Below are 56,997 nucleotides of genomic sequence, written 5' to 3'. Positions count from 1 at the left end.
TGGTCTCTATTTGCTCAAACCTTAATTTGAATGGCCACCATATTTTACATTGTCGCTTTAGACAAAACCATTGCCACTGAAAGGTGATTATACTTCATGGGGGCTAAAAAGGTCAAAACACTTTTTGATCGATTGAATATGAGTTTCACTGCTTTGGATATTTTTCTGTATTTCAAATCCCCTAAATCTACTAAGCACAGAGGCAGCACCTAAAAATGTATGTAGCTATACCATACTTAACCATCTTAAGGGGTTAAATTAAATTTGAGGCAGTTACACTCACATGTTTCCTCCCTAAGGAGTTTTTAATTTGGTATCTACACCTGAAGCAGTTAGCCTTGCTTAGCAAAGAGGGTTTCAGGAGCTGAACTTTTCATGCCGACTAATAAATATATATACCTATAATAGCATCTCTAAAGGTTGGAAGTGAACATATTGCACCTTATTTGTCTAATGACTGCAAAATAGATATATTTACAGTTTGTGTTTTAGATGGAATTACATGATGTTATTGACTTATGCACAAACATGGCATTTCAGTTTCTGTACAGATTAAAGATACAATGTGTACATTTTCTGTGAGCTGGAGAGGAGTTGGCAGGTGTATGTTTGCACTCATCATGTGCAGCTGTACATGTGGTGCCTGTAAGTTTGACGGATGTGTAAAAGTTTGTATTGTAAAAGTTTACTTAGAGTCATGACCCAGTAGTGTGGTAGCTTTGAGCTCTAATTTTCTTGTAAGTGTAGGAATGTTTGGGAACAGAGATATATTTCCATCTCAGGATGAAATATCTTAACCATTCATTACCTTTCATTTAGCAATAGAATGTAAAGTCAACATTTCAATATTATTGAAATTATTATTTGTAAAACTAATGTCACACTGATCAGTCTCACAGGTACTTTGTTCAAACCCAATCTTACGGTACCATGCCTTGCCAAGCACTAAGAGCAGCCACTGAAGACCAACAGCAAAGTTTACAGCATTTTTGACTTGCTCTGCAGGTTGTTTGCCTTTTTATCATTTTTCAGTTCTTGTCTTTTTTCTCTCAATGCAAGGTCAACTTTTTAAATCAGGCTTTTTTGTGAGCCAAATTACAGCGTTATCTTTTTCATTTCTTGATATTGACAAAACAGCTCAACCCTAAATGGCAACTCTCAATCACTGCTAAATCAAATATAACTGTTGTGCACAAACTAACACTGAATCAACATTCTGTTTTTCTGTTCAACATTTGATGTTGTTCTTTGATAAGTGACAAAGCTATCGTGACAGTCTCCCAATATACAGATCTCTGTTCATTGGATATGTATATATATATATATATATACAAGATTAAACCAAAAAGAAAAGTAAACAAGTTAAAACTAGATCTCTTGAAAAAAGCAATGTTTCTAGATCAGTTAGCGTTTTTTTAGTGTGTCGAGACTGCTAACATATCATGTGGATCGTTTGCTTTTATTTGCGTTTATTAAGCATTTATGCACAATGATTAAAAATTAATAGTTAATGGCTTGTGAACTTGTGGATTTCATTTACTACATTAAATAGCCAATCAGGGATTTTTCTCACTGAGAGGTCTGGCCCTGATTCAACATAAAAATAACAAAGATGGGCAGACTCCGATAGAGCTTTACATATTACACACCAAACAGACAAGACAGGCGTTCACAGATGCTTCTGACGTCCCCAATAGCTGATTGTTGGTTTGGTGTATAAGAGTCCAGACACATTACAGGCCTGCTTTACCACTTGGTTCAGTTTTCAACACAAATTGGTTGAAATGCAAACGTCTTTGCCTCATTCACGTGTCTTATCTCTCCGTTCAGTATATTTGCTGTATTTACAGCTACAAGGGTAGAGAGGTCAGGGAACTCATCCCTCTCTGTCAGCACACTAATTGGTTTGAATAGGCAGCTCCTCCTTCCAATAAACAACCTATGCTCAATCTTTAAAATAGCCTAACTCATTTTTAGTAAGCTTGTCTCAAATAACACAATAAGGACAAACTCTTCACCTTGTATTAATTGAAATGTGCCATGAATGTATTAAATAAGCTGAAAAACGTGTGGTCTTTTTAGATGCCCTCTGATAAAAATCTAATGTTTAACCATATTAATATGTGCCTAAGACATTTTTTGTTGTTTTTTGTTTGCTTAATGTGTTACAAGAGATACATCATAAGAAGGATCAATGATCAAAAACAATGGCTGGGGATCCCTGCTTTGAATATACAGAACATGTCCTCCAGTCTCTGAAAGCCGAGGTCAGACATCCTATGTTCCACATAGAAAATTGGAATAGCTAATTCTGACTAGCAGGATGGGGCTGTACAGGCAATTTGCAAGGGGCTGAAAATGTTACAAATCATTAAAATGAGAAACTATATATAACAGAAGCTATTATGAGATGTTGGCACAAGCTTGGATGCGAACAAAGTAAAAGCAAGGAAAAAAAAGCTATTTGAGCCATTTTCACACTGAAAATCCTGAAAAGTTGAGATGTTCTGGAGTGGTAGCATGTGCAAAACTCAAATGTCAGCAATATGCCCTCCTGGGTTCTTGTCAAGATCTTCCACCCGGCCATCGAGAGAAATGTCCAGAGCATTAGTGGGTGAGATGACATGAAAATGTAGCTGGGAATATTTTGGAGCATTTGTGGCTATCAAGCAGGTTGAGTGTGTGCTGATGAGAGTTGCTGCTAATTCTCCTTTCTGCTGACGTGTTTGCTGCTTTCCACTCACTCCTCACGATAGTGGATACGTTAAACACCAACAGTAATCATCTCTGAGTCTTCCCTGACATTTTTCACCATAAAATTGCTGGTGAGACGAAAAAGAAAACACAGCATCATGTCTTTGCAGCGCGAAAAAGACCAGACCAAACTGTTTGTGTTCATGTCTGAAACAGCTTTAGTGTGTTTTGCACTTGTGAGGCTAACAGGCCTGACATGGTTTTTTTCACTCTGTAATTGCTTATACCCAAAGATTTTAAACTATGAAGAGAAGAGGATTCAGTTCACTTTGTAGTGTCCTAAGAAAAATGCTAGAGCATGCAAGTCGAAAGGTCAATTTACAGTCATTTCTTTCCTGTTTGTTAAAGCATCAATAAGTTGTTGCTCAATGGCTGAACATTCCCCAAACAGGCTTTATGTGTTATTCACTCCACCCACTGGTTGTAACTTTTATGTCAGCTTTTAAGATTTTTAATCCCAATAGAAATCATTCTAACTGACTATAAATATTTGTTTTCCCTACATTAATTTGTATAATCTGGACTAACTTCAGTCTTTGATATTTACATAGCTATAGCCCCTGTTTATTGAGATCAAGTTTTGTCCAAATATTCGAGATTAGCTCTGTTTGTGATACTCTATTTGCTATTGGGTGCAATGACGTGGTAAGTTTCAGATAATGTTCTGAACATGTCAAGTTGGGACTGACTCAGTGTGCGCTAAATGAGGAATTAGCAATTCAATAACTGATCGCTCTTTCATGGGTACCGACAAGCTGAAATGAAGTGGTTACTGAGAAAACTGCTAAATCTGCTCTTTCGTCACACAGAAATGTCATTACGTCCCTTTCTGTGGATTATGCCATACTCGTACAGACATCTCACCAATGACCACACATAAAATTTTTAAGTATTGCCAGGGTAATGTTAGACAAAGGCATATCAGTCTGGACCACAATGGTAACAGATCCAACTGCCGTTCTCAGAGTCAGGCTGCAATTTTGGTTTAGAAAAGTCATTTCTCAGCAATATCACCTGTTTGAAAATTAGTACAATTCTAATGGGTGCAGGTGAAACACAGGCAAAAAGTTTAAAAGATTACAGCAGAGTACATTTATTTATCAAATACTTTTAACCAAAGTAACTTACAAGTGTGGAACACAATGGGGTGGGGATTTAGAGTCTTGAGAAATGAAGGATTAAACCTGCAACCTGCAACCTGCAACGATGACTCTCGCTCCTGAACTACAGTCACCACAGAAGAAGAAAGAGCTTTCTGCACATTAAAAAACTCACTTAGTATCTTTTTATTCTTTTTTTTTACTTATTGTAAACAATTAAGACAGCCATGTGTCTTTCTCTCTGTATTCCACTGCTTGTCTGTCCTTTTTCTTTCAGTAACCTTTGGCTAGTATTGACAGGTAATTTGGGCAATAAGAAGATATTACCTGAGTGCTAATGGCGGCAGATAACATTCTCATTGCATAAACCATGGCAGAAGAATTGCTATTATGAGCAATAAGCCCTATTCTCAAAGTAGCAATTAGGGGCAGATTTAAATGTAATTTTAGACAGAAAGGTTTGACTCACTGTGGTGGGAAAGAACAAAATTTATAACATGCCATATAATGGAAACTGAGTTGATCTTTAAGGAAGAGGAGAAGAGAGAGCATTGAACACAACCAACTGACGGAGATCTTCAAAGCCCTTGATGACTGTGAATATCCTCATAAGTGGCCACATAATGCATGATGGAGAGGGAGGGTGAGATAGCAGGGTGAAAGTAATTATGTCTTGTTGTGGCTGATAAAGTGTATTTATCTCCTATCTCCCATATCTATGCACAATGGGACCCTTGTATGGGTGACAGTAAAACATAGAACTGTTAGATAAAAGGACCCATTAAATGGTCATAAAAGTCACACTAGACTGGATAATGTTAAAAAGAAGCTTTTGTTTTCACACTGGGAAAAGAAACAGGTGAGTTTGGAAGCAGATTTAAAAGTCACAAGGTTGGAATTCCCCAATTTAGACTCTGAACCTGAGCTATTTTATTTGTTCTGCATCCATTGTTGTTTATCAGATGTGACAACTTTAATAAGTGATCATTAATGATCTAAGATCAAACATTAAAGATGCAGCCGAGAGGTTCAAAAAGATACATTAACACACTAGAGGGACATTTATATTCAGTAGAACTGACATGGTGTTAATAACTTCGAATCTAGAAAGAACAGAAAGTGTTCAAAAACACGCATGCAATACTTATATTCTTACCAGCTACTGTAAACTATTTGTTTATGAAAGCTTCTTGTGCTTAGATCATTTCTGAACTCATAGACTCTCCATTTACATCCATAAATCAGAAAATGTCCTTTTACCTTTTATGTGTTGAAGTGTGCTATGCTCACTGGTTTGTGAGTGTGTATCGAGAAAATGTCATTTCTGTCCAGACTTTTTCCACAGTTCCTGTTCACACATGGACTTCACAGCAGAAGATTCTGGAAATATGAGTGATGCCTGGGTAGAGGGGACAAGGATGGAAATCTCTGTGTTTAATTTCACAGCAAGTCAAGAATAGCAGAGGAGGCTCCTTCATTACTGCTTTGTACTGATATCAGTCCCATTGAAAAATGTTTGTGCTGCAGCACAGAAAAGAAAATAGCCTATATGTTGGGCATAACATTTCTAATTATACTGGTACTAGTAGTTTCTTAAATTGTGTTAAAAGACTAAGAACTATATGCTGGACTGTACTGTGGAATTATGCCTGTTTTTCATCAATTTTCTGTTGTGGGTTTTCACTGCAGTCCTGAAATCAAGGCTTCACAATACAGTGGACTAGTATCAAAAGCGAGCAAAAGTCAATCCCATTCCTAACACTGTAATGTTGCAGTATGAATTAAGCTACTACAATACAATAATATCAAACGAGCCAACCATGCCACTTAGCTGTGTATCTGACACCTAGCGAGCTAACTGTCCTTACTTTATTATAGTAAATGAATGCATGAATTTGCGGTACTGCGGGCTGTTTTTTTTAATACGCTGAAGAATATCTAGATCAAAAGAACTGGCTGAGTTTTGTTCAAGGGCAAAATCAAAACATGGCATCACAGATGTTGGAGAAACAAAACACCAGCTCAAGAATCGGTTTTATGCTCAGTGGATTTAAGAGTACAGCAGTTGTTACTATACTTTACTTACATGCACTTAGAGGAGTAACACCCAATGTATGAGAAATGCACTGTGGATTCATTTTGCGAAAAGCCAACACCACACCATATAGGTTAGAAGGCTGTGCATCTATACGGGAAAACAAAGTTAGGTATAAATATGGTCAGTGAACAATCAAGATTGGCAGAGTGCAGAGCCACTGCTGACTGTTGAGGATCGTCGGCAACACCCTCTTCATTTTTCACCTGTTAGTTTCACAAACTTTCACCAGAGACAGCTGAGATAAAGGAATGCACTGCTGCCAGTTTATCATAGCTTTCCTTGTGCCACTACATCAGCCGGGACTTTCACTGCATGGTGGCAGGACATATTGCCGTGTGAATGTTCAGAAAATCAGGGTTTGCTTTTAAAAAGGACCCTTTCATGATGCTAACAATGTGTTAAAGTGTAAACTTGTCCCATCTGCAACAAGCTTCACAATCAATTTCTGGATTACAAACAGGACAACAATTTACATGCACTTATTCTCTACATGAGCATTTGTAGATTTTAATGATTAGTATTTCTGGCTACCTGTATTTAATTTCAACATTTTGTTTTTACCACAAATGTTCACGATAAATACAATATGTGCACTAAAAGCGCTATTGCATGCATCCATGTAGGTTTGTATTGGTCCTTTAAACAACCCTACTTTCACTGCATTCCTGGAAGCTCTTCCTGGACAACTTAGAAGTGAACAAGCAATTGCACAAACAAGAAAATGCAGACAGAGTATAAGCACATGACTTCCAAGTACTGAAAACAGTGCCATAACCTGCTTTAACAGAAGAGGGGGGCTAGAAAGGGCCAAAGTAGCAAAGGCAGACAGAAGGAAATTCATGTCCAGTGGGGTAGATGTCATATGGCAAAGCTCAATATTGGTTAATAAATGATGGGGACAGGGTACAGAGACTGAGACGAGAAGTAAAACTCTAATAAATTACCTTTATCTCCATAATGAGACAACATTAATTTTGGTCTCAAGGTCTGGCAGAAAGCAAGATGATTTATCTTGTGCATTTAACACTGTGGGAATTAGTCTAATTACCAGGGGTATGGAGAACTGATTTTCACTTCACAGAAAGCCCATTGTGCACCTGCATTATTTATCACAACCGTGGCCCAGAAGCTGGTGGGAAAGTGGTGCTGGTTGACAGTGTCCCTGAAAGCTTCATGTGTCACAGCGTGCCTTAAAGAGAAGATAGAGGAATATGCACACACAAACAAATGCACACACCATCAAAGCAAGTGAACTGTGATGAATAATTCTGCCTGTATCAATATATGACTGACAGTGCATAAAATAATCTGTATCTTTGATGGTCTACTGTATGAGTTTCAATAGTTAAAGTACAATAGTTAGATCAATGTTGTCCAACTGAAAACCATAGAGACTCCAGAGATGTTGCTTAATTTCGGCTTTCTCTTGTTTCATCTATCAGCAGTGTGAATTATCTTATCAACAGGTGGTAAGTCAGTGAGAATCTGTGACCCAGTGGAAGTGAAAATTGCACTGGCTTGGACGGCACTCAGAGAGCACAAGAGCATACCAGGATTAGTTTAAGGACAGGGCAAGCTGTCTCAGAGCTGTGGTAATGATTGAAAAATATGCCTGTAATTGCTGATAAGCTCTTTAATGTTTCAATAAACTCCTGTTAGCCGCTAAGTTTACTGACGCATAACTTGTTGATAAACTGTCTTTGTAGTCAAGGGCTGGCGGCCTCTTTGAACCAATTGTCCTCTCACAGTGCAAAGGGTGTGTGCTGAGTTTTGAGAGCTCTGCAAAAAGTTCAAGAGGGCATATGCATGTGAGAACATGTGTGACAGAGGAAGAGAAAGGAGGTAATGACAGTTTAGATCAGATGAGAGTGAAATTCATTACGTTTTCGAGGCCTATCACCTGCACACAGATAATTCAGTCAATGGATTGCACAGACTAACATTGCTGTTCCTTATTCACATGTGAGCATCATCAATACAGTAAATCACACTGATTCCGCTGTGCTGCACTGAGCCTGGGCCTGATCTCTTGAGAGGTTTTCCCATAATTGATCAATAACTGATCACTTCACTATATCTACAATTTATAGCTGTGAAGCAAAAGGAAAAAAAACATCCACAGTCATGCCTAGAGTATGAAGTTGCACAGTGCCTTGAGCTAAGGCTGATGGTATTATTTCTAGTGTTACAGGTCATTTATCACTGTGCAAATTGATTCTGAAAATGAAACAAAAGAAGTCGTGAAAATCCATCCACTATGTGCAAATATCTTCTCCTAAAACAAATGTGTTCCAGTGCCAAATGACCAGCTCAAAAAAACAAACCTTAACTTGTGCTGTCATTTATGGTAGGTGGCAACAGCTTCTTGGATGCCAATTTGCTGGTTGCCTGGTTACATGTAAACAAAACATGCTACAATGAATTTTTGGCACTTCCTGGTTGTGTTGTAACAACACATTACTTGTTTAAGATAAGAAATCTTTTTTGAGACTGCATCCGCATGGATGCCAGGAATATAGTGTAGTCTTGCTGAATTTTGTGAAAGCTGTCGTGAAAGTTATGTTTACTCCATTTAACAGGCAAAAAAAGCATTTGGAGGCTTCACAAAGTGGTGGTTTGGTTGTACACATCACTAATATCTGGGAGATGTGTTGATATCCCTTTCAAGCACAAACCTCTAGTTTAAGTTTCCCAATTTTGCTTTTGAACCCCGTTTTAAGACCCTCGATTCACCATCATGGAAAGCCTCGTGTGTTCACACACCAGAGTCACATATACTTAACAAATAAAGTACATTAGAAAAATGTCTCCAGAGGCATGTTTTAAAGTTAAACAAATTACCTGCTAAATGACACGTTTTGGAATAAGGATGTCCGCCTCACATCTTTATGACACGGCACCATTTGTTTTTCAAGGATAAAGGCAGACTCGCTACACAGAAGACGGCAGCTGACACCAGAGGCGGGCGCACAGGCCCTGATTCAATTTAATTTGTGAGCCTCTGTCAGAGGCCCGGGTGACAGATTTACCCGTGGCCTTGCTATTTAAATTACCCTCAAATCATTAAAGCAAGGAAACAGGGCTTCGCAAGGGGGGGGAGAAGTTGGAAAAACAGGCAGAAAGCGCCTTGGCTTTCCCTGGAACAAATTACCTCTATCTGTCCTGCAGACAGGCCGTAATCTGCCTGATAGAGAGCCGAGGAGGACATACGGAGCCATACAGGTGGTAGAGGAAGAGAGAGAGGAGGGATGCCCTGCAAGACCACTCCAATTTTCCGGAGGTCAGCAAAACGCTGCACGTGCTCCGGCCAATTACAAACCTACCCGCTTATTCATGTCAGCTCGACGGATTTCAGTTTGGAAATTTAGTAGCCTATGGACGTTTGGGGCTGAACGCTGCACTTTGTGTTATAAGCCTGCATATAGTAATATAGAAAATAAAAACTGTTGCTCGGGCATTTATTGAATGTTTCCGTCCGTATTTCGTTTAGACAGACTGTAGCTACAACAAAAATATTCGCAAATTGTAAATTTCAGATCAAACCCATCGTCAGTTCAATTATTTGGAAAGCGTGCAAACCTTCAGGTCAAATGTTCCATACGCTAATTATAGCTTATATTTAAAACATAAATATCTACATTTTGTTCTATTATAGATAAAAACGTTCCTTAAATGTCCATAGTTCTTCAGGATTGCTTTTTTTCAGTCTATTTAAACGATAATGAACAGATTGGCGATTCGTGAGCATTCACGGTAATTTCTCTACGGAAAGTTGTGAAGTCCAACAGTTATCATTTTGATGCAGTAGCTACTTTAACAAATTGGCCTCATCTGCATGCGCAGTTATTGTATTTAATTGTAACCTATCAATATTTTTACAAGTCAACATCTTTGTCAGCTGCATGCTGCGACTGCGTGAGACTCCTCTTCAGCTGACGCACCTCGGCTTTTTTCGGGTCTTAAAAAGGCATTAGTCCACATTAAGCAGAAGGCCAATTAACTTATTGCCTCCTCTGCCAAGTCATTACAGTTTTATACGATTTGTGTGCAATTCTTGATCGTAAAATTTAATGGCAGCGTTATGCCCTTAGTATGAGACTAAAGCAACGCATTCATATAAAACATTTAAATACTGGACACAGTGTTTTGTTGAACATCACCAAAAATAGAGTCGTCCGCTTGCATTGGTGTTGAAAAACAGCCAGTGTTTGGTGCGGAGGATGTTTTCAGCACTAATGATTAGTTTGGACAGCCACAGCAGAGAATATAATTCCTTGTTTATGGCACGTATCTGTGGCAGGTACTGTTCACAGGCGGTAAGATGGAGACTGAAAATACATTTGCCCAATCTTCTAATGTACCTCTGCGCTTTGATGCAGTTGAAGGTGTTCGCGGGCGGGACAAGGGTTGGACATTACCTCACTCTGAATGCTTTCTGGGGGGAGGAAACGAGCGAGTAATTAGCTGATTAGAGGCCCGTCAGAGCGGCTCAGCGTCCAGCCAATCCTAGCTCACCCCGGCCTTCACTGGTCGAGACGGATGGCTGATAGAGAGACACCTCTGTAGTTTGTCTGGGACGGAATGTTGCAGAGGAGCATGTGGAAGTGCGGTTTGAGGAAACAGACGAGGGATGCATGAGCGCCTGTAATTACAACTGAGTTTTAGGGATATTGCTGATACTGATAAGTCATTAATGCGTGTTTCGGAGCAGCACTTCGCGTTTCCAGGCTGCCTCTGTTAAAAGACAATAAGAAGCATAAGATATTTTGACAGAAGAGGCTCAGCAGCCTGCACGCTGACGCACGGCACAGGTGCGCACGAAAGCGTGACAAGTTTGTTCCTTTAAGACTCTGCAGTCCCTAGCTAAAACCGTCATGGAGAAATCGAAAAACTTCAGAATTGACGCCCTTCTCGCTGATAAGACCAACCGGAGCAACCGAGACATCTCCCCTGGTCTGAGCAACGACAGTCCAGGGGGCAGTCCTGTCTCCTGCCGCCGCGCGGACACCCCTTCCCCGCGGGCCGCGCAACTTCAGGCAGGAATAATCCCCAAGCCGAGTGTCCTAAATCTTCCACATCCAGGTCTCGCTTCTCTTCCCCAAGGTGCGATTCCCGGTATGTACCCTGCACCCATGTACCCATTATCGGCTTTGGGTGGGCAGCACCCCGCGTTCGCATACACGGGTTTTACCCAGCTAACACAGACCTACCCGGAGCACCTGAAGGCGGCTGCCATGGCTGGATCTCTGCCCCTGGAGCACTGGATCCGCGCCGGGATCATGATGCCACGGCTGCCAGATTACAGCTGTAAGTAAAATCAAATGAGATGATTTCAAAGTCCAAATTCTGATAAAAACCCTTAAAAAATGTCAGTTACAGAAATGTTTTAAATTAATGAAAGATTGCTGAAAATCTGTGCAGGCCATAGGGAGGGGAGGATTTATTGAGACCTCTGATCATTATTATTATTAACATTATTAATATTATTACTATGACAACAACAACAGCAATAATAATAATAATAATAATAATAATAATAATAATGATAATAATAATACATACATCACAACCTAATAGGCCGAATTCATCTTTAAAGGTATTTTTTGGCCTCTTAGTTTGTTTCTCACTCAGTTTTATAAAACATTTTTTATATTTGAATTTGTATTGAATTTATATTAAGATCGTACACAGAACATGCAGTAAAATTTTCCTTATTTTCGTAGTATAAACGTCCCCCCCCCCCCCATGCATGCCTTGTGAAATGTTTCATTCAAACGTTGGAGTTCTAAGCTATCCTAAGAAGCCATGCGTTGTCCCTCACAAAAACACTGGCCTCAGTTTTACTGCTTATCTGTGTGTCATATTTTAATTTTGGCCCATTTATTTCTCTATAAACGCCAAGAAGATGAAAACTGTCTTTGTGTGACGAAGAAACTATAAACAAACACCTAAAACGTTCTGTAGTTCATCAATAAAATCCCAAAAGCCTTCATTGAATTTTCATTAAGTTAATGGCATGCCTGTGTTTTTATGGCCTCTGCGCCCGCTTCTGCTGTGCCCCCCCCCCCCTGTCAACAATAAACTGGAGTAAAGCTATTATAGTTAATGATGGCCAGAGAGTGCTGGCATATGTGTGCCTGTTCCCACACATACCATTACAGTGAACTTCTTATGTCCTTGGTTTTTTATAAATAAGACGAGCCGCAGTGTCTGACTTAAATGAATCTAGATTTTGCTGAATAAGTTAATCAAAATCATTTGAAAATATTCAGCCACTCTGGGATAAACAAAAACATTAGCTATAAACCATAGGAGTTAGAATAGCTTTGAAGGCCAGTAGCCTATAGCCAAAGAAATGAGTTGTCTTAAGATTATCTAAAAAAATTCAACTTGCGCTGATAGCTTTGCTCTTCTTCTTCCAGCAGGCCCTCAGTCCGGCCTGTTGGGGAAATGCCGGAGGCCCCGCACCGCCTTCACCAGTCAGCAGCTCCTGGAGCTGGAGAACCAGTTCAAACTTAACAAATACCTGTCCAGACCCAAACGCTTTGAAGTGGCCACCTCACTCATGCTGACTGAAACACAGGTAAGAAAATTACAGAGAGAAAAACTACAGATATCGCCATGAAACATGCTCCAGAAGAAGCTAAACTCAAAAGTGATTCATCTGACTGAAAACTAACTTAAACTACGCAGGAGGAGACCTTTTTCTGTAGATGACTCCCAAAAGTCACAGATGTGTTGCAGATTTTCTAACCTTTATTTAACCAGTGACTTGCATAAACAGTGTCTTGTAGACATGTCCGTGTTACAAATAAGACACAAGAAATACGAGTGAAACTTAGAGTGCAAACATTTCTAATCTTGAAATATTGAAAACAAACAAAAATTGGAACTTTGAACAACACAAAGCAATAACCCTGCAAATGCAAATTGAAACAACTTCCTCTTATGTGGTTAAAGTCATTATTTGCTCGCTTGTGTAAAAATGTCACTAGTCGTAACTGTTTACTTTATACAGTGTGCTCTTTCCTCGTTATACTGAGGCTCGCTGTTTTCAGCTCTTTCAAAAGGCATTACATTTATTTGTCTTAGACTCAAATGTTGGCTGTTTTCACTGCATTTTTCTGTTTTCATTCATAATTCTTGTGCTGCTAATAAATTATAGTGGGAGTGTTTGAATAGTAATATTTTCCCACGTCCCCAACACAGTGCAGACAAAGAATTACCTTATAGTACTGCTTTGATATAGGGCGTGTGCCTCATTTACCAGATGCTCAAAGAGATTTGACCAAACTGTAAAAAGGAGAGAAGTGATCTCTCTTCTCGGACTGACGTGGAAAAAAACTTCAGGCTATAATTTAGCTATTGCTCTGGTGTCCCTTGGCAGGTCAAGATCTGGTTCCAGAATCGGAGGATGAAGTGGAAGCGCAGCAGGAAGGCGAAGGAGCAGGCTACTGCTTCTAACCAGGCTGAGACAGAGCGACTACGCGGAAAAACATCCACTCACAAATCTGACGGGAGCAGACGAGCCGTGAATTCAGACGACAGAGAGATTGATCTTGGTTTGGAGGATGGAGAGGAGGTAGAAGAGGAGGAGGAGGAGGAGGAGGAGGAGGAGGAAGAAACCCAACATGGGTATTCTGTTGCTATGGGCAACAGGGTTGGGATGCCACGATCCACAGACTTCTTGCAGTGCAGCAGTAACCTTAGCTATGATTCCCACAGCCCCTTCTCTGATGATGAGCTGGATGGGGTGCAAGTTGGAGGAGGAGACAGGAAGATTGGGGCTGGACTGTGAGAAGACGCCCGACTAAATACTGAGTGTTACAGAGACATCACACCAGGGGACTGTCCCAAAATGTCTGTGTTTGTCGTTACTTAAAAAGACAATTTCCAAACCTAAGTATTTGTCTGGTTTGCTTTTCATTTTCATCATTCACTCAGCTTTCGGACAGAAACACATGCAGGATGATAAGAAACACTGTTTGAACTATCTGTGAATAAAATCATTTTAACTACCGTACATTTTGTAGCATGCAGGGAAAAAAAACGGCTGTTGTCATGAATATTTGCCAATCACCTTAGGGTAGCATTGTCTTAGCTCCATCTCCTGACAGCTGGAGCTCCACCCAGTGAACATGTGTTCAGTGAATGAAGGATGTGAAGAAAATCGAGTGAACTTTCATGTGTTCAGACCTCTCGAGGATGAACTTCATGACACTAAAAGAGCTGTTTGATGAAATGACTGAAGATTAGAAAACCTTTCAAAAAAGTGTCAGACCCTCTGGCGTGTCAATGCGTGTCAAAATGTATTCATTAAAAAAAAGTTTTGGCCTTATGGAACCAGAGAGTGCAGCACTTTTAAAAAGGTTTTTCTAGTGATTTGTCTCCAGTAATCAGAACCTAGAAATGACCGAAGAAACAAAAGCTCAGAATCATCTGTTGTTCTTGGTGTCAAATACTTTGCAAAACATCAGATGTGTTGCATTCACTTTTGGGCATTTTATGTGAATATTGTTGTTTTTCCATCCTTGATAATGTTCATCATTTTGTTCTTGTTATTTACATGTAAATGAGCTTAATTTATTTGAGTGATTGCAAAGATGGATCACACATGTATTTATCTCAGACTTGTTTGTTGTGTAACTGTGAAATAAAGAAAAAAGCAGGTAAAAGCAAAAAGAAAAAAAATAGGTGAATTTTTAACAAATAGTCCTAGCTTAGTGTGTCCATTTAAATGTTTACGGCAAACAAATCATGATGATACACCAGCAAAAAAGAAAATAAAAGTAAGCTCTTCTTCAAATGGTAGTGCTCTTATTTTTTATTCAGTTTACTTATTCCTTTTAAAACAATCTGTAATTTGCTAACACATTTAGAAATTGTAGTCAGATGTGATATCTGCCACCAAAGTGTTAGGAGTTTTATCATTGTGTTGTAAATGTAGCAAGCTACTACTTGTGAAACATTTGCAACCCACAGGCTAACATTTACATGGGAAACAGGTCATGATAGACGTTGTCAGCTGAGGATAAGTTCAGAGTCTGAATGAGTTAGAGCTTGTAGTTACATTAAACAAACACTTGCCCTTTTAAACAGACTAAGAATCTGAAAGTTATATATATGTGCACAGACTTGTGTATACAAATGATATTCATCCTTTCCAGCTGTTTGAAATGTCTACAAGAAATGCCAGTTAAAAAAAGAACTGTGGAAAGTCAAATAAAAGTTTGAATACCAAGAGCTTTTTTGGGTGAACTTGCATGTCTGCTGGCTGGAAAGGCAAATAAAACCCACAAACAACTGTTTCACTGTGCAGCATTTATGCACTAACAGGGTCTCCAGGACAGAGTCTCACACAGCGGTCAGTGTCTGAAAATCTACACAGCTGCATGACCCAGATAGGTTTTGGAAACAAATGTTGCGGACATATGAAAACAGGTGTTATACTGTATGTTTTATTAAATTCAGCTTGATAAGGTAACATATTTTATTTGCAGGTTTCTTTGGGACCTGCTCTATATTTCATTACACGTCATTCGGATCGAGCAGATCCATTCTGTCCATGGGCAAGACTCATCAATTTGGTGTAAAACTTAGCTTTTTAACATGAGGTAGACCAGAGCAGTGAGTGGGTTTATTTTAGAACAGGCCATGATGTTTTCCAAAATCAAATGTATCATTGAAATTAACCAAATTATTGGTGTCTCTTGAAATCAGTCCCTAACCACCCCCTGAGACTGTCCTCCACCCAAATACGCCTTGCTGGGTGTTTATTCATGGGTGGTTGTGCTGCAAAAAATGTATTCTAGTCCTAACTGTGATCTTTTTCTAATCCTAATACTGTATCGTTAATGCCTAAACCTAACCAGGAAGTGACTAACGTGTTTTAGTAAACCGCTGAATGCAACTCAAAAGTGAAAAATCCTTTGTCACGTGTTAGTCTTGAACACACATCATTAACAAATTATTTAAAGTGCTGTCTGTTATGATATCAAACCCCACCTCCTGCATTCTTAAGAAGATTTTGTGGCTTCTTAATGTGAAAACATGACTATGTCATCTGTTCTGATGTGGAAATGCTCATATGAGTCATATTTAAATCTTACAGCTTGTAGGGGACATACTTTACAATATGTCATTATAGGTCGCATGTCAGGGTATAAACAAACAATCTCTATGATGGTTTCAGCTGGAGGACTCACTGACTCCTCCATCCATCCATTTTCTATACCCTCTTAATCCGGGGGGCTGGAGCCTATCCCAGCAGTCATTGGGAGAGAGGCGGGGGACACCCTGGACAGGTCGCCAGTCCATCGCAGGGTCACACAGAGACAAACAACCACACACACACTCACACTCACTCCTAACGACAATTTTAGAGACACCAGTTAACCTAACATGAATGTTTTGGATGGTGGGAGGAAACTGGGGTACCTGGAGAGAACCCACGCATACATGGGGAGAACATGCAAACTCCACACAGAAAGGCCCCAGCCGGGAATTAAACCTGGAACCCTCTGCTAACCACCACACCACCGTGCAGCCCACCTCATTGACTCCTCCTAAAATTAAATTACTATCTTTTTATGTGAAGGAAATTAATGAAGAAATTGTGTTAAATGACACAAATCAAAAGGCCAAGACAAGAACTATTAGGAATGGCTTGAAGATTTTACATAAATAAATTAATAAAAATCATTGCTCCAAAAAATGGCTGGCTAAATGCTAATGCTAAAAGTTAACAGGAACATTTAGCTTGTTTATTGATTTGGTGTGTTGGCATGCTAAAATTTGTTAATTAGCACTAGTAAAACTGTGGCTGAGAGGGGTGTCATTTGTTTTATTGTTTTGTTTTTTTAAAGGAAAAGTTGTGGAATCTCCAACGAGATTACAATTTATCCTGATCTTCTGAATGTAATTTTCTGAATCTGTCCAAAAGTGGTGGAGATATTTTAGTCTAAAAATGTAAAGGTAGATGAGCTGGCCATTCTAGGAGCCAATTGAGAGTTGTTATCATAAGAAAGAATACTCAAAAATGTATTTGTAAATCTCACCCATAGTAGTAGCTCATGGTTGTATCAACAACATCTGTTTTTGCATCTCCTTCAGCTGCTTCCTGCGGTTATAAAGCAAAGCAAAAGTAATTCTTACCTCCTCGTTTTTATTTATTACAAAGCCTCTTAGATATTAATTACTTGGTGAGGTTTACTGATGGCCAAATGATTAAGCTAATGAATAGGAAGCAAAGCAATCAAAAGCCTGATGGTGAGTGATCACATAGGCCCATTTTAATTTCCAGGAGCAACAGCATGATGAGTGTGTGCAGCTGCAGCTGGGCGTTTTATTGGGCATGCATGTAAGGGCTGTGATTAAGGAGCAGATTGGAGGACATATGTAGTGTCATTTAGCCCCCTCTCAGACCACAGTCACATATTTATATAGTGATTAAATGCATTCTTAACTGGCTGGGCACACTCTAGCTACTCTTGTGAAAAAAGTTCTGTGAAGTGGCTTTAAACACTGATGGGATTTAAAGCAGAAACTTTATTGTGGCTCTATGCAAAAGCTGCATCTTAAATTAAACCGAAGAAAGACTGAAGGTTATTATTTATAGAATTGTTTAAAGAACAAAATGGCATCAAATTTTCATGGAGTAAAAATCCATTTAGTTTTCAATTTATAGTGAGACTGCAGATACAAATGATTGCAAACTTTTCCTGTGTCAGGTCCTCATCTTGGTAAGTAAAAGCATTTAATGAAATAGTTCTTCTAAATTAGACCAAATTTAATAACTGTTATCAATAGATTGGACACACTAAACAGTCTCATGTGCAAGATCATTAACATGAATGTGTTGTTTTACAATTCTTAGAATGGATTATTTCAGTCAAATGGATCACTGATTCAGGGGAATGTAAAAGTTTGGGCATCCCTGTTCAGAATTTCTGTAACTATCAATAGGTCATCAAAGATTAAGTGATTAATGTTCAACATTTCAAGCCAGACGGGTGTATCATTTTTTGTTTTGAATAGTTTCAGACTGAAATGAAAAGGAGCAGCATGCTAAAGTTTGGGCACCCACAAAGATTTGATTTCTCAGATAACATTTATTAATGCCTGAGACCTAAAGCAAAGTCTGTTGGGTTTATTTAAAGTCATCTTTAGAAAGGTCAGGAGATGCAATTTTCATAGATGTATAAATAATCTGACTCTGTAAATCGTGTCCCAATAATTAACAGTTAATGCAACAGAGAACAGCTTATAGAAAACACCATATGGAAAATTTAAGTGATTCTGGAGTGGTGGCGCAGTGTTTGACTGAAGTCACACTCGCACAAGTTTGACATCTTTAGAAGAGTCACTATCAGAAAATCTTTCCTGTATCCTGTCATTAAAATTAATCCTCAGAATTTTGCAAAAAGCATCTAAACACTGATGCATTTATTGCCCATGAGTTAATAAGAGAGCTATGTGACCATAATGAGCAATTGCATGAATAGCAAATATGTGATGTGTTGTTGTTCATCTCAGGAGATATATACCTACTTTCTAGACTAGATGGACCAGATGATTTTATATTATGTTCTAATCAATATTACCTCAGAGTTGAAAGCGCTATTAAGAAAATAGCATCTCAAATTTGCTCACAAGAACAAAGCATTTCCAATCATAGGCTATACAGTGTTTAATTGTGGGATTTCTTTGGATAGCGGTACATGTCATTGTGCCTCTAAAAGAACCTTCAGAGATTAGCTATAAATACAAATCCATCATGTGAACATAGATGAGTAAAACATTTCTGGTTAACAATTATTTATTTAAATTCATATCAAAACAAAGAAAATAAAAAAAACTGTATGTGACAAATTTTAATTTCTAATGCAGCCCAAACCTTATTTAGGACAGAGAGTGTTGTAGTACTTCAGGCTTTAAAATCTGACCTACAAAAGGAAGAAGACAAAGGAAGAAAACAGATGGATGGAGGAAAGAAGATCAACATGGTGAGATGATGTTCTGGATATACTTATTAGCGTTACAAGCAGTTGTCTTTATGACTGCACAATAACTTAGTTAAGACATGTGGCTAACGTCTCTGTAGGAGCATTAAATAATCTTCCCTGTTCACCAAATGAACCCTCCCATATGCAGACTTTTAAGAGCTATCACGGATTTTCTATTTGACCTTTAGATTTGATTTAAAGAATAGCAACATGACAAGCTTCGAGACTGAACCTCTATCAAATGACAGCTTTTAATTTGGCTGATGCAAAAAAATTTGAATCAATAGAGGCTCATTTAGTTGTGTGACTTGTCAACTGCATGACAAAGGGCCCCTTTGACACAGTACAAAAATCACAGCTAATTGATAAAGCAGCAGAGCAATATATGAAGGTCATTGATTCCGCTTCTCCTCCAATTTAATCTGAATACAGCAGTCATGTTGATTAAAAATTCCCTGCGTAATTTACAGTTACTGCTGATAATGCTGTCAGTTTTCTCAGCAGCCGCCCGACAAAAGTGCTGACGGCCGGCTACCTCTTTCATTTTTTAACCAATAATGCATAGTGAGCCTGTGTCTTATCATAAAAACGTTTCACTGTCTATTGAATCACTCAAGTCACCCCTGAGATGTCAGAGTGGTTACCAGAAACCCGCTTTTTCATAGTTACACAAATAAATTGGCCTCTTTTTGCTTTGTTGGATTATAAATCAGGCACCCCTTAAGATATTTATACCCTGTAGTTTAATCAATCAGCAAAATGTTGGGCTCATTACGTAAATATGAACAGATTGTGCGATCTTTTAACGTAATCACACGTATTGCTGCAGCTTTCCCAGGGCCCTGTCCTGTCACTTAACTAATGGACAAGTATGGCAGTGAGCTGTGTGGCCCAATAAATTCACATCTGTCTGACTTAAAACACTGTTCCAAAGCAAGGAAAAGGCAGCATTTTGCCAGTAAAGTTTAATGAAAAGGCGTGTTCAGGGTTAATGTATTCATGAGAGTCATTTATTGTCGCAGGAAATTCATGTTACAGGTATTTCACCAGTTATGTGAGAATAGTGTCCCTCTTGGTGTCAGTGTAACCTTCGGTTTATGCTGATCCGCAGAAAGATCTAACCTGCATCAAACAAAAGAAAACACAAATTCTGTAAAGTTCTTTTACCGCTGGTTACATTGTCTTTTCTCTCTGAAATATATTCAAAAATGCCCCAAAACATAGCTGAAGATTCACAAGTTAGATCTCTTTTTAATAACAGTGCAAAATAAAATAAAACCTACTGGTACTAATCACTGACCTAAACAACACTAACATCACCTATTTATTTATTCATTCATTCATGTACTTTTGCAAAGCGTTCTTTGATTTTATTATTTCAGATTTTTGAGCCCAGACAAATTTAACCTGACAGACAGTACTGTACCTCTTGTCTTTGTATTTTTCTTCCAAGCAGCCAGAATTACTGGAATATGTCTCCCGGCGTTCTTAATGTCTTTCAAAATTTTTCTTTGGACATTATCACATTTTTCACTCATTTTTGGTCCAGTTCTTGTACCTCAAGTACCTTGTACTTTGAATGGGATGTATTTTTCTTTTGAAACATCCTAACATTGACCTATGACTCATTCAAAAAGAAAAAATGCCCCTAACTCAAGGGATGAACCAGCGTTGTGTCTACGCATAACATTTCAACAAAGAACCAACTTTCAATTGTAATGTTAAGCACTTTGCTACAAGCGCATAATTTGTTTCAATTTCTCAAGTTACATCTCTTACAAAGTCAAAGTTCATAGTTTGAAAGTTATGTTATAGTGTTTTTGCAAAAACAAAATGATTCCCAAAGAGATTTCAGCTGAAAACGTGGCATTTTTCAGCACTGCGTACACCATGTCCTTAACAAATTGTGGAAACTAGACAAGTGGAGGCCAAAAGAAAACTGCCGTCAATAAATAAAAAGTATCTGAAAGCGATGTCTAAGAAGTAGAAGTAGGTAGTCGACCAACCTACTGTTCACCAAATCCTCATCAGAAATGGTTTGCTGTCAAGAAACCATTCTTTAGGAAGTGAAACATGAATAAAAGGCTGAGATATGGTAAGCGGCACAAGAACCGGACTGAAAATCAGTGGCAGCGGGTCTTATACAGACATTGTTAAAGTAGTCTAGGATCATCTTCTCAGAGAATGGGAGAAAATGCAGTCAACATTGAAAGAAGAACTTTGGAAAGAATTATTCCTGAGGACTACTTACAGAAATGATAAGAAAGCTTGTCTGAGAGGGTTCAGGCTGTGTTGAAGAATGAAGGTGATCATATCAGATTTAGACTCTCAAGCTTGTCAGAACTGAACAAACTGTGTTTGCCTTATTTACTTGATTTCTATTTACGTTTGTGCAAGTTTAAAAAAATCACTGCACCTACTTTTTTGCTTTTCTGGAAAGAAATATATAAAGAAATTAAGGAAAGCTCAAGAGCTTTGCACAGTACTATATGATATCACTAGTTTATTGTGCTAAGATGCTAATTATAGAGGGAGAAAAAGCGTATGGATAAAAAAAATAGGCTACATATTTATTATTTAGGTAAATATCATTGCCTCAAGAAACATCAATGTACAGCCACACACTAGACTTTTGTGAACATGGTTCGTGTCTGCCCTCTGGTGATAAAATAAAAGAATTTTCGCCTGACTTCAGCATCATACGTGGACATACAAATGGATATTTAATCAACTTGTAAAGCTGATACATCATGCTTTGTTTCTGTGTATTCTGAAATAGCCTATTCATTCAACTTTTTTATCTTTATTTTCTCAGTCTTAGTTTTTATTTAAGCTTCCGCAAATGTTTGTTAGAGGTAAACTGTTACTGTTGAAAAAAGGGCATGGCGGTCGCAGTCATGAAGTTTGTGGTAGGTTAAGAATCCACTAGCCTCCTCCGGAGCAAGAACCCATTAACAAATAGTCTAGCAACGATCAAACTTTTGATTTATGTCTCATAATAAGTCAGTTATTTGTTGTATTCCAAAGTTTCAAACACGTATGAATTTGAAAATCCCTTTCAAGCGTATTGAAGGTCGTGTAAAATATCCATTTATGACGTTTATCCGTACAGTGTGAACGTTATGAAAGCTAAAACAAAAAAAAAGACAGTTGATTAAATGCGTTTTTTCTGCGCCGCATGTTTCTCCTGGGTGCGCTTGGTGATTGGGGCGGGCCGCCAGCTTTAGCAGGGCGGGTCTTTTTGGTTCAAAGCACATGATGAATCCGTGAAAAGCCTGCAGATTTGTTTCGGATTCTTTGATTTTGCTTTGCAGGAAAGCCTACGCAGATAGACAACCAAACCAACCGCGTCCTGACACTGTGATCGTAAGCATGGCATCCTCAGAGCTTGGTAAGACATTATCTGAACGTTTCACTAAGTCTTTGCCGTTTTTAGGAAGTTTTGCTCTGCCCCACGCATGATGTTAGCTCAGTGGTTAGCATCAGCCAACGTTGACAGTTTTAATGCACAATTTACTCCTCTTTCGTGCGTGTAAAGTTTGTCATCCATTTATCATCGCAGCACTGTTGAGTGTGTCAGAGAAAAGCGGACTGCTTGACTTTGGCAAAAGACTGGTGAACCTGGGACTGTCTCTGGTGGCCTCAGGAGGCACAGCCAAAGCCCTGCGTGATGCTGGACTGGCTGTCAGGTAGGGTTCCTCACACCCACGTTCGGTACATGCGCTACAGGTGGCCTTTCTAACTTGCTAGTGTCTCTTTTGCGTGTAAGGGATGTTTCTGAGCTGACCGGACATCCAGAGATGCTGGGAGGCAGAGTTAAGACTCTGCACCCTGCTGTCCACGGAGGCATCCTGGCCAGAAAAAGCCCCTCCGACACAGCAGACATGGAGAAGTTGGGCTACAGCCTGGTCAGGTGAGATGGAGACAAAACTCAAAGACATTTTAACTCGCACATTGTGAGATGGTCAAAACACAAAAGTTAGAAGAACTCTCCTTAAAACTCAGCTGACCTCTGGCTCTGCTCACATGGTTTTGGTGCTGGCTCGTCTTTCTGTCATCAGAGTGCATGTGTAGTTGATTTAGCAGCCAGATAATGGGAAAACTGCTGCTCACCTTGTGACTCTTGTTTGCTTGCGACAAAAAAAAATTGAATCGCAGGTTTCTGTGTTGCCTCAGATAAATCGAACAACACTTTTTAGATTAAAGCTGACGGAGATGCACCTCGGCTAATCAGAACTGATCGCTTAGTACAAGCATCTTATAGAAAAATCAATGATTTCTTAGTTTCACTGAAGTTCAGTGAAGAGTCTGAGCGATTCTTCTGAAGAGTGATGATGTGTGAAGCTGACAGCAGCGTTTCACTAGAAACACAGGAGATAAAGAACGTGGAGCGGGAAATGCAACATTTCTGCTCCTCTCCCTTCAGAATCAGTGCTGGTTTATTTCAAATCGAACATTTAGGTCATTGCAGATGTGGCTTAATGGATGGCATGTACACAGAGGAAGCGTGTTTCCATAACCTAATTACCCCTGAGATTTAATCCTCGTGACACTCACGTTATTGTCATTTACTTGAATTCTTTTCACACCAAAAAAATAAATAAATTTTACGATTTTAAGTAAAATTTAATGAATGACAGAATAAAATTTTAATTTATTTTTTGAGTATTTATTCGAAAAGACCTCAGTTATCACAGAAAATCACAAGTACTAAGCATATGGAGCTATAGTTGGATGTCAGTTGAAACGGCTCATTGTAGAGGGCTGCAGTGGGATTGGGTCCCGCCGGGTCCCGCCGGACCCAACTCAAATCTCGCGGGAGCGGGCGATATGAACTTTGCTGCGGGCGGCTAAAAAAAAACAAACACTGCGTGATCGTGATGTATACTAACGACAGGATGTCAATAAATGATGTGGAAAGGAAGCTCAAAGAAGGTATTTACAGCTCAAAGACAAAGCAAGGCAAGTCTGACATTTGGAGAAGTTTCTCAATTGTCCATGAATCTCATTATTAATAGCCTATAAAATGACGTGTTTTCTCCTGCGGGACGGGAGAAGACACACAATCAATGCATTTCTATTATTGTGCGGGCATAAATTCTCAAAGTGCAGCGGAAGCGGGATGAAGAAAACAGTCCCGCACAGGGCTCTAGCTCATAGTACATTTAAAAAAAAAAAAGGGTTTTACATTTGTTCACTGATTATTGCTGATCCTGACAACTTAATTATGAAAACTGTGTTTCCAGATAATAAGTTTGATTTCGTTGCTTGCTCCCTTTGTAAGAGTGGTGGTGTGCAACCTCTATCCTTTTGTAAAGACCGTCTCCAACCCGAGTGTCACAGTGGAGGATGCTGTAGAGCAGATTGACATTGGTAAGTGGAACCGTTTATCTGACCTTGAGGTGTAGAAGAGTTTGTTTTTTTCCCTTCCTCAATAGAAATGGAACGGATGCTAGAATTATGCTTGATGGCTCTCAAACTACATTGAAGAATCGACTGTGATCTCCTCACTAAAATTGAAATCTCTGCTTATTTGTCAAAAAGTGGGGTTTTTTTTGTTTTTTTTTTCCTTTCCTTCCTTCTCTTCAGGCGGAGTAACTCTCCTGAGAGCAGCAGCCAAGAACCATGCTCGGGTCACCATTGTGTGTGATCCTGCTGACTATTCACTGGTTGCCAAGGAGATGGAGAATTCGGGAGACAAAGATACAACCCTGGAAACGCGCAGGACTCTGGCCCTCAAAGTGAGTCTTTTTTTTTTTTCTTTTTTTTTTTTTTTTTTTTTTCTTCAGCCCCACTTTTAATTTGCAAGCGTGCGCGACATTTTAACACACATTTCTGTAACAATTACACACAAGAGGGGAGTTTTATTTTCCATATTGCGACTTCATACCATGGATGTCATTGTTTCAACGCCCCCTCGCCCACCTTGTTTTGTCTTTTTTATGCTTGTATCATTGTGTGTCTTTTAGGACCTTTTAGGAGTCTTGTGCATTACTTTAAGGTTTTAAACTGCTGTTAAATTAGACACGTGAGCATGTTGTGGCAGCAGTTTTGGTTAATCTGGGGTTCAGTTAAGAGCTCGAGTGCATCACAAGGGAGATTCAGCAATTATGTAATTGCCAAAGATGTAACCCACTGAAGTGAGTTTAAAGTTTAAACGGAGCATTGCACATAGAGATATATAAAAGTTTAAACTTGGATCAGGTTGGCGCACAAAGTTAGATTGTCAACAATTTAAACTTATGTACTGTGGTCAAGCTTTTGTTTCTTTTTTACTGAAGTTTCATGAATGCATTTTAATCTTTAAGTTTTTTAGTTTATTTATGCCAATTAAGTGATGATTCCATTTAGAAAGGAGTTTTTGTTTTGTTTTTTTCTTCTTTATCATTTGATTGTCTTTGTATTCTTGTATCAAAGTAGAATACGTCCGATAGACCACATTTGTAAAGCTTCAAAGGAAATAACTAAGGAAATTAGTTGTTGATGGTGACGACTGATCATTAATCATACCACTGACAGCCCTGTGTAAGTGTAGCAGTAAATACAAGTGTGACGTAAAACAAGATGGGGGTGGATTACTCCCTGGCTCACTTATCTGTCCTTATCCTGGGATAAAAGTATGAAAAATATATGTAGGTTTTCCCTTCAAAGAAAAGCAGCATAACAGAGGTGTCCGAGTCACCAGTCAGTCCAGGTGAGAGTTTAAAGGGCCTCAAAGTGTTGAAACTCAGTTAAACATATTTTGACATACATCTGGACTTTGCCTTGTGCTGACCTCGACGCAAACCCAGCAAAACAACCTTAACAAGTGGACACAGAAACAAATCCCATATGGTTTTCTGTCAGATCTTAAATCAAGCCAAAGTTACAGTTTGGTGGTTCTGAATGAGAACTGCTTACACCGAGTAAACATGCAAGCAACTGAAGTGATAAGATTGTTTTTATAAAAAAAAAAAAAAAGTGATTCACAAGAAAACAACATTAGATGACTACTTTGCAACGGGCCTTTTAACGCTGGCGCCCGCTCAAACATTATCACGTGCTCAGACATGATGTTTCACCGTTGGGGTAAGAGTGGAACGAGTCTGAGCGGTGAAAACTGGGTTGACTCATTTTTGAGTGTGTGTGGTTGGATGTTTGCTAAAAGCGTCGCTGTTTATTTGATTTCCTTCTTTCAGGCCTTCACACACACGGCGCAATATGACGAGGCCATATCGGACTACTTCCGTGGACAGTACAGCCGCGGTGTGTCCCAGCTGCCTCTTCGTTATGGCATGAACCCCCACCAAGCACCTGCCCAAATCTACACCCTGCGAGCTGAACTCCCTCTCAAAGGTGAACGCAACATCGCAGAATGCAATAGGCTGGAGTTCAGAAAACATCCAATGTCAAAAGGGATATATTTTACCATTTCATGAAAAATATTGGCTCATCTCCACTTTCATGGCAGCAACAAATCTTTTTTTTTTTTTTTTAATTTTGTGGCGCAATTTCAGAATAAAGTCTTCATGTAAAATTGTGGAGACTTTGAATATTCCATCAACTGCGGTACATAATGTCATCGATGGGTTCAGAGAATCTGGAAACATTTCTGTGAGCAAGGGATACGGCCAAAAATTAATCATGAAAGGCTTGTTTGCTGAGAGGCTTAAAGGTTTTGGAGAAACAAATGCAGACGACCTCTTTCTCAGGGAAGATCTTTCACATTTCATCAAGACTATGCTAAACCACGTACTGCATCTAATACAACAGCATGGCTTCGTGGTAGAAGAGTCCAGATGGTGGACTGACCTGCCTGCAGTCCAGACCTTTCACCCACTGAAAACATTTGGAGCATCAAGAAGTCCGAGGATGTTGAGGAGCGAGAATCCTTTATCGGACAAATATGGGACAACATTCCGCTCCCAGAGGTTCAACTATTGTTCTCCTTAGTTCCCAGATGTTTACAAGCAGCTCCTAAAAGAAGAGGGGATGCTACGCAGTGGTAGACATGGTCTCGCTACAAAATCTCCCAACATTTTTTGGAATTGTGTTATAAAACAAGAGGGGTTTTGGTTGTAGTCCTCTTTCTCTAAGCTCAGATATCAGAAGACAAAACAACTTATTACAAGTTATTTGTGTCAAATCTTCCTTTGACAACAAATTATAAAGTAAGAAAGAAAAAGTAAGAAAAGGTTGGGGTTTTTTTTGTTTGTTTTTTAATAGACCATAGATTTCCATAAACTTGCAAACTTCCTGTCGCCTCTCTCAGTGGTCAGCGGCTCTCCTGGTTTTATCAATCTGTGTGATGCTCTGAATGCTTGGCAGCTGGTCAGAGAGCTGAAGAGTGCCCTCGGCCTGGCTGCCGCTGCTTCCTTCAAACATGTCAGCCCTGCTGGTAAGATGCAGAGACACATTCCTAATGATACCACAGGTGAGCTGTGCGCCTTAAATCGGAACATTTTCTCACTTCTTCTCTGAAGGAGCTGCCGTAGGAGTTCCTCTGACTGAGGAGGAAGCCAAAGTGTGCATGGTGCATGACATGCTGAAGGATCTCACCCCACTGGCCACAGCTTACGCAAGAGCAAGAGGTCAAACACACCCAGTTGCCTGGCACGAGGCATTTTGCTTATCCAGCTTTTCATTTGGAATCGTGCTAAATCTTTCTGTCTTTCCAGGCTCAGACAGAATGTCTTCTTTTGGAGATTTCATCGCCGTGTCCGACGTGTGCGACGTTCCCACCGCCAAGATCATATCCAGAGAGGTAAAGAACAAATTAGTTGAAAGCCGAGGAGTTGTTTTTAATCCGATTGCGTGTCTCTTAATCGTGATTCGATCTGTGTCATTCTCAGGTGTCGGATGGTATCATTGCTCCAGGTTATGAGGAAGAGGCGCTGAAAATCCTCTCAAAAAAGAAAAATGGAAACTACTGTGTGCTTCAGGTGAAGATATGACTCGCGTGGAACCTAGAAGCGCAGTATTTTTTTTTTAAGCATGTATTTGCCTAAACTTTAGGGCAGTTGGGGGCGGGGGGGCATTTTGATCAAAATACCTGGAGTCTGACCCGTTTGGTTCCCTGTTTTTCGGCCACATTTCCTCTTCCCAGATGGACCCAGCCTACGAGCCTGACGACGCTGAGGTGAGAGTGCTGTTTGGTCTCTATCTCAAACAAAAGAGGAACGGAGCACTTATCAATAAGGAATTCTTCAGCAATGTTGTTTCCAAGGGCTCGGTGAGTCACTTTTGGCTTTCGTGATTTTCTTTTATTTTTTTTTAGCTTTCTTAAGAGTGCTGTCAGAACAAACAAGATGAAGCATAATTACGATTTAACCACTGAACCACAGCCTCCTAACTGTATTTAAATTGAATGTTTTTTTTAATTGAGAAGTTTAGTTGAATGGAATTTAAAAAAAAAAAAAAAAAATTTAAAGAAGATTGCAGTAAGTTTCAGCTTAATTTGTGAGTCATGATTGTGAATAAAAATGTAACTACTTAACAACACATGTATATGTATTTATATTTGTTCTCTTGAGTTTGACAGCTTTACTTTTTAATTTAATTACTTTTTAATCCACTCTCATAAACAATTAATGGCCTTTTTGCATTGTTTTTCTACAAGCTGTCTGAGAAAGCTGTGCGTGACCTCACAGTGGCCACCATCGCTGTCAAGTACACTCAGTCCAACTCTGTCTGCTATGCTAAAGATGGACAGGTAAGAACGGGCAGATAAACGGATGAGGGCATCTGGCTTTCTAATAACACGCCCGTCATCCATGTCACGCAGGTTATTGGTATTGGTGCTGGTCAGCAGTCTCGTATCCACTGCACACGGCTGGCGGGTGACAAGGCTGATAACTGGTGGTTAAGGCACCACCCACGTGTCCTAAACATGAAGTTTCGCAGCGGTGTGAAGCGAGCAGAGATGGCCAACGCCATCGACCAGTATGTGAGCGACACCATTGGAGAGGTAAGATGGTAGCAACGGGCAGGATAGTAGTGTTTGAGTCTTGGACACAGACAACACCCTGCATCTAAAATGCTTATATAATAAAGTACCTTTTGACTGAAAACTGAGTTTTCACAAACAAAGTATGTTATCCTAACTCAGAATGGCCCTTTATACTCGTAGGATTGAGAAAGAAGCAATTCCCCGTAGTTGCAGCGCAGACCAAGTGTATATTATATTGTATAAATACATCCACTGTTTTCTGTTCAGCTTATATTTTATTAAATAGATAAACTAACTCCTATTATCTCATAGTCAGCACTGAGTTGGTTTGGGTTACATCTCATTTTAGAAGGATAGTGTCCAGAGTTCAAATGTCATGTCTTATCACAAAGCAGGTTTAAGACACTGAAAGTACATTGAAAGCCCTGCCTTGTGTGATTTTTATTTTTTTTTTTTTTTGTGCTTGCAGGGTCCAGACTTGGCAGTCTGGAAGTCGATGTATGAAGAGGTACCAGAGCCTCTGTCAGGTACTGAGAAGAAGAACTGGATCAGCTCCCTGCAGGCTGTCGCTGTCAGCTCTGATGCCTTCTTTCCCTTCAGAGATAATATAGATCGAGCCAAACGGGTAAATATCACGCAAAGAATGTGCTTACCTCGCATGCATTGTGTTGAGAAGCTGTGCCTCCTCTGAGCTTCCTCCCTCTCTGTGCAGAGTGGTGTTGAGTACATTGCAGCTCCAGGGGGCTCTGCTGCTGATGAGGTCGTGATTAACGCCTGTAACGAGCAGGGCATTGCTCTGGTTCACACCAGCCTGCGACTCTTCCACCACTGAGCGACACTACGAAGTCAAACTCTAACACTGCTGATGCAAAAACAAGCGACCAATACGAGAACTGCATTGTTCTTTCTTTCATATTCTTTCCATGTCAGTCTTGTATTGAGGTAAAATAAACTGCTGTAGACTCTTGAGTATCCTGTTTTTAATCTTATGGTCAGTCTGATCCTTTTTAGTCTAAACTTGACTTTCTTTGCAGTTACTTGAGATTGCTTTGACATTTTGTAGCGATAATTCTGCTCAGCAAACCTTTTTTCAAAGTAATGAGTTTTTCCATTGAAAGCAACATTGACTTGAGTTATTCAAGCATTAAAAAAGACACCTAACGAAGTGGCTTAGCAAGTAACTGATTTTATTTGGTATATTTGGGCACTTTGTTACTGGCAGCCTCTTGCAAGATTCTTTAATTTGTTCCAATTTCTACTGTTGCGCCAAAGAAATGCAGTCTGACAGATGTGAAGGAGTATTTTTGAAACTATATGATGATTCCAAAGAAGCCATTAGGGAAGGATAAAAGAAGTGTCAGACCTAAAAACTATTTACAGCAGATGAAAAAATTGGAAAAAAATCTAGCAAAGACCTAAGAGATGCATCTGTGGCCCTTCGGTTGATCCATCTACTGTTTACTGAACCCTCATTGAAAATGGTCTTAATACATCCACAAACTAGACAGGCTTGTTAGTGAATAAGGCTCATTGTTGTGACAGAATAAAAGAAGAGACCTCCCCTGACCTCTGCAGCAAACGTGGACTGAAAGATGGATGTTTCATATACTGGTGAAGATGATTATTAGTCTATCTATATTCTGAAATATGCTATTTACGCAACAAAGCTTTACTAACATGATTCAGGATGTGTTAAAGAATAAAGGTAGTCATACCAAACACTGACTTCAACGCTTGATAGAGTTTCTTGTTTTTGCCCTGCATGCTGCATTTGCATAATCCAGTGTAAGAACAGAAGTGTGAACACTGGATAAAGCCATGTTCAAAGTTATTGTAGTTTCCAAATATATCTTGATCTCTTTTCTTTGTCACTCTTAAAATCAGAAAATATTGTCATCTAATGTTTTGAACCATCATTCTACGTTTTTTTAAGTTTTGGGTAATTTTTAAATCCAAAACACAAACACGGCCTTCAATTTCTTCATTTATGTTTTCAGTTCGTAATAGACGGCATAATGGATTAATGGAAAGTGAATTTAAGAATCTTAATGCAAAACAAAATGTATATGTGTATACAAAATTTACAGAAACACAACTGTACATTTCAGGATTTCCGGCTTTATTAAAATAAGGCACTTCTTTTGTCAAAGGTAGAAACGACTTTGGCACTGACAACAATACAAAAATAGAACAGTTTACATTCTCACATCCTTGTTCACACATTCACAAGTTGAGATTAAAGGGATAAATTAGTAAAAGACACTACAAATCAGAATGTGTCAATCACACACAGTGCGACCCCTTTGTAACAACAGAAGGGCTACAGAAAAGAAAAGCTCATTTTCATGGACAATTGAAACAATGTGGTTAATAACTACATAGACACTCTTAACACAGTGCTTTCTGATGCTATTTTAATTAGGAATGGTTTTGAAATATTTCAGTGGAGAAAAAAAGGGCCAGTTTGACAAGTACATCCAGTAAATCTGAATGTGACAAGTTCTAAGTGCTTTTAACTCAGGCTTACATAAAGTAAGTGAATGAAAGTGTTCGGAGGGAGTTTTCAACAGATCTTGAATTTAGAGCCAACAGTGAAAAGACTGGCAAAAGAACATGATCGGGACTGATCAAACAGCAGGGCAGTGTAACATATAAAGGAAGTGATAAGGCAGTTTCAGTCACACAAACAGCGTGGCTTCTACAAGGTGAGACAGTGCAGCAACTGGACGGTGACGGAGCAAAGCAGATGTCAGACGACCAATCCGTTATTTCTGAGAATTTTGAGGAACGTGTATGTCTGCCAGTAGCTCGGGTCTGAGGCACTCAATGGGGCAGTGAATATTCTGGAGGAAAAGTCATGGTAAGAGTTAAAGGTTAAGATGTGCTTACAGATGACTATTATTTGAATGAAGATATTGAATTCAATTTAAAAAGGGAAAAAGTAAATCGGTGTTCAAAACCAATGATTTTTGACCATTTGATGATTTTGAACATACAGTCTACTTTAAAATGAACTAGAATTGATCATGCAAGACATTAGAAGTATTCCACTCACTTTGTGCAGTATTTTGTCTCCATATCTAACAGGCTGCAACAGACTGACATCAGTATCAGCACCTGGTTTGTGACAGTTGTCACAACGCCATCCCTGATGAGACAAAACGCACATTGAATTATGCTTAATTTAACTCCCGAATGACCATAATGAATACCCTCACAATGTCAGCTGTGAATCCAGGGAGGCAGACAGTGCTGTACCTGTTGTCCTCCAAAGCATGTGCAGGTGCAGATGGAACCCAGGAACTCCTTCTGCCACTGGTTGCCCTCCTGGTAGGTTTTGTCGCCATCGTAACACAATGATTCATCTGTGTGATATACACATAATTAAAATGCAACTCCTAAACTTCATTAGATAGCTGTACAATATTTATTTGGGTATCAATAAGGCCTTACGTGGTTCACACTTAAATTCTCCTTTGCCATTTCCCAAACAAGTGCAGCTCATTAAGTGGCCGTTCTCTCCCTGACGGTCCCATCGCTCTCCAATTCGATAGTTGATGCCATTGTCATGGCACCACTCTAATCACATACAAAATATTAGCAAAATCAAGTTCAATGACTTTCAGTTCTGACCATGCATATGTATGCTGGCATATATCCCAAGTAGAACTTACTTGATGAATCACATCTAAAATGGCCACTGCCCAGGCCCAAGCACCTGCACCACAGTTTGAAGCCTGTCTCAGACATCCGTTCCCATTCAGCCCCAACATCATGGTAGGTTGCAGTAAAGGCATCGTAACAGGAGTCTTTAGTAGAAGGAACTCCATTTGGGACTGAAAGTAGATGGATAAGGGGAAAATGTGAGAAAAACTTAGATGTTTGTGTGAACCCTAATTTACTTCAAAACTGAACCTTTCCATCATGGTTTTAATTAGCTTGTTAATAATACATTCTGTATCTGGCCATGCCTCCTTTTTTTAAAAACCTTTTTAAAGTTTTAAACACACATCTGCAATTAAGAATAATGCTACAATTTCAAATGATGGTATAACACATGTGGAAGTATTTAATGGATAGAGGAATTTCTACTGTTACTACTTTGCAGTTGAAGCTTCAGTCATCTATACCTTTCATGTAGCACTTTTTTTTATCCCTCACATCAAGTTCTTTTTTTGCCTGCCCGAGGACACTTTAACATGTAGCTTGTAGAGTTCAGGAATCAAACCATAAACCTTGCTACTAATAGACAAAATGTGAGCCTCCTAATCTAAAGCCCAACAAAACTAGAACTTATTATATAAAACGTGATTATGAAAATGTGATTACGTGAAAATGTGATTAGATGTGCTGTGGTTGTACTAAGAGATGAAATAGGAGGTCAAAAAGAAATAAAGGTTTGAGAGAGTTTCTGTTATTTCCTGAACTATAGAATCTGGTGCAATACAGTCATGGATTCACCACCTAATAAAAAAAAAATATATATATATATATATATATATTACTCTAAATTTTGAATTTGCCCTGATGCCAACAGTTACTATCAGATGCTTACTTGTGTTTCCAGCTGTGATTACTTGCTCCAGAATCTTGTGTTTAAGAGCCCCCAAAAGTGCCTCCACGATAACATTATAGTTTGCTCCAGGGCTGAGTCCTATCAGAGTAGCAGTGGTGGCTGTGCCAGGCAGGCGGGCCTACATTAGTAGAGAGAGAAATTATTTGTCCACTTGAAATTATATAGCTCTTCTATCTTTGAGACCTGTGGTGGCTCGCGCCTCTTACCTGGAACATCTTTTCATCTAAGTTTGTGAGAGGATAACAGGATACAAGGTAGGCACTGCTCTGCCTGTAAGGCTTCCAGGAGATGCTGGTCCGAGTTTGGGCCTCCTGTGGCATTCTTGTGTCGTTATCAAATGTGGTTCCGATGGGCACATTGAGCCTCACTATGGGCTTTCTGCGTCCCTCTGCATCAGGGAGGGGGACAAAGACCAGGGGCTCACGAGCTTGCTCTAAGGGAGACTGTGGGTTTCCATTGTTTCCATTAAACCTGTTGCCATCTCCACTGTTGAACTCTGTGTACTCCACATGCTGGCTCTGACCACTATTCCCATCCTGGCTATTGGTGCCCATCACCTGAACTCTGTTGTCCGAGTCAGTTTCAGGCACATCAAGCCTGTCAGTACCTCCGGGGCGGTGGGGCTGTGGCAGAGGCCGGGGAAGCAAGGAGTCTGGCTCTAGGCGGGAGAGACCGGGTTAGGGAAGCAAGCAGGTTAGATCCAGGCAGGGTCAAGCAGAGCTGCTTTACGTTATCTTAGCCAACAGGAGGCAACATATATGCAGCAATATTGGGGCACTAACAAGTAGCAAAGTGTGTCATAATGTATTATTACAAACACGCATAAATATTTTGAATGACATGCATGAAGACATTCAAAATAAAAAAAGGGCATTATGGTTTTAGGAGCCAAACGCTTCATAGTTTATCTGAAGGCCTCTAACAGCAAAACAGCAGGCTGAGCAGATAAAAGCAGCCTTTTGATCCTTAAATTTCACATTATGTTTATTGACAATTTCCTTCAACTTTGGACCTCTCAATTACATCACTGGAACTGGTCACATTTCACTGTAAAAAGTAGAATTCCCAGAATACTCACGAGTCCTGATTCTGCCCACCAGTGGTGTGCTTCTCTGTGTATTTTGGATAGCGATGATCTTGATGATGTACACTGTGTCTGGTCTCAGGCCTGGGCAGAGAAGAAATGATCACACAGTGCATAGAAATGCCTAGTGCAATATACATATATGTGTGTGTGTGAGCCCTGAGGCTCCCTGTATGAGTTTTTTAATCTTGCCAGCATCTAGACTGAATTATTCTTTCAAATTCAAATATTGTGTAACTTAAATTATTAATATTTGCAGTAAAAAGAGAGTGGTTGACATACCAGTTATGGTGGCGTAGTTTTGGCCTGCGTGGGGTTGCGGGCTGAGCTCCTGTGGTGTTCTTCCTGACCCCTCGTATGTGATGTAGTATCCTGTGATGTGTGTGGCAGGTGGCTGCCAGGTGAAGGAGATGGAGTTGGGGGTCACAGACGTGTACTGGATGTTGGTGGGAGCCTGGACCACTGGTCTCGCTATAGAGACAAATATTGCATTAGCTTGTCTGTTGCAGCTATGTGCACACTGTAAGGCTGTCACTGTGTTTGATGCAAGACTTAATTTGTCAATGAATGCATTTGTCATTTAAGTTACGTAAGATGTATAACTTAGCATTTCCATAAGTTTGTTAAAGTAGGTTTAATTAAATCAAATCTGTATAGCAGAACCACAGATAACATATTTTTCATTAGATGGATTATTTTCCCTTCTCAAAAACTGGTGCCAACAACTATAATGCCAATTATCAGAGATTTCTGAAAAGCACTCTCTAATTCAAGAAAATAATATTTTGTTGAGGTAAAAATCTAGACGGGCATATTCCACCATTGTGTAAATACCCCATTTAAGACCAAAGTGTACCACAACTACAGTGGAGAGAAAGGCACATTTACCTAAATCAGTGTGTGCCTTATTTTTTCCACCGCTCTGTTGTACAGAGCACATTTTGTGGTGCATCCAGTGACAGAGATTGAACACCAGGGAAATATATTAATATTTCTGAAAAAGTCCTACATTGGCACATTATTAAGCCTTATTGTAACAGAGGGATGGGCACAGATTTGCATTATACCTGTTTCAATTTTGAGATTAAAGGGAGGGCTCCTTGTGTTGCCATTCAGAGTGTACAAGTTGATCGAGTATGTGGTGCCTGGCTGCAGACCTAAAAAACACACACATACAGACACACAATTTCTTGATCAAGGCTGATACAACAATCTCCCCCTTAGACAAGTCTTAATATTTCTAAATGTTTACTTATCAGGAAGGTGTAGTCTACCTGTGAGAGTGTAAGTGTAAGTATCTGCTGGGATAGTCTTGCTGATGGTGTGATGCGAGCCACTGATGGGTGTGGCTTCAATAAGGAAACCAGTGATAGTTTCCACCTTGGAGCGCCAGGTCAGTGTAAGAGAAGTATCCTTCACATCAAAGATGCGCACACGGCGAGGAGAACTTAGATCTGCATTGAGCAAAAGAGAAACAGATCAGTGAATAAGAAGTGATAAACAGTAATATGTCAGTTTATGCTGCAGCAAGGTACCCTCTAATGTGGTGACATCTCCCTCTAGTGGTCGGCTGGTGACAGAGTTTTTCAGAGCGTAGACCTGGATCAGATATGGAGTGGCTGCCTACAGTATACAGAAAAACAGCAAGTATTTATACACTGACTAATGATTAATTAATCTAAACCAAAGGCAAACAAAAATGAGAAAAAGAACAGTTTTTACCATGAGCCCTGGTACAACAACACGAGTGGTGTCTGGAGCAACACTCATTTCTTTGCGGGGACTATTAATGTTCTTGGGGGTGACAACCACACGATAGCCTGTCAAGCGAGCATTTGGAGCTTGCCAAGACACAGTGATGACTGACGAGCCGATGTCTGAGATCCTCATGTCGGTTGGCACAGGTATTACTGAGACACAGAGGCACAATTGCAAGTCAAAACATTAAAGCACCCACAAAAAACCGAGGAATGACTGTGTTATTGTTTTCTGTACATTTCTACCTGTGGCTTGTGTTCCCACTAAAGGTGTGCTGGGTGTTCGGTCATTGAGGGCGATGACTTTAATTGTGTACTCAGTGCCGGGGCGAAGGCCAGTCAGCAGTGCACTGTCCTGGTCACCTGTTGGTGCTGGACGCAACTCTCTCTCGCCCTCCTCTGAGCTTGAGTACAAGACACGATATGATGTCACTCTGCCATCTGGACTGTCCCAAGTGATGCGCATGGAGTTGGACTCAATGTCAGAGAAGGTCAATTCTTTGGGACGATCCATTGCTACAAGAAAAGAGAAGATCAGAGTGTTCATTTCAGCTCAAAGTAGGCTGCCGATTCAGATTCACTTTGCTTCATTTGGCTTGAGTTAGCATTTGCCCTGTGAAGGTGGGATTTTAAAATGGGTACTATTTAAAATGAGCAGTGCTCAAATCCTCCAACAGAGGAATCTCATGAATAACTGCCTTAAACATGGCTACACAACTAAAAAATGTGATGAAAATTGTAGTAATGAATTGTTTGACTTGGTTCTCATTAAATGTGTCTGACATAAAGTCTGACATAAAGTACTGTCCAACCTCTATCTGTGAACAAAATACCAGAAAAAAATGCCATAAGCTGTTATTGCTATTGCACACAGGTGAGCAAAGAGAAATTCCTTTTTTTTTACATGTTTTTACAGCTATAAAAGTAATTGTAACCCAGATACTTCAGAGCATGTATCTCTTTCTTGAGCCTTAAACAGTCCTTATATTAACTTTTTTAGATCCGTTTTAATTGCATTGAGTCAAACTAACCAGTGATAGCATTGTTCACCACAGGGGAAGAAGGTTGTCCATCATTACCCAGGGCATAAACACTCACAACATACTCAACAGTGGGCATCAGGCCTGTGAATGTCATCCAGGTCTGATCTGGAATAGGGAAGCAGAAAAAGAGCAGATGAAAGGAGGACACTGTCTTGGAAAAATGTTGCTTTAAAATGATAAATGACAACTTTTACTAACCGGGGGCTACGACCTCTGAGTAGGAGGGTCCTAAACCGTTCTTGGGAACACTTGTGATCCTGTAGCCTCTGACTGGTCCCTGAGCTGGAGACCAGCGCACAGTGATGGCGTTGTCACTCACATCAGTGACTTTCATTTCTGTAGGGGGCTCAGTATCTAAAGAAAACACGGATACATAATCAAGTTTAGATCTATAATAACATCTCAATGTTAGATCTTTTTGTCATGTTCCTGTACCTGTTCTGTGAGTTATATAGACGGGGGTGTTGGAGGCAGGGCTGTCTCCTCGTGCTGTTACAGCATAGACTGTGATAGTGTAGTCGGTCCCAGGCTGCAGCCCGGTGATGGTAGCGTAGGTCTGCGTGCCTGGGATTGTAAACTCCTGGGGAGATTCACCACCTAGAATAACAAATAAGGATAGTGTGTTAAACTCTGAATGATCCTGAAGTTAAGAGAAAACTATGAACCAAATCACAGAGAACAGACTTGTGCCTCCGTAGGTGATCCTGTAGCTCTTTACTGAAACAGATGGGGCGTCCCAGCGAATAGAGATGCTGGTCGGGGTAGATGATGTTACCTTTAGGTCAGTGGGTGCATCAGAGACTAAAAAGGATTACAAGAGAGCATTTGAAAAAGGGAGGGGTTGGTTTACTACATAACATAATTCAGGAATAAAATAGAAACTGAAATCCAGCTGCAGAATGTCACAATGGAAAAATAAACAAAGAAGGTCCAAGTGTAGAAACTTACTGGTGGCCTGTGTGCCAGTCAGAGGCTCACTTTCCTGATTGTTGCTGACAGCATACACATATACAATGTACTCTGTTTCAGGTGCCAGTCCAGTCACAGTATAGTGGTTCCTGGTTGGGGGAAGCTTCTCATCCTTAGCGCGCCCACCACTGGTCTTCTGGTAGCGGAGGCGGTAGCCAGTAATGGTAGACTTTGGAGACAGCCAGTGGACAGTGAAGGAGTTGGTCCGAATTTCAGAGAAATCTAACCCAGTTGGGGAGTCAAGAGCTGGAGGAAAAAGGTTTTGGAAACTTCAATTCACATGCAAAGATAACAGCAAATATAGAATTGGAGGCAAACACGAATGACTCCAGCTCCCCCTCTCCACAAAACAACGATTCACAATACCATGAATATCTGTTATAAAACAGTTTTACACAAACTGAGCCAGTAATATTAATAAAAAGTATAATATATGCTATTAATAAACCCACATTGCATATTTGTGAATGTACCATTCTACCTCATTCTTGTGCTGCTGTTAGATAATCCACATGTTCTCAGGCTGTGAATGATCACAGTCCTGGACTGTTAATGTCTTGCAAATATTGTCTGTATAATATGTCACTTTGAGTTTTGTGCTAATTGTTGTTGCACTTTGTGTCATTTTGTGTATCGCTCTAGTAGTCTGCACAGAACGACATTTCATTCAATGACATGCTTTGTATGTAGCAGAATGACAATAATAATAGCTTCTTGATTCACTTTAAATTTATGTTTGGAAAAAAAATCAACATTTTGTGCAAATTTGTCAAGTATTTTTATACTATGACTGAATAGTTAGCAAAAAAATTGACAAGAGTAAAATTTGCTACCCCCTCAGATCTTCTTAAATGCACCAGCAATGAAAACCAATGACAACTCACTTGTCCTCTGAGTCCCAGTGGCAGGCTCACTTTCACGTTCACCATAAACACACACAACACTGACACGGTACTCGGTGTTGGGCAGCAGGTCTTTTTGGAAAAGGTGAGAAATGCAGTTAGAATGGACTACCATAGAGCAATGCAAAGTAAATAAGCAATTTTGTCTTTTAAAGTTTGTGAGGCACACTGTATAATATATGTCATCTTACTCTGCAACAGGAAGGTGTTGGTGGATCCACCAACATTAACCTCCTTGAGGTCATCATCTGTGGCTACAGGGTGGTAACGTATCACAAATCGAGAGATGTCGCTTGGTGTGGCAATGTTGGGGATAGTCCATGTCACCCTAATGTGGTCAGGGCCCACCCCTCCAAAATGCAGCTTTGTAGGAGCTGGCACAGCTGGAAGAATGAGAGGTTATAGGCTATAGTTAGCACAGGATAAACAAGCTTAACCAAATTAAAGTCAGTTTACAACGGAATGATGAAAATGTATCTGATATGGTGAAATTCAAAGATGTGTTGTCAAATAGTAGAATGTTTATTCAGCACTAGAATAGCTTTGCATGATTAACAAAAAATTTAAAAAGCCTAATCTCAAATTGCCTGTTATGCAGTTAGTAATAGCTCTGTGCACTTTAAGGCTCGCCTCCTAACAGCACAACTCAAGGGTAGCACTCTGAGTTTTGTGTACCACGTCTTCTTCTTACCAGTATGAAGCTATAAAAAGCAAATAATGAACTTACTAAAGGTTGCAAAAAGATATTTCTCAAACATGTCTGTAGTTGTTTGAGACCAAATCTGATTCAGAATATGACAGTGGCAATACGACCAGCAAAAAAGACCATGGCAGGACACTAAAATGGGTTTGCTTACTCTTACCTTACCTGTTTATTGGGCAAAATAACAGTTCATTCTCTCTTATCTATTTTTGATGGCCCTTTTAATGGGTAAATGTATGGAAAATTAGCTAAACTGCAAACTAAAATCAAAAACATGCTGTAGGGAAATACCAAAGGTCAGATGACAGGTGAAATGCAACTCTAAAGCATCTTCCGGTGATTCTGCAACGGTGATTCTGAACCAAATAATTTGCATATAATACTATTCAGGTTTACCATTAGCTCAGCTTATAACATGTAAAGATAGCCAAAAAGGAAACTCTGGTGATCTAATGTTGTCAACATGAAAAACATGATATGTCCCCCAACTAATAAAACAACTTCCTGAGTTCTCTCAGATCAAAACCCAAATCGTCCCCAAAAATGGAGTGAAAGAATAAATCACCAGCATGTGTTTGCTTTGTGTGTGTGGTCGGCTCGCTCTCCCCCTCTTCTGTAACAGTGGTGATACTGATGTCATAGTCCACGCCCGGCTCCAAACCATGAATGGTGTAATAACCAGAAGATGCCTCCACCAAATCTTGGAAAATTGGCAAGCTCTCGCCTGACGTAACTACCGTTATCCGGTAAGCGTTAATGGTGGTATAGTTCAGAGGGATCCAGCGCAGGCCAATGGTGGTGTCAGTAATGTTGACAAAGTCAATGTGACGTGGTGTGGGGATTTCTGAAAGGGTTAGGCCAGGTGCAAGGCGCAAGCAAAAATTAGACAGAAAATAAAAAAAATAATTACATTGGTGACATAAGTTCATTCCCAAAAAAGCATTTGGAAAACTAAAGAGAGACAGCCATGCCAGAAAATTACACAAAACTGGACTTAAAAACATTCCCAATTTTAAAGTAAAATGCAGGCAATGATTAATATTATTGGTCATGCTGAAAAAAAAATACCTTATCGAACAAAAAAAAGGTGATCTTCATGCATATGACAGGTTACCCAGTGGTCATGTTAGTAGTGGATAATGATAAGTAAAGCTGCATTAGAAATGATCTATTTTTGATATCTGCCTAATGTGTAATGGTGACTTATGGTAAAAACATCAGAGAACAGACCCGAGCGCTGCTTTTTTAAAAATTCCTGTATAGACTGATTTGCTGCTCTCATTTGTATTCTATATTTCCTCTTAAGTAATAACGTTTAGATAAACTTTCTATACGTGGCCTGCCTGGTGGAATTTTTCTGAGATGTTAAAGAATACAGCTGAGCTGAGCGCATAATGAGTGTGTTTGCTAAATGTACAAGTGGAAATATTTTTCTACAAGCTTACCAGATAAAACAACTCTATAAAGCTACACTTTACAGTCTGTTAGATAGTTATGGAGTATTGCCTCTCCCTAGTAGTCAAAAGCCAACAAATGCAGCTTTAGTTTCTTTTATAACATCATAAGGTTGGGAGTAAAACTTGTTGACAGGAGGTGAAATATTGGGAATGTTTTCCTGTTTGACTCAAACCCAGTTTTTAATGGCAAAAGCTTTGATATCATTTTTGTAGACACAGCTGTGTGTTTATCATGTATAATTGCCTTCCGATTGGCTCCTACCTGGCATGACAATAGTGGACACTGGCACACTTTCCACATTGCCCTTGGTAGTGAAAACACTAATGTTGTACTCCACACCCAGATTAAGGTTTTCTAGCTGGCACGAGTTCTGATCCACTGGAACAAACTCTTCAAGGGAATTTCCTCTCTGGCCGTTGGTTGGCATGCTTGTCACTTTGTACCCTGTGATTCCTGCAGAGAGTGATGGGACAAATATGGAGGAGATTGAGCATAATGTCAGGAGAGTTTTGCAATCTATGAATCACAGTATGAGCTGAAAAGGGAATGCTGGGAAGAGATATTTGTCACGGTGGAAAAAAATACCATTCAAGGGCCAAAGTCTAGACTCAGTGTGATCCAATTGGCTGGTTGTGTGTAGGGTGCGCAGTCCATATTTACCTGGTGTTTTGGAGGCTACCCAGTAGACAGTGAGATCTCCTGAGTTGGGGTTGGACACCACTCTGAGGTCAGTGGGAGGAGACAAAGCTGAAAAGGAGAAAAGCAAACCATGACACATTAAAAACTTAACTTCATGCAACACTAAGGTCATGCACAAACTAATGCCAAATGGTTTAACAGCGCTGCACTGGCTCACAGTAACATCATTGTAATATTGATTGTCCAATTATTTTCTAGTTGTTTATATTGAGAAGCCATCATTATGTCTATATCTTAGTTAAGATGAAGAAGATACGCACAAGTGACAACGTTGCGAGTGATGGGATTTCCACGATTGCGACCATTGAAAATGGGCTGAACTGAGTAGGTGTACTCAGTTCCGGGAATCAAATCAGTAATGTAAATACGTCCAGAGTCAGAGGTCTCTTCTCTGGGAGCCTCGCCTTCCTCGCTGGGGAGCACAGATAGCTGGAGAAGAAAAGGAGGAGGCAAAAGCGTAGATCAAAAGCTAGAGAAAATTCTCTAAAAAAATACCACAGGACCTAAAATCTACATTCAAATGTTTACAGCTGGTAACTGCACAATGACCTGTGAACACAACACTGAGATTTTAGCAAACAGCCACGTGCTTATTAATTATTATTCGCTCGTGTATGTCCAATTTACAAGCTGTTTCAGGGTCTCCACCAGAATCTAGGGGAAATATCAGTCTTTTAGTTCCTAAATGCTTCACTAAGCTCACCAGCTGGTTGCTAACTCTGTCTGTCTGCCACTCTGTGTTGAACAGATAGATAACTGTGCACTTGCTTTGGCTGTAAACAAGACAGATGAGTGCAGGCAGACTGATCCAGAGCAGTTCAGTTAAAGGCGGTGAGACCAAAATAATCATCTGGAAAACACTAAATGTTCAACAGAACTCAGGGCAGCTGCAGAAACAGGTGATCATTCACTGTAGCTCCATAACTCTCTCGCTACTTAACTTGAACATAATTGTTTTATTAATTTTTATTTATTTTGTTTGTTTTATGTGTTGAGCTGATTAAGACTTTTACCTTGTAGCTGAATCTGCGGACAGGAATCCAGGAAATGATGATGGAGGAATCAGTGACCTCAGTACTGAAAGCAGGGGCATTTCCCATCCGGGGAGCTGGGATGATGACAGAATAGGAAAAGTAAGACTGAAGTCATTGCAGCTATTTAAATTTCTGTTGATGGTTTGTTTCTCCTCATACTGACCAGTGGTGAAATATGTGGTGATGCCCTCGCTAAGCTCATTGTCCAGTTCAGAGTGCAGGGTGGCTGTGTACTGTGTGTCTGGACGTAAGTTCTTCAAGGCGTACTGGGTGACCGCTCCAGGTATCCTCTTCTCAATGGGGTTGGAGCCCTCGATGCTCAGCAAGAGTCGGAAGCCAGTAACAATGGCACGGGGAGCATCCCAGATGACCAATGCACTGTCGGGGCCGATGTCAGTGAAACGCACTTCTGTTGGTGCATCTGGTTCTGCAAGAGAAAGAAAATATAACACGTGTTTGAAATTCTCTGGTTTATATACACTGAAATCCCTCTGTCTGTGTTCGGGTCTTTGTCCACTCACTGGTAGACTTCTCTCCCACAAGAGGTTTGCTCTCTCCTCCACCACTGATGGCATAGATGTAGAAGCGGTAGAGTGTGCCGGGTTGTAAATGATCGATCTCAGCATATGCATTGGGTGAAACAGGCAGTTGCATGGGCCGGAGCTCAGTGCCATCACGATCCATTGGCAAAAAGGTCACTTTGTAACCGGTTACCTCATTGGGTGGACCAGTCCACGTTATGGTGATCTTCACATCTGAGACCTCATAGAACTGCAGGTCTGTGGGAGCTGGGACCTCCTCTGTGAAGAGAACAAGAGGGATTCAGACTTAACACCTTTCGCTGGATAAACTTAAATTAATATCTGTTCATTATTACTACTACTTATCTAGCTATTGTATTCATGTTAATATTACCTTTATGCCTCTAAAATAGCTTAGATGTAACTAAATATTTGCCTTATTTACTATTCCGAGGTCTGTGAGAATGTAAGCAGCACATTGCTAGTTGTTATTAGTGGGTCACCACTTTAGTTATTGGAACACTAAGGACATTTAATGTGTTTGTTGGGGCTCTAAAATGCTCACTGTTTGATTTAGGGAAAAACTCAATTTAAACTTTTATTAGAAAAAATACTAACTTAGTTTTGAAAGCTTGGCAGAGGGCTCACTAATAGTACAGGAAAACCTTAAAAAAAATCCAAACCTCAAAGATCAGTACAGCAAAATAGTTTGGCAAATTCCACGCTCATATATTTACAAATCTTGGCATGAACAAAGCAGAAAGCAAAGACAAATGTCAAAAAGATTAAAGGCCATTAGTCTACAGTGTCTGATTTTCCACTATATACTACATACTAAGGATTTATGAGGTATTTGTGGTGTTCTTAGTGGTGTTGGCTGCACATATATAGAGTCCGACTAAGTGTTTTAACTACATCTGAAAAAGTGTTTCTCAGCCCACCATTATTTACAGGTCATTCGCAGGTCGAAACATATCAAGATGGAGATAAGATGACAAAAATATTAAAACGTTAAATCATATTTTGACAAAGCAATGTTTTGACAGGTGGTGTCTTAACTCTGCACTGGAGAGCCCCTCTAAATATTCCAGACCCTCTAAGGAATCTTCAGCTGAAGTACTTAATCTGCTCAGCTTAAACTGTCAGCCAGATAGCCAATAATGATATAAAAAGAATAAAGAGCCATATGAGTGATAGATAAGCCGTGAATGTTTTTTATTAAAGAAAAACTGAAATTCTAAAGTGCTACAATATGAAATGTGTGCAGCTTTGTTATCTAAAACACATTGTATCTATTTATAATTGTATACCTTGTTTTAGAGATCCAGCAGTGTTGGCCTGCACAAAAACTGGCTCACTCTCCAGGTCATCCTTCACAGCATAGATGCTGATGTTGTACAGCAGGCCAGGATGAAGGTCCACCAGGGTCACTGCGGTCTCTGTGCCAGGCAGGTTCAGTTCAGTGCTGCTGCTGCCCTCTTCGGACGGCATGTACACCACACGGTAACCTGCAGGCACATGTATGCATTTATGAACAGTCAGAATAAAAAATGATTACAACATCTTATGGCATTGGTGGTGGGCCTAACATCGACAATCTACATATACAAACATGCAGAAAAGTGGTTTTCTTACCAGTAATAGGAGCTTGAGGCCTGGTCCAGCTGATTCTGATAAGGGCCTCTTCAACTTCATCCACATTATGCCGAGTAGGTGCATCAGGAGCTATTTTACGTAAAAGAGATTTGGGAAATTTGGGAAAAAAAATTTCCACAAATGGACTAATTTTGCATAAGTTGGAGTGTATGTGCACAAAAAGGAGCAAGAGTGTTTTTCTCACCTGTAGTCTGTGAGGTGGTCAGAATGAGGTTGGGTTGTCCCCCCTCTGGCAGCTCATACACACTGACGTTATATCTGCGTCCGGGCAGGAGATCACTGAGGGTGACAGAGGTGGCGCTGCGAGCAACATCTGGAGGGGAACAAAAGATAAGTAAACAAGGTTATTCAGTGTTACACACAGTATTTATGGTTTTAATTTGTTGTCCACTTTATTCCATTATAGTGAACTACTACATCTAATATTTCTGGAAAACTGAGAATATTATGGGTAATGTTGCTTATCTTTGGCAATATTTAATCGTCTTATGTTTACTAACGTCTCAGTATAAAAGTATATTTACCATGATGGAGACTTTTATCCAAATAGCACATGTCTAATAGAATTATAGTGGTAAAGATTTTTTTTATCTCATTTAACCTGAGGTACATCAATCTGAGCCTCAATACAGAAAGCACACAATGAAATATGGGTAATTATGGAGGTTTTAGTAATGGTTTAAGGTTCTTACCCAGAACCTTTGGCTGGGCTCCCTCCTCACTGAGCTCATACTCCACCCTGAAGCCAGAGATGGAAGCAGAAGCCGATGACCAAGACACAACAAAGCTGTTTGAGGTGATTTCTGTCACAGACTCAGAGGTGTCCACCACTGGAGGAGGAATAGTCGTCTCTCCCTCCCATGTCTCCACTTGAGAGATAAAAGGAAAATAATTTTCTTTTAGATATTTCTTTTGATTTGCAGCATTCAAAGAATGTCACTCTTTTAGTCTACTCACAGGAACCATGATTGGTTGTGAAATCGAAGCGAGTAACCTCACGGCGTCCGAAGTGCAGAATGCTGATCAGCTGACCCTCGTAAGTGATGCCTGGACGAAGCCCACTGATGGTGTAGGAGTTCAGGTGGGCTGGAATGGTGGCCTCCTTCCAGGGAGCGCGAGTATTTTTCTATAAGAGGTAAAGGTAGAAAGGTGATGGCTTTTAAGTCTGCTACATCCTGAATAAGCAGTATTAGACTGGCCTTGCAATGTTGGAAAACTCCAAACTCTTAAAGCAGGTAGTACCAATAACCTTAAATGATCCAGAAAATGTGACACAAATTCCCTGAGGAAATCTGTTTGGCTTTGTGTAATGTTCATTAACATCGCAATCAACTTTCACTCTCTGAGTTCTTCAAAGTAAAAAAGACTTTTCAGAGAAAAAAATCACAGAGAAGGCAATATTTAACTTAGGATAAGTTAGACAACAATGTTTGTGTATTCAGATGGCAAAAGAGAGTTCATGTACCCACTAATCACCTTGTTTGTTTAAGCTTAAATTCAGACATCAGCAAAAGCTTTTGACCTCATTCAGTCCCCTCATCCACCTTTACCAATGCTACGAGTCAGCTAATTCAAAATACTCTTTTAATTGAAAGAGGCTATTCATATTGTTTGCTAAAAACCAAGAGTTTGACTCACAATTCTCCATTTGAGGATGTAGTATGAGATGTGGGCAGATGAAGAAGGGTTCCACTGAATTGGGCGGGAGTCTGGCTGTTTTCCTGCCTCTGTGATGATCACCTGGACAGGTCTGTGGTTGTCTGAGGAGTTTAAGCACCAAGTGTCAGAGGAGACATAAGAAGAGTGGTGCAGAACAAGGCTGCTGCTGGCAATGAGAATAAAGATTTATATATAATATGATAGTGTTAACTGTAAGGAGCGTGGGTGAAAATTGGCTAATTTTCGTTGAGGTACATCCAAAGAATTTATCATTTTGGGACAGAACCAAACCATCAGACGGTGCTAAACCAGATCAACACCCACTGACAGTTTACAGTTTGACATAACACCGGAGTACTATATTCATCACAGTTAATCTAGCCTCTATTCACTCGTGAAAACACACATGTAGCTTCACATAAGCTGAACCTGTAACCTTTCTTGATTCAGGACTCATAATGTGCTGCAATAAAAAGCCAAATCAAACAACTTTTATCCAAACAGAGGCAGGAAGTGACTGTCTCCAATTTCCACAAACTTTGCCCAGCAATTTAATCTTTCCCCTTAGAGGGTAAAAAAAAAAAAAAAATCACTCAAGGCCAGGCGGGGGAGTAAAAAACTTCCCAATCTATAAAGACAAAAGGGGAGAACAGGCTTTTGCTATATTTGAAAGTCAAGAGAGACTCCAAACCTCTGCTTCTATGCGCCAACTAAACAAGAAAAGCTTTCTTCTCATCAGTGTGGGATGTGAGATCAGGGTTATAGAAATAGAGAAATTGAAAATACTATACGAAATTAATACTCTGTTGTGACATTGGCACAGCAACAAAACTCTTTACATTAGTGTTTGAGGCATTGGTGTCTTCATCTTAAACAATAGATAAATAATAGATAGTTGCAATTTGGCTTCACCTGACTTTTCACAGTATCTCTGAAAACTAAAGTAGCTTCTAAAACCTTCTGGAAAACAAGAATTGCTCTCTTTAGAGCCATTGTTTGAACTGCCTGTTCTGGGCATCTGTAGAAAAAAGGCAGTGAAACCCCTCAACCTGCCAAATTTTACACACTTTTACACAATATTATTTCTAATGAAAATATGCAAATGTGAAAAGTGTTGATGATCTGTAAGACTATGCAACAATGCACATAAAAACTGTCACTTATACTAAATCTAAAAATATATCTATCCTTCTTAGTTTTAGATTTGACTTTGTATTTTCACACAAATTGCATCGACTCCAACTGAAGCTTTTCTTTATCTCTGCATTACTTTTTTCCAGTTCCTTGATATCTCTGATATAGTGTATAATACAAAGACGCTCAAATCTCCAGCCAAGAGCCCTAATGTGGCCCATGAGATGTTGTATCATTCAAACTGAAAAGCCAACGACATCTGCATGCCAATGAATGTGGAGAGTGAAAAGCTGATGTTGCTGGAAATTGTTTTTTCCCTTTACCTGGGTGGGTCTGCAGGGGTTCACACCTCATTTCTCCAACCCCGTTGCCATAGCAGTAACAGCGGTAGTGAAGGCCATTGAGAACTTTGTCCCACTCCTGTCCAATCTGATAGAACGCCCTGTTTTGAGGCTCTTGACACTGATCTATTGTTAAAAACAACACATAGGGAAATCAAACAGTTGATAAGATGGGACAGAGAAGTGTGGGCTATTATTTTCAGCTACAGCAGTGCCCAGTGTTAAATCCCCCCAACAGCTAATGAGCCACAAGCGCACCGATAGGGTCGCACTTCCAGCGTCCACGTCCCTGCCCATAGCAGGTGCAGTTCATCATGTGTCCCTCTGTGTGGCGCTTAGTGAACTCCTGGTTCACGTCGTAGGTCAAGCCATCAACAACGCACTGATCTGGAGATGTACAGGCAAGGCAGAAGTAGAAAGACACCCTTTATGCTCTAATCTGAGGCTATATGCCTTATGGATTACTTTCAATAAAAAAGTATTCAACAGTTTTATTTCAAGTGAAGATTGAGTCAGCTCTCCTACCTCGGAGCTGTGAGTGAGGAGCACAGCTCCACTCGCCACGGCCATTGCCTTGGCATGTGCACTCCATCATGTGACCCATGTCATGGCGTTTGTCCCACTTGTCCCCCACACGGTACATCATTCCATCATTGGTGGTACATACCTCTTCATTGGCTAATTAATACAAGATTGGAAAAAAAATACAAAACAAGATGGAATTTGCTTTGTGCACTTAAGTATGTCAGTGTTTTTATATGTACATACACAGCTGTGTGTGTTCAGGCAGTGAATTTTCCTGACTTCCGTTCAGACCAGTGTCAAGTTTGTGTACTTTATATAATTGGTATGTAAGAGCCTTAATAGAGTCATCACTCTCCCATGACCACTCTAAGCACCAGTAATTTACAACCCAATTGTCTACAATTGAACCTTGCAAGCACAAAGTCTTTAAAATCTGCGAGAACAAGTTGAGATAAAACAAGCATTTATTTTAACTGGCTTTTTGGAGGACTGCACGCAACTCTGTGTGCATTGGTTGAATAATCAGAGCAGACATATCACACACTGTCCTCACATTGAATTATGCTCAATAAACATCACAACCTACATTCAACCAAACATCAACACCTAACGTCATTGGTGGCCAGGTCTTACAAGGTTAATATCACCAGAAGATAAATTTGCAACATATAAGTTTTTCTTTGGGGTGGAACAAACACTCACATGCCATTGGGCAGAATCCAAAGAGCTGTTCTGCGTCGTAGTTGTGGGTAGTACCGCACCATCTCATGCCATCACGACGCCCATCAGAGGTGCATTCAGTATAGTTACGACCACTGTAGAGGAAGGGAAAGTGGCAGAGGGCACCATTGGAGTTTCCACCCCGTGTTGCCACAATAGCTAGGATTGAAAGACACACACAGCTGTCACTGTAAAGCTCTGATCTGGTTACTGTATTATATTACCATTTCAGTGACAGACCATAAGGACAAGGCAACAGTAATCACTGCCTAATATGTCAACAAAACCAACTGAATGCTCAAGCTGAAGTTTCTATCCCTGTTGCTGAGTCTCACCATTTTTTTCAGTACAGAAGGAGTACTGCTGGTCTGTCTCATAGTCGGAGGTTGTGGAGCACCAGAGCTGCCCGTCTGTGCGACCGTCTGAAGTGCAAGAGTAGTAGATCTTCTCCATGAAGACGAAAGGGAACGCACACGGCTGGCCATTAGAATTACCTCCATAGACTTGTTTCTTGGCCTCTACATGAGAGAGATTGGGGTGAGTTTGAAAATGTTTATTAGAGCGCATTCTGAACAGTTGGTGCCTGTCAATGATCGTCTGATGATTGTGAATGTGAAATTGTTTGGACTGTGAATCAGGGTTGTCAACCTTATGTAAAGTCAATTAAAGAAAATTAGAAGTGTGAATGATTCCGGAAACATGTCAACAATGATTAAATTATATCCATTTCTTCCCTTGGGCACTTGTTTTTTTACACTTTCTTCATACACTTACCCCAGTCTTGACAGCTGACTCCATTACCAAGACAGGTACACATCATCTGCTTGCTGCCCTGGTTCCTGATCCAGCGCTGCCCTTCATAGTAGTAGGCACCAGAATCGGTACGGCATGTTCCCTCAATGGTAGAATCAGGCAGCAGCTGGGAACGGGTGGGAGTGAGCACAACAGCACCTGTAGCTGTATACCATCAAACAGAGAACGACAACTGTTAGGGCTGTTAACACTAAAAAGACTCACAGTAAAATTTAAATGAGGATATTAGAACAACTAACTTCGGCCCGTATGGTGTCTCTCACACTTCCATTCTCCACGGCCATTTCCTAAGCACAGACACTGCACAAGTTGTCCATTTTTGTCAGTCTTTTCCCAGGTGTCTCCAATGCGGTACGACTTCTTCATTTCCTGGTCATTGCAACGATCTGGTTGGTGAACAACAGTGGTGAGAAATTGCCCCCGAAGTAAAAACATGTGATCATGTGTGTGTGGTCATGTTGCACTAACTTTTGGAGGTGCATGTGATCTGTCCATGTCCCTCTCCAAGGCAGGCACAGTCCAGCATCATCCAGCCATACGGTTTCTCCCAGGTCTGCCCAACCACATATGATGTGGCAACACTGTTGTCATAGCAATGTTCAGCTGATTTCAGGAGAAACAAACCAAGTGAAAATCAATAGCTGTGTGCTAATCAGAAATACATGCTGTCCCACTTGCTTGTTTGTTTGAACTGATGCCAGATATTTGCAGTGGTGATCCTGAATGCCCTTTCGATCTATGGGGTAAAAGTACTCACCAACAGGTTTGCAGGTATACTCTCCTTTGCCATTTCCAAGACATACACATTCTAGCATGTAATCAGCTGTATCATGAGGCCTCTGCCAAGTTTCCCCGATTCTATATGACCTCCTGCCGTCATGACAACGATCTGTGAATGACAAAATGTGATAAATCCCTCGGTAAAAACACTCAGATGTCATGTAACTTTTACTAAAACTACATGCCACACAAACAGCAAATGGTTATGCAAAAAAGGCATGTACTTGTAGGGAAGTGAATCAAATTGTTTTTTAATAAAAGTATATAATCATGCTTAATATTGTTATTTGAGCTGCATGCACATAAGTAAATGTGTAACTTACTTGCAGTGTTACAACTGATCTTTCCCCGACCGCTGCCAATACAGGTGCAGTCCCACATCAACCCGTCCTGTGGTTTCTCAAAGGTTTCACCCACCCGGTATGTCCGGTCATTGTGCTTATCATAACAGGTCTCCTCCACTGAGAGAACAAAGGAAACACCAAAAGCTCAAGCAGCTGTTATTGTGTGTAAATCTCTCCTGCTGCTGCATAAAGACGTTCTCCCAAACAAATCTGGATGTGTTTAAGCTGCTTGGTTCTGTTGTAGGCTGCTCAAAAAAAATTATTAAATCTATGATATTGCACTAAGTAGATGTTCTCTTCCTGACCTTCAGAGTTAGATTTACAGTTGATGCCTGCCTCTCCATTGCAGGTGCAAACCAAAGTAGTACCACGGTAGGATCTCTCCCACTGCTCGTTCAGCCTGTATGAGCGACCATTTTCCTCACAGCCGACTAGGAAAAATATATAAATATTGTTAAATATTACTAGACCTATAACTATTCTGACTTTAGTATTGCTATTAGTTTTCTTTCCTCATGTTTACATAATACTCCAATAAAGTGCAAAATAGAATTATTAGGACATAATTTAATGTTTACGAGGCCATTAACTATAGAACATATCCACGGAAGACTTTGTACTAACCTGAAGGAACAGCCGCTGTGTCATGTAGTTGAGGATACACCTGGTACTGGCCAGTTTGTCTTCTGCTCTTCTTTGGCACACCGTGGACTGCGCTGCTCATGCAGAGCGCAACCAGTAACCCTGTCAGTGGGCCACCGGTCATTTTGTTCACGAATAAGGACTTAGTTGCAAAATAGAGAACGGTTGATTATAGAGGACAAGTATAGATAAAGAGTGACGAAGAGTGTGTAGAACAAAAACTTGAAGGGATGAGATTTCTGTCCCTTTCTCTCAGCTCTCCAGACTGCCGCCTCGCAGCTGGTGTACCAGACTGGGGAGAGGGCAGCGCACTGGTTTTATATCCGCGCACACGACTCCAGTCTTTTGAAGGGGAGGGATTTGGCTGGAGTTTGGATGACCCGCCCGCGTGTGAGCAATACATACAGTCCTCGCTTAATTTTCAAGTTTTAAATAAACGCCCAAAGTTTATCTACAGAGTTCTAAAAACACATTACACGTTATGCAGGGAGGCTGAGGATCAGGGAAGGAAAATCGACAAAAACCCATACGAATCTTACAGGTTAGTGTTAAATTCTAACGTAAAACACCAAACACCCGTTTATGTTATATGTACTGAGAACTTAATCTCCAATCATCAGGGATTATTTCTAACCTAGGAGCCATTTTCCCTGTTTATGTAAAACATGGGGGGAAAAAACTTTGAAATTCCAAGATTTGCAAAAGTTTCCCAACATTTGTTGTCATTCCAGAATGAATTGAATAAAGCTTCATGTAACATGAGTCCAAAACTATCCTCAGGGATAAAGATTTGACTTTATGTGCTTTGCTGCATCCTATAGGCAAAAACTCCCAAGAGCTCTTCTTGGCACCTTGTTGACGGAGAAAGAGAAGTGAAACTTTATAACTCCATCAGACCACCAACCAGGGAACCCTGTCATGTCCAGGTTCCCTGTTTTTGTCCATGTTGAGCCATTAGAGACAATCATCATTTTCCTTCAGAATGCTTGTTGAAACATAGTTTATGAGTAGTTGTGGTGATGATCACTCAACAACACCTTAAAACTGTTTTAAAGACAAGTTTTGACACCTCCCCCATGGCTATAAGCTTGGGACTATACAATTACTAATGGTCTCTATATTTTCAGTTTTTATAACAGAATAGATCCCGTTAAAGTTATAAAAACATACACACACAGTTTCTCTGCAACTTTTGCCTCTTTCTCGACCACCTGCTTCACATTTATCATGTTCTTTCTCCCTTTCCTCATTATTCATCTGTCTGGTTTTGCTCAATGTGTTAGACCGATAAAAAAAGACAAGGCATAGTTTTCATTGACATCCAACCACCCTGTAACCAAGTGCGTTTCAGTCTGCTTGACCTTATGCCTTATCTCTGTTTATAATCAAGTTTAAAATCATGCATCGTTCTGAAAATAGACACTTTTTCCCTGAAATCATTTCTAAGATTAAAATGTCACATACTAACTTGAAGAGATCTGAACAAATATTGAGTATATCTTATATAAATCACTTCCTCGTTAAGTACATATACAGTATTTTATAATCCTTAATGAGCCATTTGCACCCAGATGTTTCCACTACTGGCCTATACATACATGGCCTTAAAGTTAAATGTGTAAATTGTACTTTACCAAATGCATTTTCTTTCCCAGTTCTTCAGATAAATCAAAAGTTTATGACCTTTACGCTGTCATTTTTCTCTTTCCCTGTGGGATTCAGTTGCATTAAGTTTTTTTTCTATACCAAGAAATGAAATATTAAAAAAACAAAACAATGTGCACAAGAACGGGAATAATAAATGCCACCGCAGTATGCTGTCTTGGTGCAGGAGCAACTGGTTCCGCTAAAACTTACTCATTGGTTTGGAGAAGTGCTGCTGTGTGAGAGACGTGGTCTAACCATTCCTGTCACAGCACTCACAGAATAAGCTGTGCAAGAGGGTAAAAACAGAAATTTGGGGAAACGGAGGGAGAAAACTGGAAAAACTCTGTGCTTGTGTTCTTTTAAAGTGAGCACAACTGAGTCACCAATTTCTCCCATTGTGGACACAGCCTTCAAATACTTTCCACCTGTGAAACAGTGCCAAACTGTGGACGATCAAAACACCACAAGACTTCATGCATTACCTAACCCTCTCTTCCAGATTCATTGATGTTGTTCAACAGTCTGCCTAAATGTGCACTCATGCAGTATAGATGGGAAATATGTTACAAACAACACATACATATTTCAACAAAAGAGTTATTCAGTTCCTACTATAATGATATATTTTGGATATGACTTAATTTCCTGGGATGTCAGGTCAACCTTGTTAAATTTATGAGCTGTCTGCCTCTGGAAGGCAGCCTGGCTTTTGTCAACGTAATTCACCTCATCTCTTCTTCAGGCTCTGCCTCTGTTTTCCATATGTAACATATACCTTTCAACCAAGATTCATCTCCGCGCTGGATGTTCTCACTGTGATTTATATATGGGAGCTGATAATAGCTCCAACTGGCATCACTGCAGAACCTTTTCTGGAGGAAATTGAAATCCATCTTTCAGTGTTTCATTCTTTCACAATTTTCCATGAATATCAAAACAACACTGAGCATTGCTTGAGTTAGATAACTGATTGCATAACATACCACATGGGTTTATCGTTGTTTATAATTCATTACATTTACTTGAGAATGTACGTGTAAAACAGTCTAAAATGTTAGATTGGTAAAAACATCTGCAGTAGATCACCAAGCAGCGTCACTATGGGATGCAACAGTAAAAGATAAAGACTGGTATGCACTTAGCTGTGATTTTAAGTGTATAAAGCCCTTTTAGACAATACAGTATTCATTTCTTGCCAAAAGTTCACAAAAAAAAAGTTATTTAACGTCACTGCTTCCAAGTCTTAAAGCAAATCATTTATAGCTCCCTTTGCTCAGCAGAACAACTGCAAACTGTGGGAGGTTGCATGACTTGTTACTAAAATGTGTTCTCATTTATTGTTTTACCTGTGTTTTTACTGAATTCACCCTTTAAATCTTCCAAATGCTGCAGGAAAAATGAAGTGAACTCATAGATATAAAAATTTTTGGCAGCAACAACCTCAAACAAACATTTCCTGTAGTTGTGGATTACATCTTCAAGCAGGACTTTTTAACTAATTCTCCTCACAGCTGTATCAAATAAGCCTGATTCTTAAGGTGTCTGGTGTGCAGGGCTCTCTTGCGGTCACTCAACGTCATAACTGGGTCAAAGTCTGGGTTCCATTGCTGAAAGCCATTCTGTCGTAGATTTGCTTCCATTTCGGAGGCCATTTTCCTGCTGCACCATGTAACTTCTACTAAGTTTCAGTAAGCAGAGAGCCAGAGGAAAAAAATCATCCAACGAGATAAACAAATTTTATTCCTCTCAGTGATGGCAAACTGTCAAGGTGCAAAGGCAACGAAGCAGTCCCAAACAACACCACCACAACACTGGGTTAACATTTTACAGTCAGATTAATTTAGATACTTTTGTTCAACTGTGAACTGTAAATATCTTTACTGTAGAATACTGAGGAGCACAACATTTTAAGTAGCTTCCAGGAAACAAAAGTGTAATATAGGAGGACTTTATTTCAAATTTATTCATTAAGAAGTAACTCGTAACTAGATTTAATCAAACAAATAATGACTACTTAATGACTGGTTAATTGCTGTATCAGATGTTACTGGTTTTGTGTTGTTCACCAGCAGGTTCAAAGTTCATCGGAAACCAATTATGAAGAAAGTGATCAGTTAGATGAATTTACAGATATTCATGAACTTACTAACCGATTCATTATTATGAGCTCTGTCATCTGGTAACTCATTATTATTCATCTTATAGTCCTTGTTTAGGAATTATTTGGGGAGTAATCATCAACAACTAATGAATTCATCATGTTGCTATGGGTTCTTTCTTCAGTTGTATTTAATCAGCTAACCATTACCTAATCCTTAATAATCTCAAAAATGGCATGATCAGTACCCGTATAACTACTAAAATGTTTATCCCTCATTGTTACGTGTCATACATAACATTTTTTCTCTCCTTGTGAAAATAGAGCAGCTCCAACCTACACCATCTGTCTTCTCCCAATCAATGGCCTTCTTTTCTTCTTTGCCAACTCCTTGACGTCATGGTTTTTGTTGATGTCAGCAGTCTAAGTTTTTTTTTGTTGTTTGTTTTTTGTCAAACAAACTCTGACAGTGTTTGAATGGTATTTTCAGTGTGTATATATAAAAAAAGAAAACTGCCAACAGCTGAGCCAGAGACACAGAGATTTAGGTTTGTTATGTCAGTGTGGTTTCTAACACCTGGAAATACAATTTGATTTGTAAAATCTGTTTAAGTCTTCTTTAACACATATGTTTCTTGTTTGTTTGAAACAAAACACATAAAGTAGAAACAACAAGTTATGAGTTTTATTGGTGGTTATGCAAGATTATTTTTTGCTAAGCTAACCACCCTCTGGCTGCAGGCTTGATGTTCAGCAGACCACTACTTCTTGATCCCTATATAAAAAAGGGGGCACCCTATTCCTGCAAAACCGAGGGATGGGGCCTGGTGGTCCAAAGGGAGAAAATGGGATTGGACCTATATATTTTCATAATTGTTAACCCATTTTCTTTTAATAAACCAAGCAAAAACTTAACAAAACATAATAGCATAGCATCCTCTTCTCACTTTTACACATTGTGCGTTGCCTAAACAAGAAGAGATAAAGCCTCTAGGTACAAATTTGTGG

The 56,997-nt window shown here is 39.8% G+C and overlaps 3 protein-coding genes across 5 annotated transcripts; 2 read left to right on the top strand and 1 right to left on the bottom strand.

The window, feature by feature from the left end:
- Positions 1–10,556: 10,556 nt before the first annotated feature.
- On the top strand, positions 10,557–14,103 carry mnx2b (motor neuron and pancreas homeobox 2b). 2 transcript variants are annotated; one of them, XM_072381273.1, is made up of 3 exons: positions 10,557–11,259; positions 12,378–12,535; positions 13,340–14,103. In XM_072381273.1, exons 1-3 carry the CDS (start codon positions 10,827–10,829, stop codon positions 13,748–13,750), a joined length of 1,002 nt encoding a protein of 333 aa, XP_072237374.1. In that variant the 5' UTR covers positions 10,557–10,826; the 3' UTR covers positions 13,751–14,103. The 2 variants fall into 2 exon arrangements, with proteins under 2 accessions (XP_072237374.1, XP_072237373.1); XM_072381272.1 differs by having other exon boundaries at positions 12,375–12,535.
- Positions 14,104–22,183: 8,080 nt separating this feature from the next.
- Positions 22,184–29,850, top strand: atic (5-aminoimidazole-4-carboxamide ribonucleotide formyltransferase/IMP cyclohydrolase). Its single transcript, XM_072380835.1, has 15 exons — positions 22,184–22,347; positions 22,519–22,645; positions 22,726–22,869; positions 24,241–24,329; positions 24,546–24,697; positions 26,135–26,291; positions 27,208–27,333; positions 27,419–27,526; positions 27,614–27,699; positions 27,788–27,877; positions 28,042–28,167; positions 28,555–28,647; positions 28,720–28,902; positions 29,354–29,509; positions 29,597–29,850. Exons 1-15 carry the CDS (start codon positions 22,329–22,331, stop codon positions 29,714–29,716), a joined length of 1,776 nt encoding a protein of 591 aa, XP_072236936.1. The 5' UTR covers positions 22,184–22,328; the 3' UTR covers positions 29,717–29,850.
- A 1,132-nt stretch (positions 29,851–30,982) lies between these two features.
- Positions 30,983–52,532, bottom strand: fn1b (fibronectin 1b). 2 transcript variants are annotated; one of them, XM_072380833.1, is made up of 46 exons: positions 52,227–52,532; positions 51,908–52,033; positions 51,582–51,719; positions 51,236–51,367; positions 50,947–51,081; positions 50,718–50,864; positions 50,440–50,622; positions 50,001–50,183; positions 49,648–49,824; positions 48,946–49,098; positions 48,679–48,807; positions 48,403–48,546; positions 46,925–47,046; positions 46,244–46,412; positions 45,979–46,155; positions 45,471–45,599; positions 45,266–45,355; positions 44,941–45,138; positions 43,631–43,909; positions 43,273–43,536; positions 43,089–43,183; positions 42,336–42,504; positions 42,037–42,123; positions 41,638–41,829; positions 40,484–40,762; positions 39,407–39,598; positions 39,198–39,287; positions 38,293–38,559; positions 38,029–38,145; positions 37,780–37,941; positions 37,543–37,698; positions 37,333–37,449; positions 36,548–36,817; positions 36,267–36,454; positions 36,080–36,167; positions 35,819–35,998; positions 35,612–35,701; positions 34,827–35,015; positions 34,539–34,628; positions 33,667–34,118; positions 33,440–33,578; positions 32,559–32,720; positions 32,338–32,463; positions 32,143–32,249; positions 31,940–32,032; positions 30,983–31,727 (listed from the first exon to the last, which is right to left on the bottom strand). In XM_072380833.1, the coding sequence occupies exons 1-46, from the start codon at positions 52,366–52,368 to the stop codon at positions 31,650–31,652; spliced, it is 7,392 nt and encodes a 2,463-aa protein (XP_072236934.1). In that variant the 5' UTR covers positions 52,369–52,532; the 3' UTR covers positions 30,983–31,649. The 2 variants fall into 2 exon arrangements, with proteins under 2 accessions (XP_072236934.1, XP_072236935.1); XM_072380834.1 differs by lacking the exon at positions 40,484–40,762.
- Positions 52,533–56,997: the final 4,465 nt, after the last annotated feature.

This window comes from Leuresthes tenuis, unplaced genomic scaffold, assembly GCF_036924035.1.
Source record: "Leuresthes tenuis unplaced genomic scaffold, fLeuTen1.0.hap1 SCAF_2, whole genome shotgun sequence".
NCBI lineage: Eukaryota > Metazoa > Chordata > Actinopteri > Atheriniformes > Atherinopsidae > Leuresthes > Leuresthes tenuis.
This window is presented reverse-complemented; position numbering and strand designations above follow the sequence as displayed.

Bases quoted from the DNA above. Each gene is read 5' to 3' on its own strand.
- mnx2b (XM_072381272.1), top strand. From the start codon at position 10,827: ATGGAGAAATCGAAAAACTTCAGAATTGACGCCCTTCTCGCTGATAAG. The intron at 11,260-12,374 runs GTAAGTAAAATC...TTCTTCTTCCAG, and splicing joins ACGGCTGCCAGATTACAGCT to CAGGCCCTCAGTCCGGCCTG. The intron at 12,536-13,339 runs GTAAGAAAATTA...GTCCCTTGGCAG, and splicing joins TCATGCTGACTGAAACACAG to GTCAAGATCTGGTTCCAGAA.
- atic (XM_072380835.1), top strand. The intron at 26,292-27,207 runs GTGAACGCAACA...CGCCTCTCTCAG, and splicing joins AGCTGAACTCCCTCTCAAAG to TGGTCAGCGGCTCTCCTGGT. The intron at 27,700-27,787 runs GTAAAGAACAAA...TGTCATTCTCAG, and splicing joins CCAAGATCATATCCAGAGAG to GTGTCGGATGGTATCATTGC.
- fn1b (XM_072380833.1), bottom strand. From the start codon at position 52,368: ATGACCGGTGGCCCACTGACAGGGTTACTGGTTGCGCTCTGCATGAGC. The intron at 39,288-39,406 runs GTAAGATGACAT...TTTTCCAAAAAG, and splicing joins CAACACCTTCCTGTTGCAGA to ACCTGCTGCCCAACACCGAG. The intron at 34,629-34,826 runs GTATGTCAACCA...TTCTCTGCCCAG, and splicing joins AAACTACGCCACCATAACTG to GCCTGAGACCAGACACAGTG.